Genomic DNA, 72,089 nt, shown 5'->3' on the forward strand with positions numbered 1-72,089 from the left:
GAGGAGTTCGGAGAATTTTTTTTCAGTGTTTCTTTGAATAATACATTGTGCAACTAGCTAGGGACATAACTATCGCAGAGCGACAGTTGTGGTGATGACACTTCGTGAGTGACTAATGTCACTTGGAGAGATCCTCTGGGAAATTGTGATAAAGTGCAGTTTAAAGAAATATAAAGTTTTAAAGTGAATCACAGAAAGGACAAACTACAACTAGAAACAAAAATAGACAATGACATGAGTTTGAGAGGAGAACTGACCAAGGTAAACAGGCTGAACAGACTGAAACATGTGTCTGTAAATGAACAGTGGAAAACTTTTGAAGGAACAGTGTAAAACACTCAAAAGGTCATTCCACTGAACCAGACAAAACCTCAGCAAGAAATCCCCACTGGTCCCTCACTCAGGACAAAATGGATCATATTAGATGATCAGGCTGAGAAGATCACCACAAAGTACTTAAAGTCATGAAATGAGAGAGTGTTTTAGGAGTAAGTTTTGAAGGGATTGTAAAGGGTCTGCTAGCAGGGGGAGGGCAGTGGGAGGGGGAATTCATGGGATGTGGGTGTCACTGCCGAGACCAGCATTCTTTGACCCCATGCTAATTACCCAGAGATTGCTGGGGCCCTGGTGGATATATTTAATACTTTGCTGGCCACAGGTGAAGTGCTGAATGACTGGAGGATCGCTAATGTGGTTCCTTTGTTCAAGAAGGGCAGCAGGGATAGGCCAGGTAATTACAGAGCAGATAGTCTAACAGCAGGAGGAGGGAAATTATTGGAAACAATTGTGAGGATGAATCAACACTTGCAAAGGCAAGGATCAACTCGGTTTGGTCATCACGGATTTGGCAGAGGAAGATACTGTCTGAGGAATTCAGTTCAGTTTTTTTTAAAATGGTGCTTAAGTATATTGATGAGGGCTGTGCAGATGATGTGGTTTACACGGACTTGACTAAGTCCTTAAACAAGATCCAACATGGAAGGCTGGTCCAAAAGGATTGGGTTCCAAGGCAAGTTGGCAAATTGGATGCAAAATTGGTGGATAGCATACTTTCACCAGCGGGTGTACCACAGGGATCTGTGCAGGAACCATTGCTGGTTATTCTGTCAAATAGTAACTTTGAAGTGAGAGCAGAAGGTATCAAGAGTAGGTTTGCAGATGACATGAAAGATGAGGGTGTTGTTCACAGTGAGGAGGATGGTCTCTGTCTGCAGTCCGATGTCGATCGGATGATAATCGAAGCAGAGTTTAGTTCTGATTGAAGTGAGGTAACACTCTGTGGGAGGTACGATAAGCGAAGGACAGACATAATGAATGGTAGGACCATGAGGAGTACTGAGAAATACAGGGACCTTGGTGGGCAAGTCCATAGATCCCTGAAGGTGTCAGCACAGGGAGACAGGGTGGGAAAGGCATCTCAACTGGGAGCAGGAGAGGGACCCACATCCTGGTGGGGTGAATTGCTAGAGCTGCTTGAGAGGATATAACCTAATCTGGCAGGGTGTTGGACCTTAAACAGTCGTAAGGCCAGAAAGAAGATTGAGGCTGGTACACAAGTTAAAGAGAGTGATTTCAAACGACAAGGCAGGCAAGAACACAGCAGGGAATGGGGGAAAACTGGTTATTAAACTACATGTATTTCAATGCATGGGGCCTGACAGCTAAGGAAGATGAACTCAGGGCATGGACTAGAACATCAGACTGGGAGATTATAGTTATCACAGAAACACAGCTGAGGGAGGGGCAGGGCTGGCAACTCATTGTTTCAAGGTAGAGGGACTGCAGGAAGCATCGAAGGGGAGGCAAGAGAGGATGAGTGGTGATAAGTCCGTGAATAGGAAATGTTTGGAGGAATATGGGCCAGCAACAGGCAGCTGGGATGGGTTTAGTTTGAGATTATGTTTTCTACCAACTGTAGGGTCTGTTTCCATGCTGTACAACTATGACAAAAATATCGTTTTGGTCCATTTTTTGAGAAACACTGTGATAGAATGCTAGGGAACTAAAGACCAATTAGCCAGATGTCAGGGATGGGTAGGTTGTGGAAGTGATTCTGCCAGGCAGGAGTTACATGCATTTGCACAGGCCAGGATTTATGAAAGCTAGTCAGCACAAAGTCAGGACTCACTAACTTTGTGCGTACAAAGTCAGGTCTCACTAACTTGATTGCTTCTGTTGAAGTGGTGACCATACATTGTCTACACTCAAGTCAGCAGGACCTTTTGACAGGGTTTAGCATGATATACTGGTTCAGAAGGTTAGATCACATGGGATCAGGGAGAGTTAGCCAACTGGATACAAAATTGGCTTGACAGTTGGAGACAGAGGGTGGTGGGAGAGGATTGTTGTTCAGACTGGAGGCCTGTGACCAGCGGTGTGCTATAAGGATCGGGGCTGGGTCCACTGATATGTATCATCTACATAAACGATTTGGTTGAGAATATAGGAGTCATTGTTAGTAAGTTTTTAGATGATCAAATTAATAGAGTCGTTTCGAGTGAATATGGTTATCAAAGGGGCTCTTGAACAACGGGGCCAGTGGACCAAGGAATGAAAGATGGGGTTGATGTATGGTTTTGGGTTTTGTTGAGACAAACCAGGGAGGACTAACTAATGGTTTGGCCCTGGACAGTGTTGCTGAACAGAGAGAGACCAAGGGGTGCAGTTACATTGTTCCTTGGAAGTGGCATTGCAGTTGGACAGGGTGGGGAAAGCAGTATTTGACGCACTTTCCTTCACTGTCCAGAGCTTTGATATGAATTGGAGACATTTGTAACATTGTCCTCAATATTTGCCTTAGGCAGAGGAGGCTACAGATTGACCTTATAAAGGTTTATAAAACCATGCGGGGCCTCAGTAAGGTGAATAGCCAAAGGTAGGTGAGTCCAAATCTAGAGGGTGTAAACGTGGGGTGAGAGAGCAAGGATTTAAAGAGGGAGCTGAGGGACAACATTTTCCACAGAGGATGGTGCATAGACGGAATTGACTGCCAGAGGAAATGGTAACAATTGCAACATGGAAAAGACATTTGGGGAGATACATGGAGAGGAGAAGGTTTGAAGGGATAAGGGCCAAACACATGCGACATGTTTAGTATAAGAATCATGGTCAGCATTGATGGGTTGGAGTGAAGGTCCTGTTTCCGTGCTACATGACTCTGTCTCCAGTTAAAGAGGAGGAGACTACTGAGATAAGGCATGTTGTAGACACTGAAGCAAGTTACAGCGAGAGGGATGGTAGGCTGGAATGCAGTACGTTTCAAATTAGTGAAGTAACTAAAAGGAAGGGAGGAGGCTACAAAGATAGCAACTGTTATAGGATTTTAAAAAATATTGAAGACATTGGTCAACAAGATATGATATAGATTCAGTGTTGCAGTGTAGTTAGTCTTAGTACAACAGACCTTACATTATGGGCAGGGATTGAGCCTGGGGTATGTCTGTATTGTGCTCCCCCTCCAGCACTGTATCTGTGTCATGTCCTGTTAGCTGATGGTTGGAGCCCTCTCATGGCTCTCTGCCCTGTGCACTGTGAGTGATCTTACCTCACTCCAGGATTTTTTGAGGACTCCAGATCTCCCTGATCTTTGTCTCTCTGGCTGACTAACCATCTTCAATGAGGTGATGGACGACACACCCAGCAGTTGGGAAGTCTATTGAGTCAGCACCTTCCTGAGTACGTGTAGGAGACAGAGAGATAGACAGAATGGGAAATTAGACTGGTGCTGTGAGGTTTACACATGGAAATGGCACTGTGTCCCACAGAGATCTGGAAAATCCCAGTTTCCATCCCTGGCCTGTGCTGCTGCGTCTCTCTGGAGTGGAGAATTCTGTTGGCTCAGGATCTGGAGTAGCTATAAGAGCAAGAGACACAGACTGAGGCAGCAATTAGACCCACACAGTGACGGATACCACATGGAGAGAGACTGAGTGATATCACCAGAGTGCAGCAAGTTATCAAGATCAAACAATTGTGTTGGAAGAACGGGTTTAGCTTCATGATGCACTAGTGTCAGTGTTCAGGGATGGGCAACCAGTGAGCAGGTGAAGTGATGGCTGAGTGATATTATTACAGCATGTATCCAAAACCTCAGCTAATGTACAGGGGAGAAAGGTTTGAATCCCACCATCAGAAATGGTGGAATTTGAAATCAATAATTTTAAAAATAGTAATTAACAATCCACATGTAAGTATGAGACCATTGCTGATGTACAAAAAGCCCAAACACTTGTCCTTCAGAGATGGACATCTGCCCATCCTAACATGGTCTACACTACATAACCACAGCAAAGTGTTTGCCTCTGAAATGGTTGAGCAAGTTACTCAGCTCAATGGCAGCTAGGGCTGGGCAAGAAAGGCTGGTCAGCCAGATACACCCACATCCCATAGCTGATTTTTAAAAAATAATCCATTAGGATGGACCCACTGGAACCGTGCTGGGAACAGTGCCCGGGCCAATCATGTCGGTAGGTTTATGTACAAGGCTTTAAACTGACAGATAGGATGCAGGGACAGGGTACAGGTGAAGTAACATTCCAAATCCAAAGAAAGGTGACGCATCGGAACAGCATGGGAATTTGGCTGAAGACAAGCAGAAAGGAACCGAAAGGGACAGAGTTTAACTTAACCTGTACTTCAGCGAATAGGTATGTGACAGGACATTGTGGGAAAGAGTAAAATATGTCTTTTTTTAACATGGGCAAGATCTCCGCAATAAGGTAGATGGATTTGTGACACAGAGATAAAAGAAATTTAGACACCAGGGAGACATGGTTACAGGGCGAACAAAAGGTGAACATAAGTATTAAATTGCTCACAATCTTGCGGAAACTCAGGCAAAATGCGCAACGAGAACTATAATGGATAACAAAGGCATTACAGAGAAAGCATTTGGCTGCAGATCATGAAGTAGAGTCGGAATCGTACTTCGTATGAGGAAAGGCTGAGGCACTTGGGGTTGCTTTCATTGGAGAAAAGAAGGTTTAGGGGTGACTTGATAGAGGTGTACAAGATGATTAGGGGTTTAGATAGGGTTGACCGTGAGAACCTTTTTCCACGTATGGAGTCAGCTATTACGAGGGGGCATAGCTTTAAATTAAGTGGTGGTAGGTATAGGACAGATGTTAGGAGTAGGTTCTTTACTCAGCGAGTCATGAGTTCATGAAATGCCCTGCCAGTAGCAGTGGTGGACTCTCCCTCTTTATGGGCATTTAAGCGGACATTTGGATAGGCATATGGAGGATAGAGGGCTAGTGTAGGTTAGGTGGGCTTGGATCGGCGCAACATCGAGGGCCAAAGGGCCTGCACTGTGCTGTATTCTTCTATGTTCTATGTACTTGCCAAGCACAGAAAAAGTAGAACAGATTTAGCCACCGAACAGCATTTCATTGCACATCACTGCATTAAACAAGAATTAATTGGATTTTTTTAACAAAGATATTGTGATAATTTTGGGAAACTTCAATATTCGCATAATCTGGGATAATCACACTGACAACAGTGATAGTGGAAGGGGAGTTCGGAGAATTTTTTTTCAGTGTTTCTTTGAATAACACATTGTACAACTAGCTAGGGACATAACTGTCAGATCGATGGTTTTGTGATGAAACTTAGTGAATGAGTAATGTCACCTGGAGAGATCCTCCGGGAAATTGTGATAAAGTGCAGTTTAAAGAAATATAAAGTTTTAAAGTGAATCACAGAAAGGACAAATTACAATGAAAAACAAAAATAGCCAATTGCATAAATTTGACAGAAGTGACCAAGGTAAACAGGCTAAACAGACAGGAACATGTGTCTGTAAATGAACAGTGGAAAACATTTGAAGGAACAGTGTAAATCACTCAAAAAAGTACATTCCATCGAAACAGACAAAACCTCAACAAGAAACTCACTCCTGTCCCTCACTCACGACAAAATGGATCATGTTAAATTATGAGGCAAACAAGATCAACAAAACGTGCTTAAAATCCAGAAGTGAGAGCGTGCTTTAAGAGTAAGTTTTAAAGGGTCTGCTCGCAGGAAGAGGGCAGTGGGAAGGGGAATCATTGTCAGGGTTTAATGACGTGACAGGAACAGGGAGAGATGAAGGTGCTGGAGGTGGTGAGAGTGTTACAGAGAGTGGCCAGGTCCTGAACGGTGTTACAAAGCCAGTACGGATTGCTGCAGCTGAAGGGGTTTGCAGAGATAGGGAGGGACATTGGAGGGAGAGGATCAACCAGCTGCTCATCCAAAACCACCACATCAGTGGCCACAGGATTTTTCATAAACACTACTGACCATCCTCAGGCAAAGGATTACTCACACACATTATTGACAATCTTCAGGCCACAGGATTTTTCACACAGTTTTGAGCATTCACAGCCCACAGGATTATTCATACTCTATTGACCATGCACAGGCCACAGTATAATTAACAAACAGAAATGACCATGCAGAGACCACAGATTATTAACACACAGCATTGACCACCCACAGGCCACATTATTACTGGATTATACCTCTTCCCACCTTACCTCTTGCAAAAATGCCATCTCGTATTCCCAATTCCTCCGCCTCCGCCGGATCTGCTCCCAGGAGGACCAGTTCCACCACAGAACACCCCAGATGACCTCCTTCTTTAGAGACCGCAATTTCCCTTCCCACATAGTTAAAGATGCCCTCCAATGCATCCCGTCTACATCCCGCACCTCCGCCCTCAGACCCCACCCCTCCAACCGTAACAAGGACAGAACGCCCCTGGTGCTCACCTTCCACCCTACCAACCTTCGCATAAACCAAATCATCCACCGACATTTCCGCCACCTCCAAACAGACCCCACCACCAGGGATATATTTCCCTCCCCACCCCTTTCTGCCTTCTGCAAAGACCGTTCCCTCCGTGACTACCTGGTCAGGTCCACGCCCCCCTACAACCCACCCTCCCATCCTGGCACTTTCCCCTGCCACCGCAGGAACTGTAAAACCTGCGCCCACACCTCCTCCCTCACCTCTATCCAAGGCCCTAACGGAGCCTTCCACATCCATCAAAGTTTTACTTGCACATCGACTAATATCATTTATTGTATCCGTTGCTCCCGATGCGGTCTCCTCAACATTGGGGAGACTGGGCGCCTCCTAGCAGAGCGCTTTAGGTAACATCTCTCGGACACCCGCACCAATCAACCACACCGCCCCGGGCCCAACATTTCAACTCCCCCTCCTACTCTGCCGAGGACATGTAGGTCCTGGACCTCCTTCACCGTCGCTTCCTCACCACCAGACTGCTGGAGGAAGAACCCCTCATCTTCCGCCTCGGAGCACTTCAACCCCAGGGCATCAATGTGGACTTCAACAGTTTCCTCATTTCCCCTTCCCCCAACTCACCCTAGTTCTAAACTTCCAGCTCAGCACCATCCCCATGACTTGTCCGGACTTGTCCTACCTGCCTATCTCCTTTTCCACCTATCCACTCCACCCTCTCCTCCCTGACCTATCACCTTCATCCCCTCCCCCACTCACCCATTGTACTCTATGCTACTTTCTCCCCACCCCCACCCTCCTCGAGCTTATCTCTCCACGCTTCAGGTTCACTGCCTTTATTCCTGATGAAGGGCTTTTGCCCGAAACGTCGATTTTGAAGCTCCTTGGATGCTGCCTGAACTGCTGTGCTCTTCCAGCACCACTAATCCAGAATCTGGTTTCCAGCATCTGCAGTCATTGTTTTTATCACATTATTACTCAAACACAGTCTTGACGAATCACAGGCCACAAAGTTTATTAACATACAGTATTGACCATTCTCAGGCTGCAGGATTATTCACACACAGTATTGCCCATTCATAGGTCTCAGGATTATTAATACACAGTATTGAACAACCTCAGGCAACAGGATTATTCACACACTGCATTGACCATCCTCAGGCCACAGGAGTATTCACACACAGTATTGAATATCCTCAAGGCACAGGATTATTCCCACACAGTATTGACTATTTTCAGGCCACAGGCTTATTGCCACACAGCATTGACCATCATCAGGCTACCGGATTAGTCACACACATTATTGAACATCCTCAAGCAACAGGATTATTCCCACACAGTATTGATCATTATCAGGCCACAGGATTATCCACATACAGTATTGACCATCCTCGGGTCACAGGATTTCTCACACACTGTATTGACCAGCCTATGGCCACAGGACTTTTGAACACACTGTCTTGAACATTTACAGGTCACAGGATTACCCACACACAGTATTGACTACCCTCAGGCCACAGGATTATTCACACACATTATTGACCATTCACAGGACGCAGTATTATTAACAAAGAGTATTGACTATGCACAGGCCACAGATTATTAACACACAGTAGTAACCATTCAATGGCCACAGCCTTATTCCCGCACAGAATTGACTATCCTCAGGCCACTGGATTATTCCCACAAAGTATTGACTACACTCAGACCACATGTTTATTCACGCAGAGTATTGAGCGATCACAGTGCACAGAATTATTCACACTCAGTATTGACGATCCTTAGGCAAAGGTTTATTCCCACAGAGTATTGACGATTCACAGGCTACAGCAATATTCATACACATCATTGACCATCATCAGTCTGGACGATTATTCACACACAATATTGACATCCTCAGGCCACAGGTTTATTCACACACAGTATTGACCATTGACAGTCCAAAGGATTAATCGCACATCGTGTTGACCATCCTCAGTCCACAGGATTACTCACATACAGTATTGACCATCCGAAGACCACAGGATTATTCACTCACAGTATTGACCATTCACAGCCCACAGGATTATTCACACAATTCACAGGTAACAAGATTATTCTCACGCAGGATTGAACAACCTCAGGCAACAGGATTAATCACACATAGTATTGATCATCCATAGGCTACAGGATTACTCACACACAGTTTTAGTCATCCTGAGGCCAACGGTTATTCACACACAGTACTAATGATTCACACGCCAGAGGATTAGTCACACATAGTATTGATCATCCTCCGGCAAGAGGACTAATGGACACACTGTTTTGACCACTTACAGGCCACAGAATTATTCACACACAGTATTGACCATCCACAGGCCACAGAATTATTCACACACATTATTGAGCATTCACAGTGCACAGGATTATTCAACACTTTGTATAGTCCATCCACAGGCCACACTATTATTAACAAACAGTATTGACGGATCACAGGCCACAGGATTGTTCACACACAGTTTTCACCATCCTCAGGTCAAGTGTTATTCACACACAGTATTGATGATTCACAGGCCGGAGGATTATTCACACATGATATTTACCATTCACTATCTAATGATAATTCACACACAGCATTGACCGTCACAGGCCACAGGTTTATTCACACACAATATTGAATATCCTCAGAGCACAGGATTATTCACGGTATTGACCATCATCAGACCACAAGATTATTCACACACTGTATTAACCAGCCTCCGGCCACAAGATTATTCACAACAGTATTGACCATTCACAGGCAACAGCCTTATTCACACACAGTATTGACTATCCTTAGGCCACTGGATTATTCCCACAATTTATTGACTACTCTCAGGCCACAGGTTTATTCATACAGAGTATTGCGCAGTCACAGTGCACAGGATTATTCACACACAGTATTGACCATCCTCAGGCCACAATATTATTAACAAACAGAAATGACCATCCACAGGCCACAGGATTTTTCATCCACAGTATTGAACAACCACAGGCAACAGGATTAATCACATAGTTTTGACCATCCTCATGCCACAGCATTTTTCACACGTGGTATTGACCATCCTCAGGCCAAGAGTTATTCACACACAGTATTGGTGATTCACAGGCCAGTGGATTATTCACACGTGGTATTGACCATTCATTGTCCAAGGATAATTCACACACAGTATTGACCGTTCACAGGCCACAGGATTATTCACACACATTATTGACCATCCACAGGCCAAGGGTTATTCACACACGGTATTGACCAGTCTACGGCCACAGGATTATTCACACATATTATTGACAACCATCAGCCCACAAGATTATTCACACACATTATTGACAAACCTTAGGCCACAGGTGTATTCATAAACAGTATTGAGCATTCATAGTTCCCAGGATTATTTACACACAGTATTGACAATCCACAGTCCACAGAATTATTCATACAAGTATCCTCCATCCTCAAGCTGCAGGATTATTCGCACACAGTATTCTACATCCTCGGATCTCAGAATTATTCACACACTGTATTGACCATCCTCTAACCTAATAATAACATCTGTTGTGGCAAGCAGGTAAGTGCTGAATTTTGCTTGTATTATTTAGACACAGTTTTTTTTTAAACAGTTAGCTTTAGAGGGATGGCAGTGAAGGCAGTGCAATGTTCCTCCTGCAACATGTATGAGGTGAGGGATGCCATCGACGTCCCTGCCGATTACACTTGCAGGAAGTGCACCCATCTCCAGCTCCTCCAAGACCGTGTTAGGGAACTGGAGCTGGAGTTGGATGAACTTCGGATCATTCGGGAGGCAGAGGGGGTCATAGATCAGAGTTATAGGGAAGTAGTAACTCCAAAGATGGCAGATAGATGGGTTACAGTGAGGGGGACTGGGAGGAAGCAGCCAGTGCAGGGACCTCCTGCGGCCATTCCCCTCAAGAACAAGTATACCGTTTTGGATACTTGTGGGGGGGATGACTTACCAGGGGTAAGTAACGGGGCTCAGGTCTCTGGCACGGAGCCTGTCCCCGTTACTCAGAAGGGAAGGGTGAAGAGCAGAGCAGTAGTAATTGGGGACTCGATAGTTCGTGGCACAGATAGGCGGTTTTGTGGGAACGAGAGAGACTCACGTTTGGTATGTTGCCTCCCAGGTGCAAGGGTACGTGATGTCTCTGATCGTGTTTTCCGGGTCCTGGAGGGGGAGGGGGAGCAACCCGAAGTCGTGGTCCACATTGGCACCAACGACATAGGTAGGAGGAGTGCTGAGGATGTTAGACAGGCTTTCAGGGAGCTAGGTTGGAAGCTCGGAGTTAGAACAAACAGAGTTGTTGTCTCTGGTTTGTTACCCGTGCCACGTGATAGAGATTCGAGGAATAGGGAGAGAGAACAATTAAATGCGTGGCTTCAGGGATGGGGCAGGAGGGAGGGGTTCCAGTTTTTGGATAACTGGGGTTCTTTCTGGGGACGGTGGGACCTCTATAAACAGGATGGTCTACAACTGAACCTGAGGGGAACCAGTATCCTTGGGGGGAGGTTTGCTAGTGCTCTTGGGGGGGGTTTAAACTAACTCGGCAGGGGCATGGGAACCCAGATTGTAGCTTCAGGGTGCAGGGCCTGGAGTGTAGGGAGGTGAGGAACATGGCATCAATTTCCAAGGAGGGTGCCTGTAAACAGGGAAGTGGCTTGCAGTGTGTATACTTCAATGCAAGAAGTATACGAAATAAGGTAGGTGAACTTGCAGCGTTGGTTGGTACCTGGGACTTCGATGTTGTGGCTATTACGGAGACATGGCTAGAACAGGGACAGGATTGGCTGTTGCAGGTTCCGGGATTTAAATGTTTTAGTAGGGTCAGAGGTGGGGGTAAAAGAGGGGGAGGTGTGGCATTGCTTGTCAAAGATAGTATTACAGTGGTGGAAAGGACAATGGATGAGGACTTGCCATCTGAGGTAGTTTGGGCTGAGGTTAGGAATAGGAAAGGTGAGGTCACCCTGTTAGGAGTCTTTTACAGGCCTCCTAATAGTCCTAGAATCATTGAAGAAAGGATAGGGAAGGTGATTCAGGAGATGAGTGACAGTAATAGGGTGGTTGTTATGGGGGACTTCAACTTTCCTGATATTGATTGGGAAAGCTATAGCTCAAGTTCGTTGGATGGGTCAGTGTTTGTTCAATGTGTTGAGTTTAGATTAGATTACTTTTTTAGATTACTTACAGTGTGGAAACAGGCCCTTCGGCCCAACAAGTCCACACTGACCCGCCGAAGCGTAACCCACCCATACCCCTACATTTACCCCTTTTACCGAACACTACGGGCAATTTAGCATGGCCAATTCACCTGACTTGCACATCTTTGGACTGTGGGAGGAAACCGGAGCACCCGGAGGAAACCCACGCAGACACGGGGAGAATGTGCAAACTCCACACAGTCAGTCGCCTGAGGCGGGAATTGAACCCGGGTCTCTGGCGCTGCGAGGCAGCAGTGCTAACCACTGTGCCACCGTGCCGCCCTGACACCCTGTTTCCTGACACAATATGTAGACAGGCCAACAAGAGGTGAGGCCATACTGGATTTGGTTCTGGGTAACGAACCAGGCCAGGTGTTAGAATTAGAGGTAGGTGAACACTTTGGGGATAGTGACCATAATTCGGTGATTTTTACACTCGTGATGGAGAGGGATAAGTGTGTACTACAGGGCAAGAATTATAGCTGGGGTAAGGGAAATTATGATGCGGTGAGGCATGACTTAGGATGTGTGGCTTGGAAAAGTAGACTCCAAGGCAAGAGTGTAAATGATATGTGGAACTTGTCAAGGGGCAACTATTGAGTGTCCTTGATAATTATGTACCTGTCAGGCAGGAAGGAAAGGGTCGTGCGAGGGAGCCGTGGTTTAATAAGGAATTGGAATCCCTTGTTAAATGGAAGAGGGCGGCCTATCTCAAGATGAGACGTGAAGGTTCAATTGGGGCGATTGAGAGTTATAGGGTAGCCAGGAAGGACCTGAAGAGAGAGCTAAAAGCAGCAAGGAGGGGACATGAAAGGTCCTTAGTCGATAGGATTAGGGAAAACCCTAAGGCTTTCTATAGGTATGTTAGGAATAAAAGAATGACTAGGGTAGGAATAGGTCCAGTCAAGGATAGTAGGGGGAAGTTGCGTGTGGAGGCGGAAGAGATTGGGGAGACACTGAATGAATACTTTTCTTCAGTATTTACTCAGGAACAGGGCATTGTTGTCGATGAGAATACTGAGTCACAAATAAGTAGAATGGATGGCTTTGAGGTATGTAGAGAAGAGGTGTTGGAAATCCTGGAAAAGGTGAAAATAGATAAGTCCCCTGGGCCTGATGGCATTTATCCTAGGATTCTCTGGGAAGCAAGGGAGGAGATTGCAGAGCCATTGGCCTTGATTTTTATGTCCTCTTTGTCTACAGGAGTAGTCCCAGAAGACTGGAGGATAGCAAATGTGGTTCCCTTGTTCAAAAAGGGGAGTAGGGATAGCCCTAGTAACTATAGGCCGGTGAGTCTCACTTCTGTTGTGGGCAAAGTCTTAGAGAGAATTGTAAGGGATAGGATTTATGCACATCTGGATAGGAATAATGTGATCAAGGATAGTCAGCATGGTTTTGTGAAGGGCAAGTCGTGCCTCACAAACCTTATTGAATTCTTTGAAAAGGTGACGAAGGAGGTTGATGAGGGGAAAGCGGTAGATGTGGTATATATGGATTTTAGTAAGGCGTTTGATAAGGTTCCCCATGGTAGGCTACTGCAGAAAATACGGAGATATGGCATTGAGGGTGAGTTGGAGGTTTGGATTAGGAATTGGCTGGATGGAAGAAGACAGAGGGTAGTAGTTGATGGCAAAGTTTCTTCATGGAGTGCCGTCACTAGCGGTGTTCCTCAAGGATCTGTTTTGGGACCATTGCTGTTTGTCATTTTTATAAATGACCTGGAAGAGGGGTTAGAAGGTTGGGTGAGCAAGTTTGCGGATGATACGAAAGTCGGAGGAGTTGTTGACAGTGAGGAAGCATGTGGCAGGTTACAGCAGGATATAGAGAAGCTGCAGAGCTGGGCAGAAAGGTGGCAGATGGAATTCAATGTAGCTAAGTGCGAGGTGATTCACTTTGGGAAGAATAACAAAAAGATGGGGTACTGGGCTAATGGTCGGATACTTGGTAGTGTGGATGAGCAGAGGGATCTTGGTGTCCATGTACACAGATCTCTGAAAGTTGCCACCCAGGTAAATAGTGCGGTGAGGAAGGCATATGGCGTACTGGCTTTTATTGGTAGAGGAATTGAGTTCCGGAGTCCTGAGGTCATGATGCAGTTGTATAAGACTCTGGTACGGCCGCATCTGGAATATTGTGTGCAGTTTTGGTCGCCATACTATAGGAAGGATGTGGAGGCATTGGAACGGGTGCAGAGGAGGTTTACCAGGATGTTGCCTGGTATGGAAGGAAAATCGTATGAGGAAAGACTGAGGCACTTGGGGCTGTTTTCACTAGAGAAAAGAAGGTTTAGGGGTGACTTGATTGAGGTGTACAAGATGATTAGGGGGTTAGATAGGGTCGACAGTATGAACCTTTTCCCGCGTATTGAGTCGGGTATTACAAGGGGGCATAGCTTTAAATTAAGGGGGGGGTAGATATAGGACTGATGTTAGGGGTAGGTTCTTCACTCAGCGAGTCGTTAGTTCATGGAATGCCCTGCCAGTAACAGTGGTTGACTCTCCCTCTTTATGGGCATTTAAGAGGGCATTGGATAGGTATATGGAGGATAGTGGGTTAGTGTAGTTTAGGTGGGCTTGGATCGGCGCAACATCGAGGGCCCAAGGGCCTGTACTGCGCTGTATTCTTCTATGTTCTATGTTCTATGTTCTATGTAGTACAAAGGAATAATTACACATCGTGTTGACCATCCTCAGTCCACAGGATTATTCACACAGAGTATTGACCATCCGTAGACCACAGGATTGACCATCCGTAGACCACAGGATTATTCACTCACAGTATTGACCATTCACCGGTAACAGGATTATTCTCACACAGGATTGAACAACCTCAGGCTACAGGATTAATCACACATAGAGTTGATCATCCTCAAGCCACAGGATTATTCACACATGGAACTGACCATTCACTGTCCAAAGGATTATTCACACACAGTATTGACCATCCTCAAACCACCGGATTAGTGGCACACATTATTGAACATCCTCAGGCAATAGGATTATTCACATGCAATATTGACCATCCTCACGCCAAGAATTATTCACACACAGTATAGACCACCCTAATGCCACAGGATTATTCACACACAGTATTGACAGTCCGCAGGCCACAGGATTATTTTCACACATTATTGACCAGCCTCCAGCCACAAGATTATTCACTCTCATTATTGACCAACCTCAGGCCACAGCAGTATTCATAAACAGTATTGAGCATTCATAGTTCCCAGGATTATTTAAACACCGTATTGACAATCCACAGTCCACAGGATTATTCACACAAGTATTCTCCATCCTCAGACCGCAGCATTATTCGCACACAGTATTCTACAGGTTTAGTGACATATTATTGACTATCCTCAGGCAACAGGATTATTCTCATACAGTACTGACCATCCTGATGCAACACAATCATTCACACATGGTATTGACCATCCTCAAACCACAGGATTATTTTCACATGGTATTGACAATCATCGGGCCACAGGATTAATCACATATGGTTTTGACCAATCACTGTGCAAAGGATTATTCTCACACAGTGTTGACCATCCTCAGGCAACAGGAGAAGTTCACAGAGTATTCATCAACTCAGGCAACAGGATTATTCACACGCAATATTGACCATCCTCACGCAAAGAATTATTCACACACAGTATAGACCACCCTACTGCTACAGGATTATTCATACACAGTATTGACATTCCGCAGGCCACGGGATTATTTTCACACATTAGTGACCAGCCTCCAGCCACAAGATTATCCACTCACAGTATTGACCAACCTCAGGCCACAGGAGTGTTCATAAACAGTATCGAGCATTCATAGTTCCCAGGATTATTTAAATACAGTATTGACAATCCACAGTCCACAGGATTATTCACACAAGTATTCTCCATCCTCAGGCCTCAGGATTATTCACACACTGTATTGACCAGCCTACTTCCACAGGATATTTGAACCTACTGCCTTGTCAGTTTACAGGTCACAGGTTTATTCATACAGAGTATTGCGCAGTCACAGTGCACAGGATTATTCACACACAGTATTGACCATCCTCAGGCCACAATATTATTAACAAACAGAAATGACCATCCACAGGCCACAGGATCTTTCATCCACAGTATTGAACAACCACAGGCAACAGGAGTAATCACATAGTTTTGACCATCCTCAGGTCACAGGATTATTCACACAAAGTATTGACCATCCTCAGGCCAAGGGTAATGTACACAGTATTGACCAGCCTACAGACTCAGGAGTAATGAACACACTGTTATGACCATCCTCTTCCCACAGGATTATTCACACACCATATTGACACTTCACAGGCCGGAGGATTATTCACACACAGTATTGACGATTCACAGGCCACAGGATTAGTGACACACATTATTGACCATCCTCAGGTACCAGGATTATTCACACACGGTATTGACCATCATCAGGACACAGGATTATTTTCACAAGGTATTGACTTTCATCAGGTCATTAGGTCCATTCCTGAAGAAGGGCTTATGCCCGAAACGTCGATTCTCCTGTTCTTTGGATGCTGCCTGACCTGCTGCGCTTTTCCAGCAACACATTTTCAGTTCTGATCTCCAGCATCTGCAGTTCTCACTTTCTCCCCACAGGTTTATTCATATACAGTATTGACTTACCTCAAGCCACAGGACTTTTCACACACAGTATTGACGGTCCTCAGGCCACAGGATTATTTTCACAAGGTATTGACCATCATCAGGCCAAAGGATTATTCACACACAGAAATGACCATTCTCAGGCCACAAGATTATTCCCACACAGTATTGAGCATTCATAGTTCCCAGGATTATTTACACACAGTATTAACCATCCTCAATATAAAGGGATACTCAAAAAAAAATAAACATTCTCAGGTCACAGTAATACTCAAACACAGTATTGACCACCATTAGGCCACAGGATTAATGAACACACTGTCTTGACCATTTATAGGTCTCAGTTTCATTCATACACAGTTTTGACCATTCTCAGGCCACAGGATTGTTCACACAATATATTGATCACCCTCAGGCTGCAGGATTATTCACAGACAGTACTCACTACCCTCAGGCCACAGGATTCTTCACACAGTGTATTGATCACCCTCAGGCTGCAGGATTATTCACAGACAGTACTCACTACACTCAGGGCACAGGATTGTTCACACAGTGTATTGATCACCCTCAGGCTGCAGGATTATTCACAGAGAGTACTCACTACCCTCAGGCCACAGGATTGTTCACACACAGTAATGACCATCCAAGGGTTATTCACACACAGTATTCAGCATTCACCGTGCACAGGATTATTTACACACAGTTTTGAACTTCCTCAGATCAAAGGATTATTCCCATACAGAAGTGACCATCCTCAGGCCACGGGATAATTCCCACAGAGTGTTGGCCATCCTCAGGCCACAGGATTGTTCACAAATAATATTGACCAGCCTCGCGCCGCAGGATTATTCGCACACAGTATTCACCATTCACAGTCCACAGCATTATTCACACACAGCATAGACTGTTAACAGACCACAGGATTATTCACACAGAGCATTGAACAACCCCAGTCAACATGATTAATCTCACATAGTTTTGACCCTTCTCAGGCCACAGGATTGCTCTCACACAGTATTGACCATCCTCAGGCCAAGGGTTATTCACACACTATTGACCATTCACGGGCCAGAGGATTATTCACACGTGGTATTGACCATTCACTGTCCAAGGCTAATTCACACACAGCATTGACTGTCACAGGCCACAGGTTTATTCACGTATAATATTGAACATCCTCAGGGCACAGGATTATTCAGTATTGACCATCATCAGACCACAAGATTATTCACACACTGTATTAACCAGCCTCTGGCCACAAGATTATTCACAACAGTATTGACCATCCACAGGCCACAGCCTTATGCACACACAGTATTGACTATTCTTAGGCCACTGGATTATTCCCACACTTTATTGACTACTCTCAGGTCACATGATTATGAACTCACATCATTGACCATTCTCAGGCCAACAGGATTATTCACACACAGTATGGACTGTCCACAGGCAACAGGATTATTCACACAAAGTATTGGCAATTCTCAAGCCACTAGATTATTCACATACTGTATTGAACATTCTCAGGTCACAGGATTATTCCCACACAGTATTGACCATTCACAGGGCACAGGATTATTCACACACAACATTGACTAGCATATGGCCACAGGATTAATGAACACTCTGTCTTCAACATTTGCAGGTCACAGGATTATTCCCACATAGTATTGACAATTCTCAGACCACATCATTATTCCCACACAGTATTGACCATCCTCAAACCACGGGATTATTCACACACAGTATTGATCATCCTCAGACTATAGGATTATTTACACACAGTATTGACAGTATACCGACCGCAGGATTACTCACACACAGTATTCACAATACACAGGCCACAGGATTACTCAGACACTGTATTCACAATCCTCAGCCCACAGGATTATTCGCACACTGTATCGAACATCCTCAGGCCACTGGATTATTCACACACAGTACTGACCATCCTCAGGACACACTAGTATTCACACACAATATTCAATATTCCCAGCCCACAGCATTATTCACACACAGTATTGATTGGAACACGGTCACAGGATTAATGAACACACTGTCTTAACCATTTAAATGGTCACAGAATTACTTCCACACAATATTGACTATCTTCAAGCCACAGGATTGTTCACACACAGTATTGAACATCCTGAGACCACACGAGTATTCCCACACAGTTTTGACCATTCTCAGATCGCAGGATTATTCACACACAGTATTGAACATCCTCAGGTCACAGGATTATTCACACATAGAATTGACCAGCATGCGGCCACAGGATTAATGAACACACTGTCTTGACCACTTACAGGTCACAGAAATATTCGCACCCAGTATTGACCATCCTCAAGCCACAGGATTGTTCACACTCAGTATTGACCGTCCTCAGACCACAGGATTATTCTCACACAGTATTGGCTCTCCTCAAGCCATAGCATTGTTCACACACAGTATTGCCCATTCTGAGGCCACAGGAGTAGTCACACACGCTATTGATCATCCTCAGGGCACATGATTATTTTCATACTGTATTGACCATCATCAGGCTACAGGAATATTCACTCACAGTCTTGACAATTCTCAAATTACAGGATTGTTCACACACAGTATCGGCGATTCACAGGCCAGAGCATTATGCATACATGGTGTTGATCATTCACTGTCCAAAGGATTATTCACATACAGTATTGACGATTCACAGGCCACAGGATTATTCCCATACAGTACTGACTATTCTAAGGCCACAGGATTATTCACACACAGTATGGCTGTCCTCAGGCAACGTTATTTTTCACACAATGTATGGAGCATTCTCAGGCCACAGGATTATTCACTCACTGTATTGAAATTCCTCGGGCAGAAGGATATTTAACACACACAGTATTGACTATTCTTCGGCCCAATGGTTATTCCCACACAGTATTGACCATTCTCAGTCCACAGGATTATTCGCACACAGTATTGCCTAGCACACGGCCACAGGATTAATGAACACTCAGTCTTCAACTTTTGCAGGTCACAGGATTGTTCCAACATAGAATTCACAATCTTCAGGCTACATGATTATTCACACACCGTATTGACCAGCCTATGGCCACAGGATTAATGAACACACTGTCTTGATCATTTACAGGTCACAGGATTATTCCCTCACATTATTGACCATCCTCATGGAAGAGGAATATTTACACAAAGTATCACCATCCTCAGGCCATGGATCACTCACACACAGTATTGACAATCCTCAAGCCACAGGATTTTTCCGACACAGTATTGAACATCCACAGGCACCAGGATTATTCTCACACTGTGTTGACCATTCTCAGGCCACAGGATTATTCACACACAGTATTGAGCATTCACAGTGTACAGGATTATTCCCACACTGTATTCACAATTCTTAGGCCACAGGTTAATTCACACACAGTATTGACAATTCTACGTCTACGGGATTACTCACACACAGTATTGACCATTCACAGCCCACAGGATTATTCACACACAGTATTGACAATCCTCGGGTAGCAAAATTATTCACACACATTATTGACCAGCCTGAGGTTACAGGATTAATTACACACTGTGTTGATAGTACAGAGGCCACAGGAGGAGTATTCACACACAATATTCAACATTCTCAGCCCACAGGATTATTCACACACAGTATTGACGAATATACGGCCACAGGATTAATAAACACATTGTACTGAATGGTCAAGGCAAACAGTACTGAACATGCACGGGCCACAGTTTATTCACACCCAGTATTGACCATCCACAGGCCACAGTTTTATTAACAAACAGTATTGAACATGCACAGCTACAGATTATTGATACACAGTATTGACCAGTCACATTCCACAGGATTTTCAGCACACAGTATGGACCGTCCTCAGGCAACATAAGTTTTCACACAATGTATTGACCATCCTCAGGCCACAGGATTATTCACTCGCTGCATTGAATATCCTCGGGCAGCAGGATATTTAACACACACAGTATTGACTATCCTTCGGCCCAACGGTTATTCCCACACAATATTGACCACTCTAAGTCCACAGGATTATTCACACACAGTATTGACCACCATATGGCCACTGCATTAATGAACACACTGTCTTGATCATTTACACGTCACAGGATTATTTCCACGCAGGATTGACGATTCTCAGGCCACAGCAATATTCACACACAGTATTGACCATTCAAAGAGCACAGGATTATTTAGGCACAGCATTGACTAGTGCACGGCCACAGGATTAATGAACACTCTGTCTTCAACATTTGCAGGTCACAGGATTGTTCCCACATAGTATTGACAATCCTCAGGCCACAGGATTATTCCCACACAGTATTGACCATCCTCAAGGAACAGGATTATTTACAAACAATATTGATGATTCATAGGCCACAGCATTATTCTAGCTGTGGCTAGCAAATGTGGTTCCCTTGTTCAAGAAGGGGAGTAGGGATAACCCTTGTAACTACAGGCCGGTGAGTCTCACTTCTGTTGTGGGCAAAATCTTAGAGAGAATTGTAAGGGATAGGATTTATGAACATCTGGATAGGAATAATGTGATCAAGGATAGTCAGCATGGTTTTCTGAAGGGCAGGTCGTGCCTCACAAACCTTATTGAATTCTTTGAGAAGGTGACTAAGGAGGTGGACGAGGGGAAAGCAGTAGATGTGGTGTATATGGATTTTAGTAAGGCGTTTGATAAGGTTCCCCATGGTAGACTACTGCAAAAATACGGAGGTAGGGCATTGAGGGTGAGTTGGAGGTTTGGATTAGGAGTTGGCTGGCTGGAAGAAGACAGAGGGTAGTAGTTGATGGCAAAGGTTCATCTTGGAGTGCCGTCACTAGCGGTGTTCCGCAAGGATCTGTTTTGGGACCATTGCTGTTTGTCATTTTTATAAATGACCTGCAGGAGGGGTTAGAAAGTTGGGTGAGCAAGTTTGCGGATGATACGAAAGTCGGAGGAGTTGTAGACAGTGAGGAAGGATGTGGCAGGTTACAGCGGGATATAGATAAGCTGCAGAACTGGGCAGAAAGGTGGCAAATGGAGTTCAATGTAGCTAAGTGTGAGGTGATTCACTTTGGTAAGAGTAATAAAAAGATGGGGTACTGGGCTAACGGTCGGATACTTGATAGTGTGGATGAGCAGAGGGATCTTGGTGTCCATGTACACAAATCTTTGAAAGTTGCCACCCAGGTAAATAGTGCGGTGAAGAAGGCATATGGTGTACTGGCTTTTATTGGTAGAGGAATTGAGTTCCGGAGTACTGAGGTCATGTTGCAGTTGTATAATACTCTGGTGCGGCCACATCTGGAGTATTGTGTGCAGTTTTGGTCGCCATATTATAGGAAGGATGTGGAGGCACTGGAACGGGTGCAGAGGAGGTTTACCAGGATGTTGCCTGGTATGGTAGAAAGATCGTATGAGGAAAGGCTGAGGCACTTGGGGTTGTTTTCATTGGAGAAAAGAAGGTTTAGGGGTGACTTGATAGAGGTGTATAAGATGATTAGGGGTTTAGATAGGGTCGACAGTGAGAATCTTTTTCCTCGTATGGAGTCAGCTATTACAAGGGGGCATAGCTTTAAATTAAGGGGGGGGGGGGGGTAGGTATAGGACAGATGTTAGGGGTAGGTTCTTTACTCAGCGAGTCGTGAGTTCATGGAATGCCCTGCCAGTAGCAGTGGTGGACTCTCCCTCATTATGGACATTTAAGCGGGCATTGGATAGGCATATGGAGTATAGTGGGCTAGTGCAGGTTAGGTGGGCTTGGGTCGGCGCAACATCGAGGGCCGAAGGGCCTGTACTGCGCTGTATTCTTCTATGTTCTATGTTCTATATTCACACAGTGTATTGACCACTCACAGTCCAAAGAATTATTCACACACAGTATTGACCATCCTTAGGCCAAGGGTTATTCACACACAGTATTTACGATTCATGGGTCATACGATTATTCCCACACTTTATTGAGCATTCACAGTGCACAGGATTATTCACACACTGTATTCACAATTCTCAGGCCACAGGTTAATTCACACAGGTATTAGCCATTCTCCGTCCACAGGATTACTCATACACAGTATTGACCATTCACGTCCACAGCATTTTTCACACATAGTATTGACCATTCTCAGGCCAGAGGACTATTCACACACAATATTGACCATCCTCAGGCAACATAAGTTTTCACACACCGTATTGACCATCCTCAGACCACAGGATGATTCCCAGAGTCTTGACCATTCATAGGCCACAGGATTATTCACATACAGTATTGACCGTCCTCAGTCAACAGGATTTTCCCCACACAGAATATGACCACACTCAGGCCACAGGATTATTCACACAAAATATTGAACATCCTCAGGCCACAGGATTATTCCCACACAGCATTGACCATTCTCAGGCCACAGGATTATTCCCACACAGCATTGACCATTCTCAGGCCACAGGACTATTCCCATACATGAATGACCATTCTCAGGCCACAGGATTTTTCACACACTGTATTGACCATCCTCAGGCTACAGGATTATTCACTCGCTGTATTGAACATCCTCGGGCAGCAGGATATTTAACACACACAGTATTGACTATCCTTCGGCCCAACGGTTATTCCCACACAATATTGACCATTCTCAGTCCACAGGATTATTCACACACAGTATTGACCACCATTCGGCCACATCATTAATAAACACACTGTCTTGATCATTTACACGGCACAGGATTACTTCCACACAGTATTGATGATTCTCAGGCCACAGCAATATTCACACACAGTATTGATCATTCACAGGGCACAGGATTATTCACACACAGTATTGACGAGCACATGGCACAGGATTAATGAACACTTTGTCTTGACCATTTACAGGTCACAGGACTGTTCCCACATAGTATTGACAATCCTCAGGCCGCATGATTATTCACACTCAATATTGACCAGCCTACGGCCACAGAATTAATGAACACACTGCCTTGACCATTTACAGTTCACAGGATTATTCCCACACAGGATTGACCATCCTCAGGCCATGGATTATTCATACACAGTATTGATAACCCTCAAGCCACAGGATTATTCCTAGACAGTACTGACCATCCTCAGGCAACAGGATTATTTTCACACAGTATTGACCATTTTCAGGCCACAGGATTATTCACACACAGTATTGACCAACCTCAGGCCAAGGGTTATTCACACACAGTATTGATGATTCACAGGCCACAGAATTATTCACACACAGTATTGACCATTCTCAAATCACAAGATTGTTCACACACAGTCTTGACCATTCACAGGCTACAGTATTATTTGCAAACAATATTGACATTGCACAGGTCACAGATTATTAACACATAGTATTGACCATCCACAGCCCACAGGATTATTATCACACAGCATTGACCATCCACAGGCCACATTATTATTCACACAGTATTGCCCATCCTTAGGCAAAGGGCTATTGACACACAGTATTGACAATTCACAGGCCACAGGATTATTCAAACACATTATTGACCATCCTCAGACTGCGGGATTATGCACACAGTGTATTGACCATTCACAGTCCAAAGGATTATTCACACACAGAATTGACCATCCTTAGGCCAAGGGTTATTCACATACAGTATTTACGATTCACGGGGCATTGGATTATTCCGACACAGTATTGGCTGCCCTCAGTACACAGGATTATTCACACACAGTATTGAGCATTCACAGTGCACAGGATTATTCCCACACTGTATTCACAATTCTCAGGCCACAGGTTAATTCACACACAGTATTGACAATCCTCAAGCCATGGGATTATTCCTACACAGTATTGAACATCCTCAGGCCACACGATTATTCACACACAGTATTGACCATCCTCAGGCCACACGAGTACTCACACACAATATTCAACATTCTCAGCCGACAGAATAATTCCCACACAGTATTGACTAGCATACGGACACAGGATTAATGAACAAACTGTATTGACCATTTGCAGGTCACAGGATTATTCACACACAGTATTGACCATTCTCTGGCCACAGGATTATTCACACCCAGCATTGACCATCCTCAGGCAAAGGTTATTCACACACAGTATTGACCATCCTCAGGCAAAGGTTATTCACACACAGTATTGATGATTCACAGGTCACAGAATTATTCGCCCACCCTCTGACGTCAATCAAGACTCTCGCCCACCCTCTGACACCGTGCCTTCTTCTTCAATCAAGACTCTCGCCCACCCTCTGACGACCCCTTCTCCCACCTCCAACACACCCCGTCCACCTGGACACCCCGTGCTGGCCTCCTACCTGCCCTCGACCTCTTCATAGCAAACTGCCGCCGCGATATTAACCGCTACCTGAACTCCCACACTCCCCCCACCCACTCCAACCTCTCACCTTCGGAACGCGCAGCCCTCCACTCCCTCCGTTCCAACCCCAACCTCACCATCAAACCAGCTGACAAGGGAGGCGCAGTAGTAGTTTGGCGCACTGACCTTTACACCGCTGAGGCCAAACGCCAGCTCGCAGATACCTCCTCCTACCGTCCCCTTGACCATGACCCCACCCCCCACCACCAAACCATCATCTCCCAGACCGTCCATAACCTCATCACCTCAGGGGACCTCCCATCCACCGCCTCCAACCTCATAGTCCCACAACCCCGCACCGCCCGCTTCTACCTCCTGCCCAAAATCCACAAACCTGACTGCCCCGGACGACCCATCGTCTCAGCCTGCTCCTGCCCAACCGAACTCATCTCGGCATACCTCGACACGGTCCTGTCCCCATTAGTCCAAGAACTCCCCACCTACGTTCGTGACACCACCCACGCCCTCCACCTCCTCCAGGATTTCCGCTTCCCCGGTCCCCAACGCCTCATCTTCACCATGGACATCCAATCCCTGTACACCTCCATCCCCCATCACGAAGGACTCAAAGCACTCCGCTTCTTCCTTTCCCGCCGTACCACCCAGTACCCTTCCACCGACACCCTCCTTCGACTGACCGAACTGGTCCTCACCCTGAACAACTTTTCTTTCCAATCCTCCCACTTTCTCCAAACAAAAGGAGTAGCCATGGGCACCCGCATGGGCCCCAGCTATGCCTGCCTCTTCGTAGGGTATGTGGAACAATCCATCTTCCGCAACTACACTGGCCCCACCCCCCATCGTTTTCTTCGCTACATTGATGACTGTATCGGCGCTACATCGTGCTCCCACGAGGAGGTTGAACAGTTCATCCACTACACCAACACCTTCCACCCCGACCTCAAATTCACCTGGACAGTCTCGGACTCCTCCCTCCCCTTCCTAGACCTTTCTGTTTCTATCTCAGGCGACCGAATCAACACGGACATCTACTACAAACCTACCGACTCCCACAGCTACCTGGACTACACCTCCTCCCATCCTGCCCCCTGTAAAAACGCCATCCCATTCTCCCAATTCCTTCGTCTCCGCCGCATCTGCTCCCAGGAGGACCAGTTCAAAATACGTACAACACAGATGGCCTCCTTCTTCAAGGACCGCAATTTCCCCCCCGACGTGGTCGACGGTGCCCTCCACCGCATCTCCTCCACTTCCCGCTCCTCCGCCCTTGAGCCCCGCCCCTCCAACCGCCACCAGGACAGAACCCCACTGGTCCTCACCTACCACCCCACCAACCTCCATGTACAGCGCATCATCCGCCGTCACTTCCGCCACCTCCAAACAGACCCCAGCACCAAGGATATATTTCCCTCCCCTCCCCTATCAGCTTTCCGTAGAGACCACTCCCTCCGCGACTCCCTTGTCAGATCCACACCCCCCACCGACCCAACCACCACTCCCGGCACCTTCCCTTGCAACCGCAGGAGGTGCAACACTTGCGCCCACACCTCCCCCCTCACTTCTCTCCAAGGCCCCAAGGGAAACTTCCATATCCGCCACAGATTCACCTGCACCTCCACCCACATCATCTACTGCATCCGCTGCAGCCGGTGTGGCCTCCTCTATATTGGGGAGACAGGCCGCCTACTTGCGGAGCGATTCAGGGAGCACCTCTGGGCCACCCGGACGAACCAACCCAACCAACCTGTGGCACAGCATTTCAACTCCCCCTCCCACTCCACCGAGGATATGCAGGTCATTGGACTCATCCACCGCCAAACCACAACAACCCGACGGTCGGAGGAGGAGCGTCTTATCTTCCGACTGGGAACCCTCCAACCGCAGGGGATGAACTTGGACTTCACCAGTTTCTTCATCCCCCCTCCCCCCACCTTGTCTCAGCCGGATCCTTCCAGCTCGGCACCGCCTTCCTGACCTGCAGTCTTCTTCTTGACCTCTCCGCCTCCACCCTACTCCGACCTATCACCCTCACCTTGACCTCTTTCCACCTATCACATTTCCAACTCCCCTCCTCCAAGTCCCTCCTCCCGACCTTTTATCTTCTCCTGCTGAACACTCTCTGCTCATTCCTGAAGAAGGGCCTGTGCCCGAAACGTCGAATCTCCTGTTCCCTGGATGCTGCCTGACCTGCTGTGCTGTTCCAGCAATAAAGTTTCAACTTTGATCTCCAGCATCTGCAGACCTCACTTTCTCCACAGAATTGTTCACACCCAGTATTAACCATTCTCAAACCACAGGATTATTCACACACAGTATTGACCATTCTCAAACCACAGGATTATTCAGACACAGTATTGAACATCCACAGCCCACAGGTTTATGATCACACAGCATTTAACATCCACAGGCCATATTATTATTCACACACAGTATTGCCCATCCTTCGGCAAAGGACTATTCAGACACAGTATTGACAATTCACAGGCCACAGGATTAGTCACGCAGTATTTACCATCCTCCGGCCGCAGGATTATTCATACAGTGTATTTGCCATTCACAATTCAAAGGCTTATTCACACACAGTATTGACTATTCTTTGGCCAAGGGTTATTCACACACAGTATTGACGATCCTCATTCACAGGATTACTCTCGCACAGTATTTTCCGTTCACAGTCCACAGCATTTTTCACACACAGTATTGACCATCCTCAGACCACACGAGTTTTCACACACATCATTGATCATCTTCAGGCCACAGGATTACTCCCACACAGAATTGACCATCCACAGGCCACAGATTATTAACACACAGCATTTACCATCCACAGGCCACATTATCGTTCACACACAGTATTGACAATCTTTAGACAAATGGTTAATCACACACAGTATTCAGCATTCACAGTGCACAGGATTATTCACACACTGTATTGACCGTTCACATTCCAAAGGATTATTCTCATACAATACTGACCACCGTCATTCCACAGGATTACTCAGTCACAGTGTTGATCATTCTCAGTCCACAGGATTAACCACACACCGTATTGATCATCCTAACCCACAGGATTATACACAAACTGTATTGACCAACCTCAGGCCACAGGATTATTCCCACACAGTATTGACCATGTTCAAGCCTCGGGATTATTCACATGATGTATTGAGCATTCACAGTGCACAGAATTATTCACACACTCTACTGACCATCCTCAGTCCATGGGATTACTCACACACAGTATTGACCAGCATACGGCCACAGGATTATTCACACACAGTATTGCCTATCTTTAGACAATGGATTATTCACACACAGTATTGACGACTCATAGGCCACAGGATTATTGACACACTATTGACCATTCACATTCCAAAGAATTATTCACACACAATATTGACCACCCTCAGTTCACAGGATTACTCACAGGCAGTATGGACCATCCTAAAACCAAAGGATTCTACACACACGGTATTGACCATTTACAGTCCACAGCATTACTCATACACAGCATTGACCATTCACAGGCTACAGGATTACTCACACACAGTATTCTACATCCTGAGGCCTCAGGATTACTCAAACACAGTACTGACCATCCTCAGTTGACAGGATTACTCACGCACAGTAGTGACGATTCAGAGGCCAGAGGATTATGCACACATGGTATTGACCATTCACTGTCCAAAGGATTATTCACACACAATATTGACCGTCCTCAGTCCACGGGATTTTTCAGACACAGAATATGACCACACTCAGGCAACAGAATTATTCACACATAGTATTGAACAACCTCAGGCCACAGGATTACTCCCACACAGTATTGACGATCCTTAGGCCACAGGATCATTCGCACACTGTATTGTCCAACCACAGGCCACAGAATTATTCACACACAATATTCAACATTCTTAGCCAACAGGATTATTCACACACAGCATTGACCAGCATATGGCCACAGGATTAATGAAACATTGTCTTGATCATTTACAGGTCACAGGATTATTACCACACAGTTTTATCCATCTTCAGGCCACAGGGGTATTCACAAAGTATTGAACATCATCAGGCCACGGGATTATTCCCACACAGTATTGACCATCCTCCGTCCACGAGATTACTCACACACAGTATTGATCATCCTCAGGTCAAGGGTTATTCACACACTGTATTGACCATTCACAGGCCAGAGGATTATTCGCACACAGTATTGATCATCCTAAGGCTATAAGATCATTCACACACTGTATTGACCAACCCGAGGCCACAGGATTAATGAACACATTCTCTTTACCAATGAACAGTTCACAGGATTATTCCCACACAGTATTGAACATCCTCAAGCCACAGGATTATTCTGACACTGTATTAACCAACTCAGGCCACAGGATTATTCACACACAGTATTGACCAGCATACGGACACAGGATTAACGAACACACTGTCTTGACCATTCACAGGGCACATGATTATTCCCACACAGTATTGACTATCCTCAAGCCATGGGATTGTTCACACACAGTAATGACCATCGTCAGGCCATAGGATTATTCACACACAGTGAAGACCATCCTCCGGCCACAGGATTGTTCCCACAGTATTGTTCAACCTCAGGCCACAGGATTATTCACACACTGTATTGAGCATTCTCAGGCAACAATATTTTTCACACACAGTATTCACCATCCTCAGGCCACAGGATTATTCACACAGTATTGAACATCTTCAGGCCACTGGATTATTTCCGCACAGTATTGACCTTTCTCAGGCCACAGGATTATACACAGACAGTATTGACCAGCATCAGGCCAGAGGATTATTCAACACAGTATTGATCATCCTCTGGCCACAGAACTATTTACACACGGTGTTGGCAGTACACAGGTCACAGGATTAATCACACACAGTATTCACCATCCTCGGTCCACTGGATTATTCTCACACAGTATTGACTATTCTTAGGCCACTGGATTATTAACACACAGCATTGACAATCCACAGTCCACATTATTATTCACACAGTATTGCCCATCCTTATGCAAAGACCTACTCACACAGTATTTACGATTCACAGGCCACAGGATTAGTGACACACAGTATTGACTGGCCTCAGTCCACAGGACTATTCACACACGGTATTGAGCATACACACGGTACTGAACATTCACAGTGCACAGGATTATTCACACACTGCATTGACCATGCACAGTCCAAAGGATTATTCCCACACAGTATTGACCATCCTCCGTCCACAGGATTGCTCATACACAGTATTTACCATCCTAGAACCATAGGATTATTCACACAGAGTATTGACCATTCACAGTCCACAGCAATATGCGCACACACCATTGACCATTCACAGGACACAGGATTATTCACACCCAGTATTGAACAACCTCAGGCAATAGGATTAATTACATACAGTTCTGACCATTCTCAGGCCACAGGATTGTTCACACATAGTATTGATCATTCTCAGGCCAAGGGGTTTTCACACACGGTACTTACGATTCACAAGCCACAGGATTAATGAACTCAGTGTCTTGACAATTTACAGGCCACAGGATTATTCATACACAGTATTTACCATCCTCCTTCCAAAGGATTAATCACACACAGTATTGATCATCCTCAGGCCAAGAGTTTTTTTTACACACTGTATTGACCATTCACACTGCAGAGGATTATTCACACACAGAATTGACCTTCCTCATACCACAGGATCATTCATTCACTGTACTGACCAACCTCAGGCCACAGGAGTATTCACACACAGTATTCAACATTCTCAGCCAACAGGATTACTCCTACACAGTATTGACCAGTCTATGGCCACAGCATTAATGAACACGCTGTACTGACCATTTACAGGTCACAGGATTTTACACACACAGTATTGACCATCCTCAATCCACAGGATTGCTCACACACAGTATTGACTATCCTTTGGCCACAGGACTATACTCACACACAGTATTGAACATCCTCAGGCCACAGGAGTATACGCACACATTATTGACCAGCTTCAGGTCTCAGGATTAATCGCACACACGTATTAAACAACCTCAAGCCAGATTAATATTCACACACAGTACTGACTATCCACAGACCACAGGATTATTCCTACACAGTATTGTCCATCCTCAGGCCAAAGGATTTTTCACACATATTATTGATCATCCTCAAGCCACAGGATTATTTTGACACAATATTGACAGTACACAGGCCACAGGATTACTCACACACAGTATTGACCATTCACAGGCCAAAGGGTTATTCCCACACAGTATTGATAATCCTCAGGACACAGGATTATTTTCACACAGTGTTGACCATTCACAGGCCACGGTCTGATTATAACACAATATTGTCCATCCTCAGGCCAAAGGATTATTTACAAACGGTATTGATAGTACACAGGCCACAGGATTATTCACACACGGTATTGACTGCCCTCAGGCCACAGGATTATTCACACTCTATGTTGAGTATTCACAGTGCACAGGATTATTCACACATAATACAGAATAACCTCAGGCAACAGGATTAATTACACAGAGTTTTGACCATCCTCTGGCCAAGGGTTATTCACACACAGTATTGACCATTCACAGGCCAAAGGATCATTCACAAACTGTGTTGACCAATCTCAAGCCACAGGGGTATTCACACACAATATTCAACATTCTGAGCCCACACGATTATGCACACACTTTATTGACCAGCATGCGGCCACAGGATTATTCACACACTATATTGATCATCCTCAGGCCCCAGGATTATTCACACATTGTATTGACATATGTCAAGCCACAAGATTATTCTCACACAGTATGGACCACCCTCAGGCCAAAGCATTATTCACACACAGAATTGATCATCCTCAGGCCACAGGATTATTCTCACATAGTATGGATCTTTCTCAGGCAACAGGATTATTCACAGACAGTATTGACTATCCTCAAGCCGCAGGATTATTCTCACACAGATTGACTATCCTCAGGCCACAGGATTATTTACACACAGAATTGACCAACCGCAGACCACAGGATTATTCTCACACAGTATTGATCATCCTCTGGCCACAGGATTATTCACATTCCATATTGTCCATCCACATGCAAGGGTTATTCACAGTACTGGCCACACAAAGTGAGAGCGTTAGAGGTGCTCGGAGGAGCAAACAGAGATGTGGAGTGTTGTTGCGACTGGAAAAGGGTCTGAAAAGGATTTGACAGTGACAGGGTGGACTGTAGGTATTGTGAAAAACTACAGAAATAGTGATTAACGTACTGATTGCAGGATGAGATTATTGAGATTCAGGATATTATCAAGACTGGAACAATTTACAAATAGGAAGAATCATCAGTATTGCAGTAGGGATCAAATTAATAGTGGGATTGTGGGCAGGGTTAAGGTTACAGAAATAAGAACATTTCTGGGAATTACAAGCATTCAAGGCCCTGGCACAGATGAGTTGGACTGAAAGGTATGTTTCCTTGCTGAATGACTCCATCCCATGACAAAAGTCAGCGTGATCGGGGGAAATATAGAACAGAAAGATCCCAGGATTTAAAACCATCTCCTTGGGGGAGGCCTGCTTTCCCCTCTGTTGTACTGATCCTCACTAAGACAGCACAGGCCTGGATTGATAACTGTCAACTTCCTATATTGACATAGGAAGGCTCAGTATAGCAGAGATGAAAGTAAACAAGAGAGTGGGGATTGAGCCTGGGACCATCACACTCTGTGTTCACCCTTCAACTCTGTATCTATATCATGTCCTCCATACCAAAGATCGATCGTTGAAATGCTATCTGCTCTGTTCACTGTGAGAGGTCCTATCTCGCTGCAGGATTTCTTGAAGGCTCCAGGTCTCCCTTTCCTCTGAATGAAATGTATCCCAATCTGCTTTGCGAGGTAAGGGAGGAGATTGCTGGGGCCCTGGTGGATATATTTAATACATTGCTGACCACGGATGAAATGCCAAATGACTGGAGGATAGCAAATGTGGTTCCTTTGTTCAAGAAGGGCAGCAGGGATAGGCCAGGAAATTACATAGCAGATAGGTCACCCCATTAGAGGAACGATGTGTAAGATTTGGAAAGGGTTCAGTGGAGATTTACTACAATGTTACCTGGTATGGAGGGAATGTGATATGAGGAACTTCAAGCTGTTTTTGTTCGAGAGAAGACGTTTGAGATGAATTAATTGAGACATTAAGATAATCAGAAAGTGAAATGGGTTGGACAGTGAGAGTCTTTTCCCTCAGATGGCGATCGGAGGGGGGAATAGCTTTAAATTGAGGGGTGAAAGATATATGACAGATGTCAGAGATAGTTTCTTTACTCAGAGTAGTAGGGGCATGGAACACACTGGCTGCAACAGGAGTAGATCTGCTAACCTTAAGGGCATTTAAACGGTCATTGGATAGTCACATGGACGAGAATGAAATCGTGTTGGCTACTTGGGCTTCACATTGGTTCCACAGGTTGACGCAACATCGAGAGCCGAAGGGCCTGTACTGTGCCGCCATGTTCTATGTTCCAGAGGGAATACATATAAGGTGAGGGGGAAGGACTTGAAAAGGATTGGAGGAGAACATTTTTCACACAGAGGATGGTGCAGGTGGTAGAGAAAAGTACAATAACAACATATAAAAAAGATTTGGGCAGAAACATGGAGAGAATGTTTGAAGGGATTTGGGTCAAATGCAGGAAAACGCAACTCGGCCAGGGACTCTGGTCAACATGGACTAGTTGGATCGAAGGAACTATTTTCGTGCTGCATGACTCAGTCTCCTCCTCCAATAACTGGATACAACCGAGATAAGGCATGTTGTAGACACTGAAGCAAGGTACAGCGATAGGGATAGTAATCTGGAATGCAGTACGTTTCAAATGCGTGGAGTGACTATTGGGATAGGAGGAGGTTACAGAAATATGAACTGTTATCGGAGTTAAAAATTATTGAAGACACCAGTCCACAAGACATGCCATAGGTGCAGTGTTGGAGTGTAGCAAGTTTTATTACAACAGAACTTAAAAGTAGGGGTGGGGATTGTGCGTGGGGTGGGCCTGTACTGTATTCCCCCTCCAGATCTGTATCGATGTCATGTCTTGTTAACAGAAGTTTGAAGCCTTCTCATTCCTCTCTTCTCAGTTATCGAGACTGGATGAAGTTATCAATACTGAGGGTTGCAGAGTTAGTAAGGACTCTTCAGACTGGCCAAGGTTACAGGTAGAGAGAGTTGTTGGGACTGGAAGAGGTGACAGTCCTCAATAGGATGGTACACATTCACGGATGATTTTAGTGACTGCAGGAGGTTACAGAGTTAATAAGGCTAGTAGTGATGGGAGGAGGTCACAGAGATAATAAGATTGCAGAGATTGGCCAAGGTTACAGATCTGGGGAACGGTCACGTGGCTTCATAATTTACACAAAGGCAGGATGGGCAGGAATGGCTGTGGGAGCTGGAGGGGTTTATACAGATAAGGAGGTTTATAGGGATGGTAGAAGGTTTATGGGAGTGAGGTGCTGTAGGATAGGATGGAGGAGTGCTGTGGGGACTGGAGAAGTTTGCAGTGATATCATATGATGGAAAGGCTTGAGGAAGGTACGCAGATTAGTAAGGGCTGGCGGATATTAAAGAGACAGAGTGGGCTGTAGGTACTGGACATTTTGACAGAGATAAGGATAAGGTAGTGTTTGGGGATAATGACCATAATTCTGTATGTTTTGAAGTCATGATGGAAAGAGCTAAGGATCATGCAGAAGTTTGGGGAATGCTACTTATCATTTCATTATCACTATCAGTGATCATTATCACTAGCATAAGACAGGATTTGAAAAATATAGACTCAGAGGAACTATTTGCAGTCGAGCCGACAATTGGAAAGAGGGAGTATTTTCAAGTGATACAGTGAGAATTCAGGGCCAGCATGTGCCATGAACAGTGAATGACAAAGGCACCAAGTTCAGCGAATACTGGTCAAGTGATATTGTGAGTTTGGTAAAGAAAATACAGTGCAATAAAACTAGGTGAAGCCCTTCAACAACTATAGAGAGTGCAAGGGGGTCCTTAAAAATGAGGGGCACTCAATGGCCATGAAACCTCCTTGGCAGACACTAGTAAGGAAAAGCTACAAGATATTTTATGACGAGAGTCAGAGTAAGAAGATTCCCAGCTAAAGAGTGTGGCCTGTTGGAAACCAAAGGGACGATCTGCGCATGGAGCCAGTGGAAGTAGCTGAGGTCTTCAATATATGCTTCCCATCTGTATTCACACAGAATAAAGACATTGTAGCCGAGGATTTCAGTCGGGATGGTGAGACTCGAGAACATGTTAAGATCAATAAGGAGGTATTAAATGCTTTCAAAGGGAGAGAAATCCCCAGTGCCCAATGAAATGTATTGCAGGCTGCAATGGGAGGTAAGGGAGGAGATTGCTGGGGCCCTTTTGGATCTCTTTAATACTTTGCTGGCCACAGGGATATTGGGTAAAAATTGGGAACAATTCTGAGGGACAAGGAGAATCAACATTGAAAAGGAAGGAATAGATTCAGGACAGATTTTGTAAAGGAAAATCCTGTCTGATGAATTCAATTGAGTTTTTTTTGAAAAGTTATCTAAAAATATTTATGAGAGCAGTGCAGATGATGGGGTTATCATGGCGTTCGGTAAGGCCTTTGACAAGGTTTCAGTCAATATGTAAATGGCCCAACTGGAGAAAGGAGCGAAACTTGACCTCCCCTTGGGAAACAAGGTAGGGAATAGGACTGAGGTGTTAGTGAGGGAGCACTTTGGCAAAGTTACCGCAGTTCTATTAGTTTGAAAATAGCTTTGCTGAAAGACAGGCCTGGTCCAAAAGTTAAAGTTATAAAATGTGGCAAGACAAATCTTGACAGAATTAGACATGAACTTTTTTAAAAGTTGAATAGAGAGTCTATTTTCAGGTAAAGGGAATTCTGACAATTAGGAATATTTTAAATGTGAGATAAAAGGACAGTTCAGCACCAGCATGTTCCTGTTTGTGTGCAGCTCAATGCTGACAGCTTTCAGAAACACTGGCTGTCAACTGAGACACTGATCAAGGAAAAGGGGGCACATGTCATGTATAGCCAGCTGAATCAAGGGAATCCCTGAGGAGCATAGGGGCTGTAGGAATACTCTTTGGATGGAAATCAGGAATGCAGAAAGGGGACATGAAATAACTGTGGCAGATAAAGTTAAGGAGAATCCAAAGATATTCTACAAGTGTATTAAGAGCAAAAGAAGAGCTAGGGACAAAACCAGTATTCTAAATGATCAACAAATCCAACGATGAGTGAAACTACAAGATCCTAAACAAATATTTCACTTTGGAGCTTACTGTGGATAAGGCCTGGGGCGCTCAGGGAACTAAACATGGTTTGACCAGAACACTATTGGAATATTGTGTGTAATTCTAGTCTCAATGCCATCGGAAGGATGTTGTGGAACTTGGAAAAAGTTCAGAAGAAATGAATAAGGATGTTGCCAGGGTTGGAGGGTTTGCATTACAGGGCAAAGCTGAATAGACTGGGATTATTTTCACTTTAACATGGGACGCTGAGGAGTTATCTTATAAAGATTTCTTAAAATCATGATGAGCATGGACAGGGTCAATAGATAAGGACTTTTCTCCAGTCGTGGAGGGCGGGGGGTGAGTCCAAACCTACAAGACATAGCTTTAAGGTGAGAGGAAAAGATTTAGTAGGGACCAAAGGGACAGCTGTTTCCTGCAGAGGTTGGTATATGTATGATACAGAAGAAATTTCAACAACCAGAAGAAATGGTGGAGTCTGACAGAAATATATTTAGCAGGCATCTGGATGTGTATATAAAAAGCAGGATTTTAGAGGGATATTGGCAAAGTTCTGGCAAATAGGATGAAAAGCGTCATGGAGGAGTTGGACCAAAGGGTCAGTTTCCGTGCTGTCCACCTCGATGACTCCATGTCTTGAAATGAGTCCACATTATAGAAGAGGCGGTGTTGGAAGTTTTGAAACATAGAGGTAGATAAATCCCCAGGACCTGATCAAGTGTATCTCAGAACATTGTGGGAAGCTGGGGAAGAAATTGTAGGGGCCTGAGCAGTGATATTTGTGGCATTCTGGGCAGTGATGGAGGTTTTCTGAGATTTCAAAGGGATCTTGATGAAATGCGTGAATGGCTGAAAAACTGCAGATGGAGTTCAATTCGGATAAATGCGAGGTAATGCATTTAGGTTACAACAAACAAGGGTCGAGCTTTCACAATTAATGGTAGGGTCTTCAGTAGTGTTGTACGCCTTGGGGTTCAGGTACATAGTTCTTTGAAGTTTGCCACAAGGAGAGACAGGATGGTTATAAATGGTACTCGCCTTCATTGCTCAGTCATTCGAGTGTAGGAATTTGGGAAGTCGTGTGTAGATTGTACAGGTCATTGGTAAGGCCTGTTCTGGAATACTCTGCCCAGTTTTCGGAAGGATATTAAGCTGGAGAGGGTTCAGATCACATTTACCGGGATGGTGATGGGTATAGAAGGTTTCAGTTATAAAGGAAGGTTGTATAGTCTGGGACATTTTTCACTTGAGCCTGGAGGTTGAGAGGTGAGTGTATAGAAGTCTATAAAATAATGAGGGGTATAGATAGAGTTAACGTGACTTGTCTTTTCCCAACAGCAGGTCATTTTAGAACTAGGGGCTACATTTCTTAAGGTTAGAAGGGAGAGATTTAAAATCAGAAAACATGAGTAGCAAACTGCTACAGAGCGTGTTTTGTGTGTGGAATGAAATTCCCAAGGAAGGGGTGAATGTGTTTACAATTACAATGCTTGAAATATTAGTACAGGAATAGGAAAGGTTTGAAGGGATGTGATCCAGGAACAGGCAGGAGGGACGAGATTAGTTTAAGATTATGGTCGGCATCAACCGAACAGTCAGTTTCCATGCTTTATGACTGTCTGACTATGAAAATAATGTTGTGGCCTTATTTAAGAAAGACTGCAAGAGGAAGCCAAGGAACTGCAGACTGAGGAGGCAGAAATCAAGGATGGGTAAGGTGTTGGAGATCATTCTGAGACGTAGGATTTATATGCATTTGGAAATACAGGACTGATTACAAACAGTTAGAGTGGCTTTTTGCGTGGGAAAACAGGAATCACAAACTTGACTGAGTTTGTTGAAGACGTGACTAAGAACATAGATGAAGGCAAAGCAATAGACGTTGTTTCTGGGTTCAGCAAGGCCTTTGACAGGGTTGAGCAGGCTTCATGGGTTAGTAAGGTTAGATCACATGGGATCAGGGAGAGCGAGCCAACTGGATACATAATGGGGTTTGATAGGAGGAGGTAGAGGATTGTTGTTCAGACTGGAGGTCTCTGACCAGCAGTGTGCTGTAAGGATTGGTGCTGGGGCCACTGATGTGCATCATTTGTATAGAGGATCTGGGTAAAAATATAGGAGTCACTGTTAGTATGTTTGCGGATACCAAAATTAGTGGAAGAGTGGCAGGGAATATAGTTATCGAAGGGGATGTTAATCAACTGGGTCAGTGGGCCAAGGAATGAAAGATGGAATTTAATTCAGGTGTTGGATTTAGTTAAGACAAACAAGGGAGGGCTAACACAGGTAATGGTCGGGCCCTGGACAGTGTTGTCGAACAGAGAGAGACCAAGGGGTGCAGTTACACTGTTTTGGAATGGAATCACAGGGGGACAGGGTGGGGAAAGCAGCATTTGGCACACTTGTCTTCATTGGTCAGAGCATTGAGTACATGAGTTGGAGATATCTGTAACATTGTCGTCAATATTTCTCCTGGGCAGAGGAGGCCACGGGGTAGCCTTATAAAGGTTTACGAAACCATGTAGGGCCTAAGTAAGATGAAAAGCCAAGGGTAGGTGAGTCCAAAGCTAGAGGCATAAACGTGAGGTGAGAGAGCAAGGATTTAAAGAGGGAGCTGAGGGGCAACATTTTCCACAGAGGATGGTGCATAGACAGAATGGACTGCCAGAGGAAATGGTAAAAACAAGTACAATTACAACATGGAAAAGATACTTGGGCAGGTACACGGAGAGGAGAAGATTGGAAGGGGTATGGGCCAAACACAGGCAAATGCAACTCGTTCCGTTTAGGAAACCTCAAACAAAGAGTCATGCAGCACAGAAACAGACCCGATGTCTCCAGTTGTTGGAGGAGGAGACAATCGAGACAAGGCATGTTGTAGAGACTGAAGCAAGTTATAGCGATATGGACGGTCGTCTGGACTGGAGGTTTCAAATATGTCAATTAATTGGTAAGAGGGGAGGGGATGACAGAGATAGGAACTGTTATAGGAGTTGGAATGATTGAAGACACTGGTCCACAAGATGACCCATAGATACAATGTTGGAGAGTGAATAGAGAACAGAAATATCCCAGGCAGCATTACCACTCTCTCATGTGAGGCCTGCATTCCCCTCTGTTGTCCTGGTGCTCACCAAGACAGCACACGCCTGGATTGAAAACTGGGAACTCCCGATGCTGTCTCAGTACAACAAAACTTAAAGTAGGGGTGGTGACTGAGCCTGGGGTGTGCCTGTACTGTGCTCCCCCTCCAGCACTATGTCTCTGTCATGTCTTGTTAGCTGATGTTTGGAGCCCTCTCATTGCTCTCTGCTCTGTGCACTGTGTGTGAACTTACCTGGCAGCAGGATTTATTAAAGGCTCCCGACCTCCCTGACCTTTGTCTCTCTGGCTGACCAATCCTCTTCCCAACCAGCAGTTGGGAAGTCTATTGAGTCAGGACCTTCCTGAGTACGTATAGGAGACAGAGAGATAGACAGAATGGGAAATTAGACTGATGCTGTGAGGGTAACACATGTAGAATGGCAGTGAGCCCACAGAGATCTGGAAAATTCCAGTCTCCATTCCAGGCCTGTGCTGCCTCATCTCTCTGGAGCAGAGAATTCTGTTGACTCAGGATCTGGAGTAGCTGCAAGAGTGAGAGACGCTGACAGAGGCAGCAATTAGACGCATACAGTGAGGGATCCCACATGGAGAGATACTGAGTGATATCACCAGAGTTCAGGATCAAATAATTGTGCGGGAAGAAAGGATTTTGATTCATGTTACACTAGGATGCGCAACCTGTGAGCAGGCGCGGTGATGGCCTAGTGGCATTATTGAGAGGCAATTTATCCATAAACTCAGCAAATGTTCTCTGGACACAGGTTTAAATCCAGCCATTGCAAATGATTGAATGTGAATAAAGTGTTTCAAAAAAGATGTAATTAAAAACCTATAAGTGAATATTAAACAATTGCTGATGTTAAGAAAAATCCGTCGGGTGCATTCCTGTTCTTTAGTGAAGTAATCTAAGATGGGACTGGGATATCACAGGTATTACAGAACAACAGCTGAGGGAGGGACAGGACAGGCAGCTCAATGTTCCAGGGGACAGATGCTACAGGAAGGACAGAAGGGGATCTGAGAGAGGAGGAGAGCTGCTGGTTCTGACTGGGTGAACCATCGCAGCAGGACTGAGAGAGGATATTCCTGCGGGACCGCCCAGTGACGCTGTGTTCATGGAATTAATCAATAACAATGGGTCTTCCCTTTCCTCTGATTGTTCTACAGACCCCGAGAGCCCCGCCCTCTTGCACCTTGACCTTCTCAAGATGGCGGCCCTGAAACCCTGCGCTCCCTCTTCCCTCAAACAAATGGCGGTCGTGACCCTGGGCCCCTTCTCTGATCAGAGACCGCCACCTCTTTACCCGGGCCTGGAGGGTCTTTTCCGAGTTTTTTTTTTAACCTTTATCCGGGACTTGTGAATTCTCTCGCTCCTTTCTCCCAGCGAGGCTCCCACACACCAGCTCTGAGCGCCGCTCTCTGAAGCCGATTGCAGCCACTGCCGGAGAAAGCAACTCCATGTCTCTCTCTCTATCTCTGTCCTGACCGATGTGACACTGCGCATGCTCTGCATAGAAACCAAACTGCGCGTGCGTCTGAGGTTATCAGTGAGTTTATAGAGAATATTCATATCTGCACAGACTGATGGGTAAAATATTCGTCATTAACAATTGCTTTGTCGAGTTATAGTCATAGAGATGTCTAACATGCAAATTGTCCGGTCCAAATGAACCATACCGGCCAAGTATGTAAATTACCAATCGTTCTGGGCGTTTGAAAAAAAGTTTCTTACTCGAGTAGTGTAAATCGATTGGAAATATGTACGTTATCAGATTTGCATTTCAACTACAGTATTTTAAAAAAAAGTCTCACATTGATTTATGAGAGACGTTTAATGCTCCACTATGTCGTGAGAATGATCAATCCTGCAAAATAGTTTGCTCTCTGACCAATCTTGAAGCGTTCACTCCCGAGAATAATTTTGCCCCTCTCCTCATTCACTCTGGTTCGGGGACCGGCCGCTACTCGGTCTTCCTGTTCTGCCCCTTCCTCCCAATTGCAGAGTTGATTCAGGCGTGACTTAGCAGGCAAGGGACAAAGAAAGTTCAAATCGATGTTTTGTGACGCGGTGAAAATATCCCGAATCTTGGACCGAGAGGCCTGGTTTCAATTCACAGCTTGTGCAGATGTGTGTAATAACAACTTTTAGCAGGTTCATTATGAAAACCAAGGGAAGTCAGGAACAGAGTGAAAACAAGAGAAAATGCATGCAATGTGGTGGGGCTCTCAATGCTCAGATGATTTGACTCTTTACCAAGCGTTTCAGGGTCCCAGTACAGACTGTTGCACTCCTCTTAGTGCACAGCCAGATACCACGATTGTGAGGCAAAGTGGTGGAATATAGAGTTGCTTTTCTGGAAGGCGCTCGGTTTTTGTGGTGAACAGTTGAGAAGAAGTCGGGTTTTGTATGGAGCTACCTGTCCCCCTTCTGTTGTAGCCTCTTATTATTGCCCTGACTCTATATCGTACATGGAGAAAGTGAGGACTGCAGATGCTGGAGATCAGAGCTGAAAAATGTGTTGCTGGAAAAGCGCAGCAGGTCAGGCAGCATTCTCTACCTCGTACATGTTTGGTCGAGATCAGTGACACTTCGTAAGCCCACAATACAAGATCCATCACTCTGGTTAAGACAGTAAAAAATCTCTTGTAGCACAATAGTCAGAGAACAATACAGCGCAGAACAGACACTTCGATCCTTGATGTTGCGCCAACCTGTGAACTATTCTCAGCTCATCCCCCTACACTATCCTGAAATCACCCATGTGCTTATCTAAAGGATTGTTTAAATCTCACTAATGTGGCTGAGTTAACTAGATTGGTAGGTAGTGGATTCCATGCCCTAACCACTCTGAGTAAACAACCTGCCTCTGACATCTGTCTTAAATCTATCACCCCTCAATTTGTAGATATGCCCCCTCATACACACTAATGTCATCATCCTAGGAAAAAGACTTTCACTGTCTATTAGGGGTTTAGATAGGGTCGACAGTGAGAATCTTTTTCCACGTATGGAGTCAGCTATTACAAGGGGGCATAGCTTTAAATTAAGGGGGGGTAGATATAGGACAGATGTTAGGGGTAGATTCTTTACTCAGCGAGTCGTGAGTTCATGGAATGCCCTGCCAGTAGCAGTAGTGGACTCTCCTTCATTATGGGCATTTAAACGTGCATTGGATAGGCATATGGAGGATAGTGGGCTAGTGTAGGTTAGGTGGGCTTGGATCGGCGCAACATCGAGGGCCAAAGGGCCTGTACTGCGCTGTATTCTTCTATGCCCTATGTTCTATGTACCCTATCTAAGCCTCTAATCATCTTGTATGTCTCTATCAAATTCTCTATTAGCCGCCTTCTTGCCAATGAGAACACGTTCAAGTCTCTCAACCTTTCTTCATAAGACCTTCCCTCCAGACCACACAACATCCTGGAAAATATCCTCTGCACCTTTTCCCATGCTTCCACATCCTTCCAGAAATATGGGCATCAGAACTGCGCACAATATTCCAAATATGGCCGCATCAGTGTTTTGTATAGTTGCAGCATGATATTGCGGCTCCAGAACTCAATCCATCTACGAATGAAACCTAACACACTGTTTTCCGCCTTAACAGTATTGTACACCTTGGTGGCAACTTTCAGGCATCTATGTACATGACCTCCAACATCCTTCTGCACATCTACACTACCAAGAATCTTTCCATTGACCCAGTACTCTGCCTTCCTGTTATTCTTCACAATTTAGCTGCATTGAACTCCATTTGCCACCACTCAGCCCAATTCTGCAGTTTATCCAAATCCCCCTGCAACCTGTAACATTCTTCCACATTGTCCACTACTCCACTGACTTTCGTTTCGTCTGCAAATTTACTAATCCATCCACCTATGCCTGCGTCTAAGACTTTTATAAAAATGACAAACAGCAGTGATCCCAAAACAGATCCTTGTGGCACACCACTAATAACCGCACTGGAGGCTGATTATTTTCCATCATCCACCACTCACTGCCTTCTTTCAGAAAGCTAGTTTCTAATCCAAACTGCTAAATCACACTCAATTCCATGTCGCTGTATTTTCTCTAACAGCCTACCATGTAGAACCTTATCAAAGGCTTTACTGAAATCCATGTATACAACGTCAACTGCCCTACCCTCATCTATATGCTTGGTCACCATCTCAAAAAACTCAATGAGGTTTGTGAGACACGACCTACCCTTGACGAAACCATATTGACGATCTGAAATCATATTGTTGTTTGCCAGATGATTACAAATAGTGTCTCTTATAATCCTTTCCAAAACCTTTCCTACAACAGAAGTAAGGCTCACTGGTATATAATTACCTGGGTCATCTCTACTGCCCTTCTTGATCAAGGGCATAACATTTGCAATCATCCAGTCCTCTTCCAGAACTTGTAGGCAATGACAACTCAATATCAATGCTGAAGTCTTTGCTATCTTCTCCCGAGCTTCCCAGACAATCTACGGATAAATCCCATCCAGTCCAGGGGACTTGTCTACTTTCAATCCTTCTAGAATTGATAACACCTGTTCGTAACTAACCTCGATCCTTTCTAGTCTAACATCTTCTACCTCATTATCGTCCACAATATTCTAATTTTCCTGAGTGAAAACCAATGAGAAATGTTCATTTAGCACCTCTCCGATTTCCACAATGCCACACTCAACTTCCCACTTCTGTCTTTGATTGGCCCTATTTCTACCCTATCCTTTATTCCTCACATACCTATAGAAAGCTTTAGGGTTCTCCTTTATTCTATTCGCTAAAGACTGCTCGTGTCCTCTCTTTGCTCTTCTTAACTCTCTTTAAATCCGTCCTAGCTGATCTGTAAGTCTCCATCGCCTCATCTGTACCATCTGTACCATTTGTCTCATCAACACATAAGCCTCCTACTTCTTCTTAACAAAAGATGCAATTTCTGTGATAAACCGTGGTTCCATTACCTTATCACTTCCTCCCTGCCTGACAGGGACATACCTATCAAGGACACGCAATATCTGTTCCTTAAACCAGCTCCACATTTCCATTGTCTGCATCTACTGCATTTCGCTACCCCATCCTATACATCCTAATTCTTGCTGAATCGCATTATAATTGCCACTGCCCCATCGATATGTCTTCACCTGTGGCATGTGCCTATCCCTTTTCATCGCTAAACTAAACATAACTGAATTATGATCACTCTCTCCAAAGTGCTCACCTACAACTAAATCAAACACCGAGTCCGGTTCATGACCAAGCACCAGATCCAATGTGGCCTCCCCTCTTGTCGGCCCTTCGACACACTGTGTCAGGAAACACTCCTGTACACATTGGATAAAAACTGATCCATCCGACCTACGAGAGTTATAGCATTTCCAGTCAATGTTGGGGAAGTTAACGTCCCCCATAATGACCACCATGTTACTTTTACTCCTACCCAGAGTAAATTTGCTAATCCTCTCTTCCCCCTCCCTGGAACTCTGTGGCGGCCTATAAAAAATCCAAGCAGTGTGACCTCCTCTCTCCTGTTTCTAACCTCAGCCCACACTACTTCAGTAGACAAGTCCTCATCAAATGTTCTCTCAGCCACCGTTATACCATCCTTGACTAACATGACATGCATGGGCCCATTGCGGTGCTTCAAATTCCATGAGGCAGCCATACTGTCTATGACAGACAGACTCAGTCTGGAATCTTCTCTATCCTTAAGACCTTATGCACTGCCTACGCTACTCCATTTCCCCTTTGCACGTTCCCTTTTCAACCCACCCCACCTGCACCACTTCACGAATGGTGCTGTCAAGGGCAGAAGTCTGTGGAATACCCTCCCTAACCTTCTCTATCCTCCTTTAAGATGTATTTTAAAATCATTCTCCTTAATCAATGTTTTGATCATCCATGAAGCACCTTAGGAGATTTGCCATTGTGAAAGATTCCATACAAAGCAAGTAGTTGTTGTTATTGCTGTACATTAGGAGAATGATGCTTTCAAAATTCTAACAAGAAAGTCACTGATAGGTGCAGTGTGTAGGCCAAATAATAACATCACATTGGGATGGGCATTAAACAAAGAAATAACTAAAGCCTGTAAAAATGGTACGGCTATTACCATGGGTGATTTTAATCTACATGTAGATTGGTCGAACCAGCTCAGTCAGGGTAGCCTTGAGTTTATTAAGTGTATCCATGATAGTTTTCTTGAACAATATGAAATGTAACCGACAAGGAGCAAGCTATCTAAGATCTGGCCCCTGTGCAATGAAACAGGAATAATTAATGACCTCAGAGTTAGGGATCCTCTTGGAAGAAGTGATCACTGTATGGTTGAAGTTAGAATACATTTGGAGAGTGTGAAGATAAAATCTAATACCTTGGTCCTGTGCTTGAACACGGGGAACTAAAATAGAATGAGGGAGAACCTGGATAAAGTAGACTAGATTTTATGGTGGGACAGTTGATGAGCAGTGAAAGATTTTCAAAGACATTTTAGGAAGTGCTCAGCAAAGGCATATTCTAGTGAAAAGGAAGGACTGTAAGAAAAGGCGGTGGACAAAAGATAGGGAATTCTACACCAGTTAGTTTATTCTCTGTAGTTGCAAAGATGCTTAGGTCTATTATAAAGGAAGAAATAGCAGGGAATCTCGATAAAAATTGTCCTATTGGGCAGACAGAGCATGAATTCATGAAGGGCAGGTCATGCTTGACAAATCATTTGGAATTCTATGAAGACATTTCGAGCAAGGTGGACAATGGGGACCCAGTGGATGCGGTGTACCCGGATTTCCAAAAGGCCTTCAACAAGGTGCCACGCAAGTGGCTGTTGCATTATATAAGGGTGCATGGGATAGAGTATTTGCATGGATAGAAGATTGGTTGACTAACAGGAAGCAAAGAGTGGGGATAAATAAGCCTTATTATGGCTGGCAAATCAGTAACTAGTAGTGTGCCTCGAGGATCAGTGTTGGGACTGCAATTATTTAGAATTGATACAGATGATTTGGAGTTGGGGACCACATGTAGGGTGACAAAGTTTGCATGTGAGACTAAGATGAGTAGCAGTACAAAGTGTGCGGAGGACTGGGAAACTTTGCAGAGGAACATAGATACATTGAGTGAGTGGGCAATAGTTTGGCAAGTGGAATATTGTGTTCATAAATGTAAAGTCATACTCTTTGGTTGGAGTCACGTTAATAAAAAGATTATTACTTGAATTTTAAAAAAGTTACATTATTTGCTATGAATAAATATTTGGAATTAATAAAATAGAAGTAGAGAGGATGTTTCCATTGGCAGGTGAAGCTAGGACAAGAGGGCATCACCACAAGGTTAGAGGCAGCAAATTTAGGAGTGAATTGAGAACGAACGTCTTGACCTCGATGGAGTGCATTGCCCAGGGAAGGAGTTGATGCTAGTTCAATGAACGTTTTTAAAGCTCAGTTAGTTTTTTTAAAAAAGAAATAATTAACTAAGGAATACGGTGAGAACGTGGGTAAATGGTTCTGCATCCACGAAATGATCAGCCATGATCTTATTGATTGGTAGAGCAGGCTCGAAGGGCAGGACGGCCTTCTCCTTTTCCAAGATCTTTTGTTCTTATGTTATGCATTCCTGCCTCACTCGTGACTTGGAGGTGCTGGTGTTGGATTAGGATGGACAAAATTAAAATTCACAGAACACCAGGTTATAGTCCAACAGGTTTATTTGGAAGCACGACTTTGCTGGTCCTTCATCAGGTGGTTGTGTGATTTTTAACTTTGTCCCTAACTCTTGTAACTGAGAAACAGCAACAAAAGCCACGAAGCAGCAGTGCGCATGCTCCAGGCAACAGTTGGTATTGTGGACAATGAAGAAGGTTTTCTCATAATACAATGGGATATTGATCAGATGCACCAATGGGCTGAGGACTGGCAGATAGAATTTAATTTAGACAGATTAGGTTAGGATACCTGGTTGTCATGGACTGAAGAAGTGATTGATGTCAGCGGCGGACCAATGCATAAGCAGGGGAAGAGCTGGAGGACCTGGCGGGGCAGTTGATCCTCCGACCAATCAGTGAATGAGGGCGGGACTAGACTATACCACGTGATCATCCTCGAGGTGGGCACGAATCTTCGGAGTGTGTGCGCGCGGAGGGCTGTCGGTAAAGAAAGAAATAAACAGCAGGAAGCGGGAGGGAAATGGTGTTGGTATGGTCTGAGAGGCTTTACAATCATTTGGTACACATCGGAAAATACAAATTTGAAACTTACAGTCCCGTTTTTGCAACAAACAGGAAAATGCCTCGTTGAGTAATCGGCCCGAGTGAGCGCCGCCATCTTTATTTGGGGCAACGATTCACTGGACACGTGCGTGGCCGCCAGTTTTGTAGGGGGCAAAGTTCAGAGGGATGTATGTGCAGCCTTCCCTGGTAAAACGAGTCATAGGGCAGCATTTACACAGAGCACATTCAAACCCAGGGAAATGTTTTTTTTTCTGGATTTGTTTCGTCATTCATTTAAATGATTTGGATGTGAATAGAGGCCGTATAGTTAGTAAGTTTGCAGGTGACACCAAAATTGGAGGTATTGTGGACAATGAAGAAGGTTATCTCAGAGTACAGTGGGATATTGATCAGATGGGCCAATGGGCTGAGGGGTGGCAGATAGGACTTAATTTAGATAGATTAGGTTAGAATATCTGGTTGGCATAGGTTGGACTGAAGAAGTCTGTTTCTGTGCTTGACACTTGTTCATTATCTAGCTTCCTCAGTCTCTCATGGGTGTATTTTTGCACTGTATAGTATTTTACAATTACTTTCACAGCTGTTTTGTAAATGAATTGAAAAATGTAGAGCTGGAAAAACACGGCAGGCCAGGCAGCATCCGAGGAGCAGGAGAATCGACGTTTTGGGCATAAGCCCTTCTTCAGGAATGTAAATGAATTGTCCACTGCTGCCCAGCTCCTCACCATATGCTGTTCCATTATCAGGTTATTTTTTCCACAATATCTTCGACAGCCAAGAATACTTTTTTTCCAATAAGCGAGTGCATTTTCCTTCAATTTCTGAGAGTCAAATTCTGCACCATTTTCATTCCCTGTAATTCATATTGCACTCCCTGAAACATCAACTGTGTATTTCTCCTTCCACAGAAACCAGTGATCCATGCCAAAGCCTTGTTGCCTGTGGAGAGGGTGATGTTTGACTTCCTTGTACTGCTGCAGTTTGTATGGTGAAGGTGCTCCCACAACGTGGTTGGGTAAGAGACATTACAGATTATTCACTCAGTGATATTGAAGAGTAGACGATATCTGTACAAATCATCATGGTTTTAATTTCACAAAAATATTATTGAGAACTTTTGACTAACGCTATAGATGGAGAATATTGTGTCCAGTGACCAAAACCATCGCCAAATAAGCAGTTTTTCAAGAATGCCTTAAAGGAAGAAAGTAGATCTTAGAGGATTAGAGTGGGGATTCCAGACAATGTTCCCTTGGAGTCTATAGAAACAGTCACACAGGTGAACGCAAAAATAAACACATCATTGAGAGTCTGAACTAAAATGAGTTATTGAGATATGAAAGGGTGTGTGGTGCAGGGAGATAGGAATGCTTACAGCCAGGAATTAATTCAAAGGTGCGAAAGTAAATTGTTGCTGCTTATAAATGGGAGTCTTTTGATCGATCAGCAAGTTTTGGGACAAGTGAGCACTTCGGCAGTAGAGTTTTCAATATTCTTGAGATTATCGGGAGGGTTAATGTGGGATGCTGGCCAGGAGTGGGTTTAGATAATGAAATCTAGACTTAACAAAAGGAATGAATGAGAGTTTCAGCAAATGAGCTGAGACTGTGGTGAGGTTATCACTGAAGTCGAAATAGTCTTGGAGTGGGTCTTGGAGTGGGTCTGGCATCCTCACCTCATTCAGCTGTTTGTCAGTTTGTGAATCAAGTCTGTAACAAGCTCAGAAACTGAGTGGCCCTGGCAGAACCCAAACTGGGCATCGCTGAGCAGGTTATTGCTGAGCAGGTGCTTGACAGCACTGTTGATGACACCTTCCATCACTTCACTGCTGAGCGAGTGTGGACTGATGGAGGGGAATTGGTTGAGTTGGGTCTCCCCTGTGTTTTTGAGTTGGAACATCCCTGAGCAATGTTCCACAAAGTCAGTAGGTGCCAGTGCTGGAGCAGTACTTGCCTTGGTGGGCAGCAGGTTCTGCAGCACAGCCAACAGTATTATTGCCAGAATATTGGCAGGGCCCATACCTTTACACTGCTTATCCATTTCTTGATCTGATTTGAAATGAGTTTTCAACCAAGTCGATTCATATCTGTGATGTCAGGGACCAATGGAGAAAGCTCATTCACTTGGCATTGCTAGCTGAAAATCGCTGCTCGTGCTGTCCTCTTATCTGTTGTATGAATGTGTGAGACCCCTCCATCAGTAAGGCTGGGGATATCTGTGATGCTTTCTCCAGTGAGTTGTTTAATTGTCCATCACTATTCTTGACTAGGTGTGGCAGAACTGCAGAACTCAGATCTAATCTATTGGTTATGGGATTACTTAGTTCTATTTGGTGTTGCTTGTGCTGTTTGGCCATGCAGGTTTGGTAGATGCACCAGGTTGGCACCTCATTTTTAGATATGCCTGGCACTGCTCCTGGCATGCTCTCCTGCATTCACCATTGAACCAGGGTTGATTCCCCTGGCTTGATGTTAATGGTTGAATGTGGGATATCAGGCCGTGAGATTTCAGGTTGGGCTGGAGTACAGTTCTGCTGCTGTTGTTGGCCCACAGTGAGGCAGAAGTTGCAGAGTCAAGAGGGCTGATTGTGTGGTTGTATTTGCTAGTGCAATTGGTAGATGTAATGTGGTCCATCCAGTTTCATACCTTTGTTGAGACGGTGCAGTGATTAATACAATGAGTGATTTGATGGGCCATTGACGGGTTTCTTTAACTCAAGGACATTGTCAATGGCAGAAAAACATCCCCAATGATTCCATGGCAAACAGTAGATTCTTCATTCCAGTTATTTTTTTCTTGACTACAGAGCCACCCTCTACCGTTTTGGGATTCAAACCTGAACTTCAGTTGTATATTTTAATATTCTTGATAAATGATAAATACGACAGGTTTATTCACTTATTTTTAGAATCGCTATCACAGGTTTTGTTTATTGTTTTGGAAATAAAAAAAAATGTCCATTATCCTGTCTCCTCCATCCGCCCCTCCAACAACAAGAGTGAGGAGCACATGGAGTTTCTCTGTCAATAACATTGAGACAATCCTATCAGCTACCTCTGCTTCTTTCCTCCCTCTCCACTTGGCCACCGAGCCAAACTGCCTCACAAGGGTGCTCCTCATTTTAGATCTAAACTTGCATTTCCTAGAGTCTCTTGTCAAGCCTTATTAGAGGTCATCTTGACCATTTACCCTAGTGTAGCTAAATCATGGACATTCAAAATCGCTGTCTCATCCTCCTGCTTGTCACTGCTCCCCCCTCCCCACCCCCCACCCCCTCCCCCCGCCCCTCACCTTGCCAATTCACAGATATTGTTCCATGATCTGTCTGTCTGCCTTTTATGGTTATGTCCTTCTCTCCCATTCTGCTAAAACCTAATATTTAACCTCACCATCATTGGAAAATCCTGCTCCATCTCCACTCTCCCTTTTTTTTCTGAATTCATTCTATTTGGTGTCCCTCCAGGATCTATCCTTGGTCTGTCCTGTTTCTCACCTACATACTGCCAGGAGGTAACATCGCCCAAAAGCACTGTGTTAGGTTTCACATGTACACTGACAATGTCCAGCTCTCCCTCCCCATCATCCCTCTCCATTACTCCACTCTTACTCAGTTATCAAACTGCTTACCACGCATCGATTAGCTGCAATTCACTCCAATGAAACACTATAACTGTTAAACCCATTGCCTTCAGTTGCTATTCCAAATTCATTTCCCTTACTGCTGTGTCCCTCCCTCTCACTGGGAAGTGTCTGAGGCAGAACTACATTCTTCACAATATTGCTTTCATATCTGACCCCAAGGTGACATCTGATCAGACATCTACACAATCACAAACACCAGGAATTCCAATTTCTAAAATTTTGCTTGTCTCCTTCTCACCCCAGCTCCATTGCTACTGAAACCCTAACCTGTGTCGGTGTTGTCTTTAACTTGACAAATCTGAAACAGAACCCTTGATTCCGCGATTGACCCAGAATCTGGTTCAAGACTCACCCCTAATGGGACACATCCTCTCCATATTTACCCTGTCAACTCTCGACAGAATCCTGTATGTTTCAAAGAGATCACCTCTCATTCTTCCAAAGTCCAGTGAGTAGATTACCAGCTTATTCAGCCTTTGCTTACAGGATAATACCTTCAAAACAGGGATCATCCCAATGGATCTTTTCTGAAATGCCTCCAATAAACTGCTCTATTTTGTTAACTAAAGCGACCAAATCTGTTCACGTTACTCCAGATGTGGTCTCACTCGCCATTTGTTTAGTTGCCCTAAGGTATATACTGCAAACTCTTATATTGCAAACTCTTTGAAATAAGGGACAGCATTCCATTCCCCATCCTGATTCCATGTTGTAACTGTGTGCTAGCCTTCTGTGTTTCCTGCTCATTTTCCCCCAGTCCCTTTGTGGTGCAGCTTTCTACAGTTTATCCTAAGTTATACTCTATTTTCCAACTTGTTGCCCACTTTTCCTTTTGAATATCTCTCTGTAAACTGTTTATAATTCTTTTGGAACTTTCCTGTTATGCCTTTTCTAGGAGATTTCCCCCCTCATTATTCGAAACATGTACTGTGAGCACTGGGCAGTGGGAAGCACGCGCAGTTGCTATCTTTCAGGGATACTCTGTTTCATGACTGGGAGGAGCTTGCTGCCCATTGGTCAGAATGGAGATATCTTGCCCATCAAGCTGCATGAGCCTTTCCCACCCCATGTCTTATTGAGGAGGCACAGCGGCAGAACGGAAGGAAAGAAAAGGAAGCAAATCCTGCTCTCCATATCTCACTGAATCTTGGGACATTCTGTCCCATGTTCAGTCACATGAAGTCCCAAGGTGGAAACTCGTAGAAACCCACATAGATTTGCCCTTGAAGTGCCTGCTAACCTCCACCAGGGGTAATGTGTACAGTCATCCTGGGCCAGGAGGAGGGTATTGTATGAGTTTCAAACTTGAACTGACAGTGACGGATTTTATAAACTTGTATTACAGGCAGATATTCAGATGGTAATCTCAGTCATTGTAACGCCAAACTCTGACAGAATTACTCCATTCATCAGGACCTGGATATTCATATTGTGTGAGAGTATTGCTGAATAAAAGTTCTCCTTTGAATCAAACCACCCTCTCAATATATCTTCCCAAATCTTCAACATGTGTCCTTTAATCCTTGTATAATGAGCTGATGGGTGTAAGGTTTATTATTATAACGTGTAACTTTTGTAAACCGCTTTGTCACAGCTCCCCAAATTTCCTTTGCTACAAGGAGAACAATCTCAGTTTTTCCAAACCCCTGATTCCCCAATGTCTGTTTGCTCTCTATAAGGTACACATCAGGGTTGTGTTGGAACATTATCCACTTGCCTGCATCAGTGCACCCCCCCCCCCCCCCCCAACAGTATTAAAGAAAGTGAAAATCCTCCAGGATAAAGCACTGTACCTGAATGGTTTCCCATCCACCACCTTCAGCATTCCCTCTCCCCACCCACGAGGCACAGTGGCATCACTGTGTAAAAGATCAAGTCAGCATTGTCCTACCCGACCATAGGACTGCTCTCTCATTAGAGAGAGAGATGTCTGGTAGTGGTTAACCTGAATATTACCACAGCGCAGGCAAGGGGAGAGGTTGAAAAGGAGAGTCCATTAAATGTGGATGATTATTCTTGATATGTATTAGCAACACACATGTCACGTGAACACTTAATGTTAAAAAAGCCCCACAAATTCTGCAACTAAAATCCCCCATTCCTTGAACCATCCTGGTAAATCTCCTGTGCCCCCTCTCAGGGACCCTGCCATCCTTCACTATGTGTGGGCAATCTGTGGTTCACACAGACCCAGCTGCTCTGAACCCTGTGTGTGATAGCATAGAGCAACAGTTGCACTAAACCTCACTGTCTGGAAGAGAGTGAGAGACAGAAATCCCGATGGCATTTAAAATCTATTTAGGAACATACTTGCAAGGCCAAGGCTGACAGGTCTATGGGCTCTGTGCTGGAAAATGGGATTAAAATAGTTAGCTGGGAGATTTCTTTACAGTATAAACCCAATGGACCACAAAACTGTTTTCTGTTATGTAGACCACAAACGCATAATATAGGAATATGACAAGCCATAATAGAAACCCGGTCAGAGAAGGTGATATTAGAATAGATGATGTGTGATTGATTAATGTTTTTTGGAGGAAAATGTGACAGAGGTTAAGCGGGACATTGTGGAGCTCTGGGTGCAGGAATCTGAAATAAAGATGGGTTATCCTGAAGGCTGGAATTAAACAAAGGCACATCATAGAGATTTGTGAGGGTGGACAAGAGAGGGTGTTGAGACTGGAGGAGATTAGAGATTGGAGGATGTTGCAGAGATTGAAATGTTTTTGGTGCAAAGATAGCGATAGTTCTGAGGCTAAAGAGGAATTATAGAGATAAGCATGAGTTGTTAGCTTTCCCAACACTACCTCTTTACTGATAATGATTGTTTCCCTGTCCTCATCTGCCATTGCCTCCATAGGTCTGCGACAATGAGAGTACACAGACAGTATGTTCCTGTTAAGGCCAAGGCTGGGAGGCGTCGAGAATGCTGCATGACCTGCGAAATTGAGGCTCTGGTCAAGAAAATGAAAGCAGGATATGGCAGGTACAGACCACTGTTTGTGTGAATCCCTCGAGGGCAGTAGGAGTATGCTCGCGGGAAACCAGGAGGCAAAAAAGGGAACATGAGATAGCTTTGGGAAATAGGTTTAAGGAGAATCGAAAGAGATTCTACAAATACACTAAAGACAAAAGAATAACTAGGCAGAGAATAGCGACCCTCAAAGTTCAACAAGATTGTCTATGGAACAACAGGAGGTGGGAGAGATTCTGTAAGTATTTCATGTCAGTTTTTACTGAAAGGGGATATTGAAGTTAAAGAAGTTGGAGAAATAAATAGTGATAACTTGGCAAGTGTACATATTACAGAGGAGGAGGTACTGGATGTCTTAAAATGCATAAAGGTGGATAAATCCCTGGAATCTGATCAGATGTATCCCAGAACTTTGTGGGTAATTAGGGAAGCTTTTGCTGGGCCTCTCGCTGCGATATTTGTATCATCGATCGCCACAGGTGAGGTGCTGGAAGACTGGTGCCATTATTTGAGAAAGTTGGTAAGGAAAAGCCAGGGAACTATAGACCGGTGAGCCTGTCAGTAGCAGAGAAGTTGTTGGAAGGGATTCTCAGGGACAGGATTTACATGTCATTGGAAAAGCAAGAAATGATTAGAGAGAGTCAGCATGGCTTTGTGCATTGAAATCATTAACTTGGACTTGAGAAAGACACAAGGTTTCACATAACACACTGGTTAGCACGTTAAACACCATAGAATTCTGGCGGAACTGGCTGTTTGGATACGGAATTGGCTGGAAGGTCAACGAGTCATAGATGGACAGCACAGAAACAGAGACCTGTCGGTCCAACCAGTATATGCTGATCAGATATCCCAACGCAAACTCGTCCCACCTGTCAGCACCCGGCCCATATCCTTCCTATTCATATACACATGAAGATGCCTTTTAAATGTTGCAATCGTAATGGCCTCCACCACTTCCTCTGGCAGCTCATTCCATACACGTACCACCCTCTGTATGAAAACGTTGCCTCTCAATTCTCTTTAAAGTCTTTCCCCTCATATCATAAACCTATACCCTCTAGTGCTGCGTTCCCCCACGCCAGGGAAAAGACTTTGTCTATTTATCCTATCCATGCACCTCATGTTTTTATATACATCGATAAGATCTCAGGTCAGCCTCCGACGCTGCAGGGAAAACAGCCCCAGTCTATTCAACCTCTATTCAACCCCCAGCCTAGCTCCAATCCTCCAACCCTGGCAACGTTCTTGGAAATCTTTTCTGAACCCTTTCAAGTTTCACAACATCCTTCCAATAAGAGGGAGACCAGATTGGTATGCAACGTTCCAAAAGTGGCCTAACCAATGTCCTGTACAGCCGCAACATGATCTCATAACTCCTGTACTCAATCCTTTGTCCAATAAAGGAAAGAATACCAAATGCCGCCTTCGCTATCCTAACCACCTGCACTCCAAGGTCTCTTTGTTCAGTAACACTCCTCAGGACCTTATCATTAAGTGTGTAAGTCCTGCTAAGATTTGCTCTCCCAAAATGCCAATCCTCAGCCCATTCACCCATTTGATCAAGATCCCATTTTACTCTGAGGTAATCTTTTTCACTGTCCACTACACCTCCAGTTTTGGTGTCATCTCACTAACTATACCTCCTATGTTCACATCCAAGTCATTGATGTAAATGACGAAAGGTAGTGGATCCAGCAGTGATCCTTGTAACACTCCACTAGTCACAGGCCTCCAGTCTGAAAAGTAACACTCCATCACCACCCTCTGTCTTCTGCCTTTGAGCCAGTTCTGTATCCAAATGGTTAGTTCTCCCTGTATGCCATGAGCTCTAACCTTGCTGAGCAGTCAGTGTCATAGTGGAGGGTGCTTTTTGGACTGGAAGCCCGTGATGAGCAATATGCTGTCAGGCTGGGTGCTGGGTCCACTGCTTTTTGCCATTTATATAAATGATTTCTATGTGAATATAGGAGCTATGGTTAGTAGGTTTACAATAGACACCAAAATTGGAGGTGCAATGGCCAGCAAGGTTACGTGAGAGTACAATGAGTCTCCGATAAAATGGGCTGAGGATTGGCAGATGCAGTTTAATTTAGATATATGTGAGGTTCTGCATTTTGCAAAAGCAAATCAGGGTGGGACTTATACACTTAATGGGAAGGTCCTGCGGAGTGTTGCTGAACAAAGACACCTTGGAGTGCAGTTTCATAGTTCCTTGAAAGTGGAATCATAGATAGACAGGGTAGTGAAGAAAGTGTTTGGTGTACTTGCCTTTTTTGGTCTGTGCATTGAGTACAGGGGTTGTGACGTCATTTTGCGGCTGTACAGGATATTCATTCAGCCACTTCTGGAATTCTGCTTTCAGTCCTGGTCTCCCCGCTATTGGAATGATATTATGAAACTTGAAAGGATTCAGAAAAGATGCAAAGATGTTTCCAGGGTTGAGGGATTGAGCTATAAGGAGAGGCTGAATAGACTGAGGCTGTTTTCACTGGAGAATCGGATGCTGAGAGGTGACCATAGAGGTTGATAAAATCGTTAGGGGCATGGATAGGGGAAACAGCCAGGGTCTTATTCCTGTTTAGGTGAGTCCAAAACTAGAAAGCACAGGCGTGAGGGAAAAGATTGAAAAGGGATATTAGGGGCAAAGTTTCAAGCTGAACGTGGTATGTGTATGGAATGAGCTGCCAGAGAAAGTGTGGAGGCTGGTACAGTTACAACATTTAAAAGGCATCTCATTGGATATGTGATTGGGAAAGGTTTAGAAGGCTATGGACCAAGTGCTGGCATATGGGACGAGATTAATTTGGGATATCTGGTCGGCATGGACAAGTTGGACTGAAGGGTCTGTTTCTGTGCTGTACATCTCTATGGCACTAATAAATTAAAATTAAGATAGGTTTCTCTTTTATGGAGAGTTAGCAGAAGGTCAGACAATTCTCCTTGGAGCTGAGAAGGTTAAGCAGTGATTTCGACCAGGAGTTGATTTGTTTCCAGGGTATTTCATTGACAGAGAGACAGAGTGAGAAATTTTTAACGTCACAATTTTTAGTAACTATTTTCAGGTAACTGGCAAATAATGCAGAGGAAAAATGTGAAGATTATTTTACTCACTAAGTTCTGAGCATCTGGAACTGTTTGAAAGACAGCTGGATGCAGATTCAGTAGTTATTGTCAAAACAAATTTGAAATTTAACTTTATTAAGGAAGGATTTGGAGGGCTATGTCCAAATGGGAGGTGAGTTGGGATAGACTGGCACCATCTCCAGAGGGAGAGAGTACAGCCCCAATGGGTTGAATAAACCCCAGCCCCTGTGCTCTATGATACTGACCCATTCACTGTGAATGATGAAGCTCATCACAGAGCAGAGCCGTAGAGCTGTACAGTATGAGAATAAACCCTTTGGTTAAACTGGTCCATGCTGACCAGATATTCCAACCTAATCTAGTCCCATTTGCCAACACTTAGCACATATCACTCTACACCCATCCTATTCATATACCCATCCAGATGCCAAATGGTATAATTGTACCAACATCCTCCACTTCCTGACAGAAGATTCCATACACGCACCAACCTCAATGGGGAAAAAAAATTGCCCCTCTGATCCATTTTAAATGCATCCCCTCTCATCTTAAACATATGCCCTCTCATTCTGGACTCCCCCACCCCAGGGAAATGACCTTGTCTATTTATCCTACCCATGCCCCTCATGATTTTAAAAATCTCTGAGGTCACCCCTCAGCCTCTGATGCACCTGGGAGGATCCCACCACTCAGGTCACAATGGGGCCTGGCTGATTGACACGGCTTCAGACCAATAGGAGAGTTGGCGTGATCCTCCAGCCAATGGGAGTGAATGAGGGGTGGGTCCTGCAGACCAACACATGACCATCAGCTTTGCAGGCGCAGTGTCACTGTGAGGGGGGACTGAATGTGAAGGAGTGGGTGAGACTGCAGAGACTGGGAGAGAGATGGAGTTAGTGTGAACTGGGAGGGTTGATAAACAATGTTTCAGTCTGCTGGACCTGAATTAGATACTCTGAGTAAATTAGAACCAAAAGAACTGCAGATGCTGTAAATCACACACAACAACCAGAAGGTACTGGAAAAGCTCAGCAGATCTGGCAGCATCTGTGAAAAGAAATCAGTTCGCATTTTCGATCCAGTGACACTTCCTCAGGAACTGATGTTACTGAGAAAAAAATGTCTGTTTTTATGCAGAAGGTAGGGGTTAAGGAGTAAATGATAGGTGGGGATAGAGTCCAAAGAGAGAGATAGGAGCAGTTGGACAAAGAGGTGGATAACGATCTGAGGGGGAGGGTGAATAGCTGTTTATGGAGACTGTTAGTGGCTAACCATAGGTAATGTGTCATGGCAGGCTACGTAATAACAAGGCCTGGTATGTGGGGTAGGGGGCAAAGACACTAGGACGTGGGAGAGTTCAGGACCTAAAATTATTGAATTTGATGTTGAAGCCAGAGGGTTGCAGGGTCCCCAAGTGGGAGATGAAGTGTTGTTCTTCCAGCTTGTGTTAAAGTGTGGCGCTGGAAAAGCACAGCAGGTCAGGCAGCATCCAAGGTGCAGGAGAATTGACGTATTGGGCATGTCAGCACTTCATCAGAAATGTGGGTGGTGGAATACGGCTGAGAGATAAATAGGGAGGGGTGTTTGGGGTTGGGGGAAGGGAGCTAGGGAGGCAATAGGTGGTTATAGATGGAGGGTAGTGGTGAGAGGGTGGAATGGATAATTGGGAAGGAAGATGGCCAGGTGGGACTGTTCAAGAGGCCAGTGCCGAGTTGGAGGGTTGAATCTGAGATAAGGTGGGGGAGGGGAGATGAGGAAACCTTGATGCCATGTGGTTGAAATTTCCCAAGGTGGAAGATGAGGTGTTCTTCCTCCAGGTGTCGGGTGGTTCGGATTTGGGGATGGAGGACTTGCATGTCCTTGGCAGCGTGGTGACGGAGAGGGGTGGGGGTAGCCGAAATGGTCGGCCACAGGGCGGTGGTGTTGGTTGGTACATGTGTCCCAGAAATGTTCCCTGCAATACTCCACAATTTGGCGTCCCGAGAGCAAGGGACACAATAGGTGAGGTGTTTGGGTGGGCAGGGAAATCTCTGCTGGATGTGGGAGGATCCAGTGGTTCCTTGGATGGAGGTGAGGGGAAGGTGTGGGCAAAGGTTTTCCACCTCTTGCAGCGGCAAGCGAAGGTGCCTGGAGTGGAGGGTGGGTTGGTGGGGAGTGTGGATCTAACATGGAAGTCACAGAGGGTGTGGTATCTGTGGAATGCTGAAAGGGGTGGGGAGGGAAATATATCTCAGGTGGTTGGATCTGATGGTGGAAATAGCAGAGGATGATGCGTTGTATCTGGGTGGAAGGTGAGGATGGTGGGATTCCATCTTGCATTTGAAGGGGTGGGGTTCAAGGGCAGTGGTTTGGGAAGTGAAGGAGATATACTGGAGAGTATTGTTGACCACATGTGAGGGGAAATTGCAGTCCTTGAAATAGGAAGCCATTTGGTTTGTTCTGAAGTGTTCTTCCAGTTTGCATAAAACTTCACTGGAACACTGCAGTAAGCATGAGTCAGAGATGTTGGACAGGGAACAGTCTTGTGTGTTAAAGAGCAGGCAACTGGAAGCTCAAGGTCTTTTTTGCAGGCACAATGTAGATCATCAGACCCCATTTCCACCACCGCCACTGAGATGCTAGAAGGTTCCTGTCTCCTCCATTAACAGCTTTCCACCTTCCCACTCCTTTATCTTTCCAAATAATCCTGTGTCTCTTTGGGCTTTGTCCCCACCTATTATTTACTCTTTAACCCCTATCTCCTGTAGTCCAAAGATCTGTAGGTTAGGTGAATTGGCCCAGCTAAGTTTCCCGTAGTGTTCAGTGATGTGCATTAGTCCGGGGAAATGGAGAGTAATCGAGTAGGAGGATGGATCTGGGTGGGATAAACTTCGGAGGGTGGGTGTGGAATTGTTGGGCCAAAGGGCCTGTTTCCTGATGGGAGTCTATATTTTCCCAGCTGTCATCGGTTCTGAGGAAGGGTCACTGGATCCATGATGACCCTTGGTGTGTGCAGGAGGCGGAAAGGGGAGAGTGGCAGCAGAAACCGGATGAAATATATCGGTGTAGACTGGGAGGGTTTAGTTACACTCTGTGCCAGTCATTAGTCTGAATTAGAAACTCTTGGTCCCACGTTTGCAGCAAAGGGGAAGATGGCTTGTGCCTCAGGCAGTGAGAGGTCCTGAGTTATGGCCGTCATCTTTATTTGGGGCAAGGTACCGCAAGGAGCATGCACGTGTCCTCTTCCTGGGTGGGGGAGGGGTGATTTGAAGAGGAACATTTACACATCAAACACATACCAAGAGAAGTGTTTGCCTTCACTATTCATCTTACACTGATTGAGCTTTGTTTTGTGAATTCATTTTATAGGATATTAATTGAGAATAATTGAGACTGGGATCTCAATAAACAATTTTCTACAGTCAGCGGAGTCATCAGGATCTGAATATCATTGGCATTTAACTATGGAACGAGAAAGGTTTGTCTGTTCTGTCTGGGAAAATATCTTCAATATTTTTGTCAAGCCAAAAGCAGAAAGATGTTCAAATTCATGGTTGGATCACCCTTGGGGTATGTGTTCAATTCTTGGCCCTGCAGCTGTGGAAGGAGGTATTGGCCTGAGAGAGAGCACAGATTTATCCAAATTACACCTCGTCTTTTTGCAGGAACTGTCAGATTTAGTCTCAATCATCCACTTTATAATGTTAATCTGTAAACTCCCTACTTACAGTTCACTGCAAATTTCTCATTGATATTCCTTGTGGACTCAAATTCCAGCACCATTTCAGGTGGAACATTCCAGATTCTGACAACTGTCTGTTCATTCAGAAACTGCTGAAGTCCATTTTGACTCTGGGGTTACAAAGGGCTGAATTGAAAGATGAGATGCTGGTCCTGAGCTCCCATTGAGGTGCATTTGAACAGTACAGGAGGCTGAGGGCAGTATAGGTGTGAGCAGACCTATGAAAATGACAGGGCTGCACTGAGAGTGCTGCTTGGCTCAATGAGAGTGTTTTGCAGTTGGGTGTAAATAGTGAGGTGAGACAGGAAGAAGCTGAAGCTGAAACTCAGTTTTAGTTCAGGCCTTTCAGAAATTCACAGTCTCAATGGGAATAGCCAATTTGTCAGTGATACCTGCGGAGTACTTAACATTTTAAAGTATGACATATCAGCTTAAGTAAAGATTTTTTTTGTTATTATAATGGGCATGTTTGAAGTGAAGGAAGGTTGCTCACTCATTTAAATTCTCTTAATGGGAGTAACTAGATGAATGTAGAGAGACGTGACAGGAGCCCTCAGACCCGTGGTGTGCTCCTCTTGCACAATGTGGGAAATAAGGGACGCTTCCAGTCTCCCTGACGGCTATATGTGCAGGAAAGGTTCCCATCTGCAGCTATTGGGAAACTGCTTTTCAGAGCTGGAGCTGAGTGGACTCACTGTGGAGCATCTGCAATACTGAGAATGTTATGGACAGCACGTTTATTGAGTTAGTCACACTGCAGGTTAGGGTTACGCAGGCAGAAAGGGAATGGGTGAACATCAGATCTAGTAAAAGGCTCAGGAAGCGAGTACAGGAGTCCCCCGTTGTTATCCCCTTCTCATACAGATACTGTATACTGCTTGGGATTCTGTAAGGGCGGGAATGGGTGGGGGGGGGGGGGGGGGGGGGTGGTTTCTCGGGAAATCAGCAACAGCCAGGTTCATGATCTCTGCTGATCAGAACAAGAGGACTGAGAGTGGCAGGGCTATAGTGACAGGGGATTCAATAATCAGGGGTACAGCCAGGCACCTCTGTGCCCACAGACATGAATCCCCCTGGTGCCAAGATCCATGATATCATGGAGTGGCTGCAGGACATTCTGGAACTGGAGGGTAAACAGCCCGTGGCCGTGCAACACACAGATACCAACGACATCGCAAAACAGAGGGATGAGGGCCTGAAAGTTGGACATAGGGAGAGCAGAGATGCATTAAAATGTAGCTCCTGAAATGTAATAATGTCAGACTTACTCCCAGTGCCATGTGCTAATGAGAGCAGGAATGAGAAGGTAGATCAGCTGGATGTGTGGCTGGGGAAATGGTGTACCAGAGAAGGGTTTTGATTCTTCAGGCACTGAGACTGTTTCTGGGTTAGGTGGGACCTATACCAGCCTGACCGGTTACCCCTGGGCAGAGCTGAGACAAATCTGGTGGGGGCTTTTGCCAATTCTATTGGTGAATTTGTAACTAGTCTGACAGGGGGATGGGAACTAAAGTGTAGGCTTAGATGGGTCAGGTTCAGGACAGGGAATTGGAGAAAGAATATTAGTGATGTAGTTAGCGGCTCAGAAAGCCAAAGGAAAGGAGGATTAAACGAAGATTGAGTCCCTCTTCAGCCATCAGTCCTGACATCCCAGGAATGTGAGTCAACAAAATATGGAGCTGTATACATGTCTATGACTCTGTGCTTCAGCAAAATGGTGGAAATCTGCAATAAAAACAAAAAGCGCTGGAGATCCTCAGCAAGTCTGTCAGCATCTGAAATGGTGACAGATACAGGAAACATTGCAGCCTTGAAGAAGTGTTTAGATGATCACACCAAGCACTACAATATCGGTTACACGCTGAGTCCCAGAACGTGGGACTAGCATAAATAGGTGCTTGATGACCAGCATGAATACGATGGGGCTGGAAAGTTGACGTTTCGGGTCAGGGCTATTTATCAAGATGACAAAGGGTCCCGACCCAAAACATCAACCTTCCTGCTCCTCTGATGCTGCCTGACCTGCTGCACCTACCCAGGTCCACATTGTACAGCCTCTGACTTCCAGCATCTGCAGTCCTTAACTATCTTCACATCCCTGGACTCATCTGGTGATCCTCCTTTACACTCTCTCAATAACCAGGAGAGCCTTCCTTGGAAAAGGGGAACAAAGGTGTAGAGTAGTCCAGGTGTGGTCTCACCAAGGCCCTTCCAGAAAGGGATCCCTGCCCCCATCTTCTCCATATTGGTCATCAAGCACACATGCCTGGAGTGATCATCTAAACACTTCTTCAAGGCTGCAATGTTTCCTGCATCTGTCACCATTTCAGATGCTGCCAGACCTGCTGAGGATCTCCAGCACTTTGTTTTCTCTGCTGTAGAGTATTGAAAGGGGGGATTTGCAGTTGAGAAATTCAAATTGAACTTCATGTTCAGATGTGATAATTACTCGATCCGTGCTGATCTGAATATCATTGGCCTTTTCATCTGGATGGAAAGGTGTGCATTCTGTCCATGGACGAATATTTCAAATGCCAGTGTGACTGGAAAAAAGTACTGAGACAGCGAAGTCCATGTTAGCGTGGTAACTGTGGAGAGTGATTTCATTGGTTTTTGAAAGTCTAAAAAATCATGGCACATTTCCCTGAACAGATAAGCCACAGATTGGTTTTGTATGAGGACCATTAACCATGAAACCAGAAAGACAAAAGGATTCCTGCATCATTGAAAAAGCTCTGAAAATGGGATTGTTGGAACGGAGTGAATTATAGATCATTGATTGTAATCCATTGGCGTTGTCATGTCGGTCCCAGTGCCTTGGGGAAACACGGGAAATGTGATGAATGCAGTGAAGGTTTCAGTTATTAAACTGGAAAGGTGCAGAAGAAATTTACAAGGATGATGCCAGGTCTCAGGGGTCTGAGTTACAGGGAGAGGTTGGACAAGCGAGGACTTTTATGTTTAGAGCAGAGGAAACTGCGGGGGAATATTTTATAGAAGTGTATAAGACCATGAGAGGCATGGGTAAGGTGAATGCACTCGATTTTTTTCCCAGGGACTCAAGGATTGGAGGGCATCAGGTTAATGTTAGAGGAGAAAGAATACATGGGAACCTGAGGGGCAACTGTTGTACACAAAGGTGGTATGTATATGGAATGAGCTGCCAGTGGAAGTGGTTGAGGTGGGTATATTAACAACAAGTAAAAGACATTTGGACAAATACATGGATAGGAAAGTTTCAGAAGCAGATGGGCCAAGTGCAGGGAAATGGGGTTAGCGTGGATGGACATTCTGATTGGCATGGGCCAAAGGGCCAGTCTCTGCTGCAGGACGCTATAACTCTAAGTGCATTTGCTATTTCTCCCCCTAACTCTGTTGGTATCATGGGATGTATTCCATCAGGGCAAGGAGACTTGTCTACCTTTAGCTCTATTAGCTTGCCCAGCTCTAACTCTTTCGTGATAATGGTTGGTTCTTGGTCCTCGCCTTCCTCAGTCTCCTTATCAATTACTGGCATGTTCTTCGTATCCTCCACTGTGAAGACTGACTGCTGTGTGTTCATATTCCTGTACTCTGCTGGATAGGAATAACTAGGCACAGAACTCTGAGAGGTTTTGTTTGAGTCTTTATTGATGAGGCACGGCAGCTACCTGGATACATGCGAAACGCCTTCAGGCAGCATCAGGTAACTCCCCGCCTGTCTGGTGTACGCTCTCATTCTTATACCTTTTGTGGTTTGTGACTTTGAATACAGACTGTCTCTCAATATTATCTCCATGGCAACAGCAATTCAAAAGTCTAGTTCAGTTCAGCACTTTGTGGTTAAACCACACCCCCGTGGCTCCCTCAAGTACCTGACAGGCGCTTCAGTTTCAGTGGGGCTGTCTGTCGGGATTCTGATGTGGAGGAGCCGGGGTTGGGATGGGATGGACAAAGTTAAAAACCACACAACACCAGGTTATAGTCCAACAGGTTTATTTGGAAGTACAAGCTTTTGGAGTGTGTTGTGATTTTTAACTTGATCAGGATTGTCTCTTTCGTAACAGTTAAGTGCTTCAACAATTACAGAGGCCATATGTTCCCCACACAATAGGTTTCCCTCGAGCAGTGTAAACTGTTATTCTGGCCATGGGGATAGCTACTCATCACTTTTTATCCCCAATTCCATCATGCTTTCTGTTGATCTTTGAAGTTTTTCCAATCTCCGAATTTATCCTTGGTCTTTACCAATTTGTATGCCTTTGTACTTTAATTTCGTAGACTCCCTTATTTCCTTAGACATGGTAGATTACTCCTTGTTCTACAGTCCTTCCTTTTCACTGATATATACTTTTGCTGAGAAATTTGAAAAATTACTTTGAAATTCCTCCACTGTCTGTCAACTGTCCCACAGTAAAGTCTTTGCTTCCCGTCTGCATGAGCCAACTCCTGCCTCATCCTATTGTAGTTTCATTTGTTTAAACACAGTATCTTGGGGTTGGATTTAATATTCCCGCTTTCCATCTGTGTTCTAAATTCAACCAGAGTATTCTGGACGCTGTGAATGTACTACTATCTAAAACCATAAATCACTCTCTCCCCTCAGTTTAAAATTGCAAAATCATTATCTCCTGCACGCTTCCTCACTCTGTCAGTGTGGAACTCTAATCCACCTGACTATCCTGCTGTTTCTGAAAATCTCCTTTGGTGAAGATGGGTGAGTTTTGGATTCATCTTTCTGGTTATTACCATAAGAAGATAAGCACTGGGCACAAGAGAGGAAATGCAGCCCTTCGAACCAGCTCCACCATTTAATACGGTGATGATTCAGCTCACGTCGGTCTCAGCTGGATTTTTCCGCCTGCTCTCTCTCACACTTCAACTCATTGTAAATTAAACCTCTGTATCTCTTCATTAAATTTGCTCATGTCTTGGCATCCACCGCATTTTGAATAGGAAATTCCACAGATTCACAACACATTGAGATAGGTACATTCTTCTTCATGAGAATAGAATAGAGTCCCTATAGTGCAGAAACAGAGTATTCATCCATCGATTCCACACCAACCTTATGATGAGCATCCCATTCAGACCACCCATTCCCTATAACCCTGCATTTCCTGTGGCGAATTGTCTAACCAGCACATGCATGGACTCTGTGGGCAATTTGGCACGACCAATCCACCTAACCTGCACATCTTTGGACTGTGGGAGGAAACTGGAGCACCGAACAAAACCATGCACACATGGGGAGAATGTGTAAACTCCACACAGTTGCCTAATGCTGGAATCAAACTCGGGTCCCTGACGCTGTGAGACAGCAGTGCTAGCCACTGAGCCACCTCTGCTTAAAATCTGCTGCCCATTACAAACCTCCCCATCCCGCAATTGGCTGAATGTATATTCCTTACATCAGAAATCGGGATGTCTAAGCTGATGTCTCAGTAAATTCCAGTGACAGCTCACATGTCCTGCGAGTCTGAATGGATATCCTATACACAACACCCTCCAGCCCACGCTTTCTTTCACTTTACAGGGACAGGTCTCCAGAGGCTTCATGGGGACTATAACTCCCACAGTCCCTGAGGCAGGGACCACATGTGTGTGGGGAAACCCAGCACTGTACATGTACAGAATGTGGGCGGGTTTTGGAGCATGTTCTTTGAGGTAACTAGCAGAAAGCATTTCACACTGTGATTGGCTGGAGAAGGGACGCATCTGCCTATAGTATTGATCAGCTGAGGGCGGGGGTCAAAGTGTCACTATGCCCAGATGGGATCAAGTTCCATTCGCAACTGAAGGGAAAGGAAGTGAGCCCAGAAAGGGTGCAGAGTCTAACCAGTGACGAGAAGTGGTGGCATGGATCTGTTTATCAGTAATGCTATGAGAATGGGGAGAGTGTACATTAGAGGGTAGCAGAGTCAGAATGGTGGGAGAGAATAAGTGGGCTGGAGGGTTACAGCTTTAGGGGAAGAAAGGGGAAAAAGGTATTCCAGAGAAACTAGAATTGTCTGTTCTGAATTTCTAATATGTACATATTCCTCTTATACAGGGTGCAAGATAGTGAAGATTTGCAGACTGAAATCTCAAAATCACGTGCAGATCGTGATAAAGTTAACCAGCATTTGAAGAACCAAAGATGGAAAATCACTCGGCCAAAATCCTGTAACACTCTCCCTTCCAGCATTGTTGGTCTGTCTGTGCCAAATGGACTGCGAATGGTTCAAGGCAGCAGCTCCCTACCATCTTCTGAAGGGTAACTAGAGATGGGGAATAAATGCTGGCTGAGCCAATGATGCCCATATCGTGGAAATGGTTTCTACCTCTCGTTGCTGAAAGCCAGTTGATGTTACTGCAGGATGATGAGGGATGCTGAGTGCATCCTCCAGGAGGCAGCACCATCACATTACCCCTGCCTTCACCCACACAGTAACACCGCAAAGCCACTGGAACAAAAGGCAGTGAAGCTAAATGAATACTTAGATATAGTTCTTCGAGGTAAAGTCATGAAAGGGGATTGGAACACAGCAGGAACAGGAGACTGAGCTGGATGGTCAGCTGTTTCCCATTGAATGGTGGAACAGGATTGAAAGGCTGAATGTTCTCCTCCTACTGCTATCTTCCAGGTATATATATAGCTATGGAGCCTGAGTAGGAAGAAGTAGGCAGGGATTCTCCAGGAGATTGCATTTCCACATCAGTTTTTAGTGAGGGATGGTTTGATGGATTCTATTTAACATTTATCTTTAACACAAGCTTTGTAAATTTTGGTTTAAAATGTTGTAAAAGCTTTTTGCACCGCAAATAAATTTAAAGAAAATAAATTGAACTGTCTGAATATAACAGTTTTAAAACTTTCAACCTTTGTAAAGCAAAATCCAGTCTATTTCCGGACACCATCACTTTCCAGCTACTCAAACTCCAGGGATATATTCCCTCCCTGTCTGAACCTTTGGTTTGATTTAACTGCTTTTCAGTTCTCGTTCTGTTAACTGTGAAGCGTTCTTTTTCCCCATTTCTCCGACACAGAAATGTGAGCACAGCAACCTTCCCACCATCAAAATCATCATTATGCCATTTTGCTTTTGGTTAACATATAATCACCAGCTGTGCAAAAGTGAGGACCGCAGAATATGGAAACCAGAGCCTAGATTAGAGTGGTGCGGGAAAAGGCCTTTTGCCAAAACGCTGATTTTCCAGCTCCTCGGATCCTGCCTGACCTGCTGTGCTTTTTCAGCACCACTCTAATCTAGACATATAATCACCAGCAGTAAACCATTTGTAAAACCAATTGAATATTTCCAAATAGCCCATTACGGGCCAAGCAAACCATTGCAAGTGACAGAGTGAGAAGGGACTAAATCAAAGTAGAGTTGTGGGGAGGGGGGCAGCGGTGGAGATAAAGCACTGTATCCCCTGCGGTGCCCACCTCTATCTAAAGGCATCGAGAGCACTGATACACACCACATGCTCCTTCTCCAAGGACACCTTTATCCTCAATCATAGAATAAAATCCCTACAGTGTGGAAGGAGAGCATTGGCCCATCAGACCCCACCGACCATCCGAAGAACATCACGCCCAGAGCACTCTATCACTGTAAGACTGCATTTGCCATGGCTGATCCATCTGGTCTGCACAATTCTGGATACTGTGGACAGCACGGTGGCACAGTCGTTAGCACTGCTGCCTCACAGCGCCAGAGACCCGGGTTCAATTCCCATCTCAGGCGACTCTCTGTGTGGAGTTTGCACATTCTCCCCGTGTCTGCGTGGGTTTCCTCCGGGTGCTCCGGTTTCCTCCCACAATCCAAAAATGTGCAGGTTAGGTGAATTGGCCAGGCTAAATTGCCCGTAGTGTTAGGTGAAGGGGTAAATGTAAGCGAATGGGTCTGGGTGGGTTACGCTTTGGCGGGTCGGTGTGGACTTGTTGGGCCGAAGGGCCTGTTTCCACACTGTAATTAATCTAATCTAATTTAGCATGACTGATCCACCAGACCTGCACATCTCTGGTCCGTGGGAGGAAACCAGAGCACCTGGAGAGGACCCACACTATAATGGGGAGAATGTGGGAACTCCACACAGGCCGTTGACCAAGGCTTAACTCCAACCTTGTACCTGATGCTGTGAAGCAGCCGTGCTATAGTCACAATTAAATCAAATCAGATGATCCCTGCTCATTGTCACATTGCTGTTTGTGGAGACTTACTGCTCAGAGAGACATCCTGAGGTTCAGAAAGTGCAAATGTAAGTTCAGTCAACTCCAGCCCAGTTAATGTGGTTAACAACAACAACAACATCAATACTCCAGCAGTGTCATCATATACAAGGTCCACTCCTGACTCTGATGAACAGTAACATCAGAATCAGAGTCCTGCAGTCCACACGGAGCAGGGGGATGACTACTTCCCTGTGAGCACTCACTGGTCTCTCAATCGTGTTGAAGACGCAGCAAATCCCTTGTAACACAGATGTTTGAACAGCTCCGACCCAGAGTGAACCTGCTGGAGTCTCGGAGGGAGGATGAATCACTGAATCCCTTCTCCCACACTAAGCATCTGAATGGCCTCTCCTCTGCGTGGGCTCCTTGGGGTCTCAGCAGGAGGGATGAATCATTGAATCCCTTCTCCCACACTGAGCATCTGAATGAGCTCTCCCCTGGTGTGGGCTCAGTGGGGCAGGATGAATCACTGAATCCCCTCTCACACACTGAGCATCTGAATGAGCTCTCCCCCGGTGTGGGCTCAGTGGGGCAGGATGAATCACTGAATCCCCTCTCACACACTGAGCATCTGAATGGCCTCTACCCCTGTGTGGGCTCACTGGGGACTCCGCAGGTGCTGCATTTGAATGAATCTCCCCCCACACTGGGAACAAGTGAATGACCTTTTCCCCAGAGTGAGCTCGCTGGTCTTTAAGCAGGTCAGAGGACTGAGTGATTCCTTTCCCACACACGGAGCAGGTGTATGGCCTCTCCCCAGTGGAATGCACTAATGTCTCCGCTGGTGAGAGATTTGAATGAATCCTTTGTCACACATGGAGCAGGTGAAGAATCTAAATCCACTGTGCCATCTCTGGTGCCTCAGCAGATTGTAAGATCGATTAAATTCCTTCACATACATGGGGCAGGTGAACGGCCTCTCCGCAGTGTGACTGTGTCGGTGAGTGTCCCACTGGGAGGGGTAGGTAAATTCCTAATTCTGATTGAGTACATCATCCTGTTTTCTCAGTTGTTATTGACAATCTCATTCCCCTCGCAACAGAACCTGTTCCAGTATTACAGAAACAGCAGAATGGTCAGCTGCAGCTGGTCACCTGACTGATCACTGGACACGAACGGTTCACTCTCCACAGATGCTGCCAGACCTACTGAATTTTTCCAGCAATTTCTGATTTTGTTTCTGATTTCCCAGCATTTGCAGATGTTTAGTTTTCCAATACTCATCTTGTGTGTTGCAGAGGAGTTTATTGATGAAATTAGAGGGTTTTGAAAGTTGTACGTTAGGTCACACATCAGCTATGATAATCATGAATGGCAAAGCAGAGTTGAGGGGCTGAATGGCCTCCTCCTGTTCCAATGAAAGTTATCCATCGGCAGCTTGTGGTAACATTTCCCCTCACTGCTCACTTAACCTCCATGTCGAACACACTGTTACTGACTGTGTTTGAACTAAACCTGATCATGTTCAGTGGCTCCCTCTCCTGCCACCCTGGTTTAACTCTCATCATGGAATGCTGTCTTGTATTACTGCAGGAATGCCCACAAGGACTAATCCTGGAGTCTGTATCCCCTGGAATCCACAATCACCGGTATTGAACTCTCGGTTTCAATCCATTCTCCTGTCATGCTCTTCAACGTGCCCATGTGGGTGGACTAGAGGCAGCTGGGATTTAATGAAGGGAATTGGGGATTAGGCGGAAGCACGAGGAGAGTTGACAGCAAAGATAATTCTAATTGTACCGGCAGAGTTTCTCCATGACCCAGTGAGTGGCGAGACACCTGAGTTTGTGGGGGAAGACATTCAATCATGGATTTGGTAAGACACTCAGACATTGACCTGTCCATCTGATTGTTAACTCAGACAGATAGAAAGAAAGATGCACATTTAGATAGCACCTTCGATGATGCAATTAAACATACATCCAACCCAATGATTTCAACCACAAATCTCTGAAAACACAGACACAAAGCTTTCTACTTGTACCAGGCTGTCTCTGAGCCTCCTTTTTTCTTGAGAAAAGCGTTTTGAGCTGTTCAGCCTTTTCTGGTGTTTATAACCGCTATGTTCCTGTAAGATTTGTGACTGACCCTTTACTTTCCTGTTCTTTGTGAGTGATGAAAGTAGCAGAAACAGTTCCTGACCTGTGAGGGGTTTCGGTTGGAGTATTTATATTTACAAATTCATTCCCATCCTCACATACAGTGTGAAATTGATGTAAAACTGAAGGGAAGGAGTGAGTGAGCACCCACAGAATCATATGTATGAGTTGAATGATCCTGGCATGAGGAAAATGGGACAACAATCGCAACTAGTTAGAATCACAGAATCCAGTGGGTGCAGAAAGAGTCTATTCGGCCCATCGAGTCTGCAATGACCTGCTCACCCACCCTACCCCCATAACCCCACATTAACCATGGCTAGCCTAACCCACCTAAATTGCACACTGCGGCCATGTTAGCATGGCTAATCCAGTAACGTTACACATCTGTGGGAGGGTCACAAATTACATCCAAATGCTCGGAATTGTGGATGAAGGTTCACAAATACTTGACTCTGACACAAATGCTCTGCTTTTCAAAATAAAATCTGGGGGAAACTGCAACCGGAAAGATTTCTGATTATCTCAGTAGGAAGAGAACTCAAAACTCGCGCCATTGACCCAGGGGGCGCAGCGATAGTTACAGATGTCTGGAACCATCAGAAATGTAACAGGTTGTGAGCAAGGTGGGGGTGAGATAAGGACAAAAAGACAGTGTGTCACAAGGGGGAAGTGAGGAGAGATGAAGTAGCAGAAATGGTCGTCCCTCAAGGCCACGAGGGATAGA

The sequence above is a fragment of the Chiloscyllium plagiosum genome, unplaced genomic scaffold (assembly GCF_037043375.1).
Source record: "Chiloscyllium plagiosum isolate Xiang-an unplaced genomic scaffold, Cpla_swu_hap1 HiC_scaffold_46, whole genome shotgun sequence".
Lineage (NCBI taxonomy): Eukaryota > Metazoa > Chordata > Chondrichthyes > Orectolobiformes > Hemiscylliidae > Chiloscyllium > Chiloscyllium plagiosum.